General features: G+C 45.3%; 1 protein-coding gene across 1 annotated transcript; it reads right to left on the reverse strand.

Moving 5' to 3' along the window:
* Positions 1 to 9,436: 9,436 nt before the first annotated feature.
* Positions 9,437 to 54,623, reverse strand: SPART (spartin). Its single transcript, XM_036250567.1, has 9 exons — positions 54,514 to 54,623; positions 42,413 to 43,224; positions 37,478 to 37,675; positions 33,017 to 33,184; positions 29,237 to 29,360; positions 24,956 to 25,150; positions 23,818 to 23,976; positions 23,652 to 23,742; positions 9,437 to 11,742 (listed from the first exon to the last, which is right to left on the reverse strand). The coding sequence occupies exons 2-9, from the start codon at positions 43,220 to 43,222 to the stop codon at positions 11,469 to 11,471; spliced, it is 2,019 nt and encodes a 672-aa protein (XP_036106460.1). The 5' UTR covers positions 43,223 to 43,224; positions 54,514 to 54,623; the 3' UTR covers positions 9,437 to 11,468.
* Positions 54,624 to 72,089: the final 17,466 nt, after the last annotated feature.

Genomic DNA, 72,089 nt, shown 5'->3' on the forward strand with positions numbered 1-72,089 from the left:
GGAATTGTTTGAGTAGAAAAAAAACATGTTACATTTATTGATACATTAGATTGATGGTGTCTTGAATGTCATAACGATAATAATAATGATAACCCCCAGATTTGTAGGCAAAATAATTTGAAACGTTCTGTGAAATCAGTTCGACTAATAGCCATCAAGGATTTACTGTGCACAGCGTGATGTGTAAGAGGTAGACATGTTCTCTGCTTCTGAAGAAGTTTCAGTGAAAAGAGAATGTCGTTTGAAGAGATGTTGGCAGCACATAGGCCGTATGGGATGACAGAGCCTGTATTTTCACTCTGGGCTCAGCCGGGAGCCGGTCGTAGGCAGCAAGGTCTTGCTGTCCTCTTGGACACTCGCCAGTGTCCATTCTTTGCCTCAGTGCCGTCCTTCCTTCTTCCCCAGCCAGAGTTCTTAGTTCTTCTCTGGCAGACTGAGGGGGCGAGGGTGGTAAAAGGTCCGAGCTGGCGGGAGATCACATCGCAACGCAAGACCAACGTGGAGCAAAATGGGTTTATTGCATGTGCCCCGGTGCAGGTGGGCTGAGCCGAGAAGGTTCAGCCTCGAATCAGGGTTGGGATCTCAGTTATATACTCTGCTTCTAGCTTCCAGCAGTTCCTGCTGACGTCCTCTGCCTGGGCCATTGTCCACTTTGCAGCTGGACTGGTCTGGTATCTCGTCCTGCATCTGCCGGGTGAGTCATTGTCTGGTGGATAATCCAGATAACCCTCACTCAACAGAAGGCCGGGCAAAGGTCATGTAAGCAACGCATTTTTTAGTTTCCGCCTTCTGCAAACTTTTACCTTTACCCTTGAAAACGTTACTTTCGGGTGGGGGTGGTCTGGGGATGGTAGAGGGACTCGCAGGTCTTTGTGATTCACACCACTCATCGCTTTGAAACATCAAAAAGCACAAATTGATGTTTTATTCTGGTTTTTTTCTTTTTTTTTGTAGAACCCCCTGTTCTTTTGGGTCAGGAGGGTCAAGAATTCTTCCGACGTCTAATGCTACATCACTGTTTTTCCAACCTTGAGAAAAAACTGTCTCCTCTCCTCTGATCTGCACACTTTCATCGTGTGACACTACCTCCTCCTTGCTTCACCCTGCGCCTTAAGTCACCCCTCGTCTACTGACTTGGACAAAGAAGGTGGCCTTTCCAACATTCGTCTTTCTACCTCCACGCCCTTCGATTCAAAACTCACATCCCTTTAACCTCCACTCCAGTTACACAGCTATATTCTGAATCCTCTATTCAGAGTTGTTAGCTCAGAAACCTTAAACTGAAAACCTGTGTGTCTGCCAGCCCGTGTCCTATCAATGAGAACGTTGTCTGTGTGACATGCACGTGCTGCTGGGCCCCTGTTCCTTATCTCGAGAGGTTGCTGCTTTGCCAGCACTCGAGCAATGTGCTCTTAGCGAGCTTCCCAATGTGCCTTCTAAGTTCAAAGTCAGCAGACTGGGAAGGGGGGGAGGTGCAGAGAATACTACTCGTCACTGTTTCCTCCAGTGAATACTCTCCAGGGTGATCAAACTATTTCTTCCCATCATAACTTTTTGCATAATACATTTAAATACATTATTTGAGGTTTTATTTTTTTTTTAAATCTGATCTGTATTTAAAAAATGTTTAATTCAATTTTCTGGATCTATAAAATATATTGTGAATAGAAAATAAAATTTTGAAGAAAACAAGCTACTCAGAAATAATGAAATGTTCTCTTTTAAACATTTCTGTTGCTAAACAAAATACAAAATGGAAAAATGCATTAGGAAGCTCATTTTAAAACATCTAGACTTGAGTTTGGCAAGAACAGACCAGAAAAGTGATTTCTGATCTCTGGCTAACAAGCTAGTGTTTTTTTGCTTACGCTAATATCTAAGTAGACAGAAAAAAAGACAAAAGCTCATACTATCATCAAAATCTAGGCCTTATGCTCTATTTGCTAATAACTTGGGGAATTTTCTATCAATAAGCCAATAGAATTATAATAAAAATACAAATATTAAGCAGCTGGAATCAGAGGAAATCTATAAAGAGCATTTATCCTTCCCTACCTACATCTGTTTAGGAAGGACAAGAAAGATGTTTGGCCTAACAACCACCAACACTCTCCTGTGTAGGATCCCTCCAGTTTTTGTGAATTTATCTTTATTGTTGAAAATATTATAAATGTCCTCCTTTGTTCCCGGTTGACACCCTCCTCCTCACTCCCATCCACCACTGCCTTCACCACACTGCTGTCTGTGATTATCGGTTATGCACATATGCATACAAGTTTTCTGGTTTATCTCTTCCCTTCCCCTCACCCCCTTTCTTCTGAGGTTTGTCAGTCTGTTCCCTGCCTTTACATCTCTGGATCTATTGTGTTCAACAGCTTATTTTATCCATTATATTCCTAAATAATGAAATCATGTAATACTATTGTTCTCTGACTGGCTTATTTCACTTAGCACAATGCTCTTCAGGTCCCTTTGTGCTGTCTCAAAGAGTAAAAAAAAAATCTTTCTTTTTTCACAGCTGCATAGTATTCCATTGTGTAAATGTACTACAGCTTTTTATCGACTCATCTACTGATGCACACTTGGACTATTTCCAGATCTTAGCTATTGTAAATAGTGCTGCTATAAACATAGGGGTACATAAACTGTTTCTGAATGGTGTCTCAGGTTTCTTAGGATATATTCCTGGAAGTGAAATCACTGGGTCAAATGGCAGTTCCATTTTTTATTTTTTGAGGTAACACCATATTGTTTTCCATAGTGGCTGCACCAGTCTGCATTCCTATCAGCAGTGCACTAGAGCCTCCTTTTCTCCACACCCTCACCAGAACTTATTGTTTGATGATTTGTTGATGGCAGCCATTCTGACAGGTGTGAGGTAGTGCCTCATGGTTTATTAAATTTTCATCTGATGATTAGTGATGTTGAGCACTTTGCCCAGGTCCTCTGCCCATTTTTTAATTGGATTGTTTAAGTTGTATGAGTACTTTATGTATTTTTATAATTAACCCCTATCTGATGTATCATTGGCATATATATTCTTCCATACAGTGGGTTCCCTTTTCATTTTGATGCAGGTTTCTTTTGCTGTGTAGAAGATTTTTAGTTTGATACAGTCCCATTTATTAATTTTGTCCTTTGTTTCTTTTGCTCTTGGCGATGTTCTCGTGAAAATTCTGCTACATGTGATTTCTAAGATTTTGCTGCCTACGTTTTCTTCTAGGAAGTTTCTGGTTTCACAACTTACATTTAAGTTTTTTATCCATTTTGAGTTTTTTCTTGTGTGTGATGTAAGTTGGTAGTCTAGTTTCATTTCTTTTTGCATGTACTTGTCCAATTTTCCCCACATCATTTATTGAAGAGACTGTCTTTACTCCATTGTAGGCTCTTACCTCCTTTGTCAAATCTTAATTGAGCATAATGTCTTGGGTTGATTTCTGGGTTCTCTGTCATGTTCCATTGATTGATATGCCTGTTCTTACATCAGTACCAGGATGTTTTAATTACAATGACTTTGTAGTATAACTTGATTTCTGGTATTGTGATTCCTCCCACTTTGTTCTTTTTAAAGATTGCTGTGGCTATTGGGAGTCTTTTATGGTTCCATATAAACTTTTGGAGTATTTATTCTAGATCTGTGAAATATGCTGCTGGTACTTTAATAGGGATTTCCTTGAATCTGTAGATTGCTTTGGGTAGTATGGACATTTTAATGATGCTAATTCTTCTAACCCATGAACATGGTATTATATGCCTCCACTTTTTTATATCTTCCTCTGTTTCTTTTTTAAATGTCCTATAGCCTTTTAGAATAGGTCTTTTACCTCCTTGGTTAAGTTTATTCCTAGGTATTTAAATTATTTTGTTAAAATGGTAAATGAGATTTTGTTTTGTTTTGTTTTCTGAGTGTTTATTATTTGTGTATAAGGATGTCATTGATTTCTGGTTATTAATTTTGTATCCTGATACTTTGCCAAATTCATTTATTAAATCTAGTAGTATTTTGGTGGAATCTTAAGGGTTTTCTATGTACAATAGCATGTCATCTGCAAATAATGACAATTGCACTGCCTCCTTTTCAATTTGGATCCCTTTGATGTTTTCTTCTTGTCTGATAGCTGTGGCTAAGAGTTCTGCTACTTGTTTCTGTTCTTAAGGGATTTTTTTTTTTTTGTCCATTGACTATATATGGCTTTATTATGTTGAGGTATGATTCCTCTATTTCCACTTTTCTGAGAATTTTTATAAAAATTGGTGCTAGATTTTGCCAATGCTTTGTCAGCATCCATTGATATGATCATATGCTTTTTATCTTTCATTTTGTTTATGTGGCATATCACATTTATTGATTTGCAAATATTGTATCATCCTTGCATCCCTGGGATAAATTTGTCCATAGTGAAAAAGTTTTAAAATCTATTGCTGTATCCTATTTACTAATATTTTGTTGAGTATTTTGGGTCCATTTTCATCAGGGATATTGGGCTGTAATTTTCTTTTATTGCAGTGTCTTTATCTGGTTTTGGAATTAGGATTATGTTGGTCTCATAAAAAGAGTTTGGATGTCTTCCTCTTGAATTTTTTTGAATAGTTTGAGGAGAATAGGTGTTAGTTCTTCTTTAAATGTTTGGTAAAACTCCCCTTTGAAGACGTCTGGACCAGGGCTTTTGTTTGCTGAAAATTTATTGATAATTTCTTCAACTTCCTTAGTTGTTATTGGTCAGTAAAGGTTTTCTGACTATTCCTAGTTGAGTTTTGGAAGACTGTATGACTTTAGGAATTTGTCAATTTCACCTAGGTTGTCAAATATTTTGGCATATAATTATTCATAGTATTCTCTGGTAATCCTTTTTATTTCTGTGGTGTCGGTTGTTACATCAACTGTTTTGTTTCTGATTTTATTTGTTTGGTGAATCTGACTAAAGACTGACCAATCTTGTTTATCTTTGCGAAGAACTAGCTCTTGGTTTCATTAATCTTTTGTATTGTATTGTTACTCTCTATGCCATTCATTTGCACCCTGATTTTTATTATGTACTTCCTTCTACTTGTTCTGGGTCTTTCTTTTGGTTCTCCTTCTACTTCTTTACATTGTTGGGTTACATAGTTTATTAGAAAGTTTTCTGGGTTCTCAGCGTGGGCCTGTAGTGCTATGAACTTCCCTCTCAGGACTGCTTTTGCTGGATCTCATATATTTTTGTGGTGTTGTATGTTCTTAGTTTCCAGAAAGTCTTTTATTTCTTCATTGATCTCATTGATCCCATTCATTGTTTAATAACATGCTATTTAGCCTCTATGTGTTAGAATGTTTTTGTATGTTTTCACTGAAATTGATTTATAGTTTCATGCCATTGTGATCTGAGAAGATACTTGATATGATTTCAATCTTCTTGAACTTGTGGAGACTTAGTTTGTGTCCTAACATGTGGTCTATCTTTGAGAATGTCCCATGTGCACTTGAGAAGAATGTATATTCTGCAGCTTTAGGGTGAAGTGTTCTGTAAATATCAATTAAATTGATCTAATCTAGTGTGTCATTTAGGGTCTCTGTTTCCTTGTGGATTCTTTGTTTGATGGTCTATCCCGTGATGTCAGTGGGTTGTTAAAGTCCCTACTATGATGGTATCGCTGTTGATCTCTCCCTTAAAGTCCTCAAACAGTTTTTTCACATATTTTGGTGTTCCTGAACTGGGTACATATATGTTTACCAGGGTTATATCCTCTTGTTGGATTGATCCATTTAATATTATGTAGTGTACTTCTTCATCTCTTGTTATGACCTTCATTTTGAAATTTATTTAATCAGATGTGAATATTTCTACCTCAGCTTTTTTTTTTTTTTTTCATTTGCATTTCATGAAAATTTTTTTCCATTCCTTCACTTTCATCCTGTGTGAGTCTTGTCCTTAGTTGGGTCTCTTGTAGACAGCATATATATGGGTCATGTTTTCTTATCCATTCAGCTACACTATGTCTTTTTTTTTTTTTGAGCATTTACTCCTTTTACATTTAAGGTTATTATTAATAGGTACTTATTTGTTGCCATTTTAATTCTTTATGCCTATATTCCTCTGTTTGTATTTCTTCTTCTTTTTACAAAAGTCCCTTTAGTATCTCTTACATTGCTGATTTGGTTGTAATAAAGTCCGTTAGCCATTTTTCTTCATCTGTGAAGTTCTTTATTTCACCTTCAATTTTGAATGATAACCTTGCTGGATAGAGTAGTCTTGGATCCAGTCCCTTGCTTTTCATTACTTTGTACACTTCATGCCACTCCTCCTGAAGTGAAGTGTTTCTATTGAGAAAAATAGTTGACAGTCTAATGGGAGCTCTCTTATCTGTAACTTTCTGTCTCTTTCTTGCTGCCTTTCAGATTTTTTCCTTGTTTTTAACATTTGTCATTTTAATTATGATGTGTCTAGATGTAGGTCTTTGGGAATTCATCTTGATTGAGACTTCGTGTTTCTTGGATGTGTGTGAGTTTTTTCTTCACCAGGTTAGGGAAGTTTTTTGTCATTATTTCTTCAAATAGGTTCTCTATTCCTTTCTCTGATTCTTCTTTTTCTGGTACCCCTGTGACGTGAATGTTGCTACATTCCATATTGTCCTAAAGCTCTCTCAAACTTTCCTGCTTTTTAATTTTGTTTCTCATTTGCTGCTCTATTTGGGTGTGTGTGTTTTTTTTGCCTTGTCTTCTAACCCACTGATTTGGTCTTCAGCTTCGTCTAATCTACTATTGATTTCTTCCAAGGTATTCTGTATTTTAGCTATATCATTCTTCATTTTCACTTGAATCTTATTCATAGCTTCTACCTCTTTTTTCATAATGATGTAGTTCCCATTGGTTTCTTTATAATTCTCATTGGGTTGCTAGTAATTCTCACTAAGTTTTTTGAGCACCCTTATAACCATTACTGTGAATTCTTTATGTGATAAATTGCTTGCTTCTTTTTCTGGCATTTCCTCCTTTTTTTTCATTTGGGAAATATTTCTTTGTATCACATTTTATCAGCCCAGTGGTGTGGGGCATGTGAGGTGGGCCCAGTCTTGGGAGGAGGTCAGCGCATTAGTGGCATTGGGTCAGGATGTGTTGTGTGCGCCAGGTTTTGGACCTGCCCAGTGGTCCAGGGGCACTAGCAGCTCTGGTGGTGGTGGGATGGTGACTTCCCTGTGCAGATGGCTGCTGTGGCCGTTCCGGCAGCTCTGCTTGATGGTGGCAGCACTGGGTGCCCTGGCTTCTGCAGCCGTGGCAGGGACTTGTGGTCCTCTGAGGCTGGTGGCGTCATGGGGACGGTGGCCCTCTGCAGCCGTGGCAGGGACTTGTCCTCTGAGGCTGGTGGTGTCATTGGGACGGTGGCCCTCTGCAGCCGTGGCAGGGACTTGTCCTCTGAGGCTGGTGGCGTCATGGGGATGGTGGCCCTCTGCAGCCGTGGCAGGGACTTGTCCTCTGAGGCTGGTGGCGTCATGGGGACGATGGCCCTCTGCAGCCGTGGCAGGGACTTGTCCTCTGAGGCTGGTGGCGTCATGGGGACTGTGGCCCTCTGCTGCTGGCCGTATCACCTGGGTGACCTTCCTCTGCCGCTCTTGGTCCCGCTGGGTGGCCGCCCTCTGCTTCCAGGGGGAGGTGGTGGGTCTAGGACCGCCTGTTTGTTGCCCCCAGTGCTGGCTCTCCACCATTCCCTCCGGCCTCCCAAGGAGGACCCTGCGGATCCTGCAGAATGGTGTGCTTCCTGACCCTGAGCCGGGAGAAGTGCGTATGGGGGGGGGGACTTCTGCTGCCAGCAGCTCCCTTCACCTTGCGTCCAAATGGCCACCCTGAGTTTCCCCACCAGGCAGGCTGCCCACCCACACTCACGCCCATGCTCACCCGGGCCCTTCACCCCACCGTGTTGGCTCTCAGGGGTCCTACCTTTTGAGACTAGTGTGTGACCTCTTCTTCCACACTCCTCTTGCACCCTGGGAGTTACTGAGCCCTCTTATGTCAGTGCCCTGCTCTCTGCAGACGGACAGCACACCGGTGTGACCTCGTCCGAACGAGAGAGAGCAAAGGGAATCGATGTGAAGGCACCTAGCACACTGCTGGCTCACGGTGCAACGTGCACGATGCTGTTACTGCCGCAGCCTCTCCTGGAGGCCTCCCACACTGCCCAGTGCGGCACGGGGAGGGCTGTCTGCAGAGGCTAAGAGCCTAACGACCCTGGTAGAGGTAAATGCTGATGACTTGTTTTTCATACACTATTAATTTTTTTTTTCTTTATTGATGTTAGAAGAAGGGAGAGGTCAAGGTAGAAACATCGGTGAGAGGGAACATTGACGGGCCACCTCCTGCATGCCCCCCCCCCACTGGGGATCAGGCCCTGGGCATGTGTCCTGACCGGGAATCAAACTGCCAACCTCTTGGTTGATGCTCCACCTGTGAGCCACACCTGCTGGGCTTCATACACTGTTATCTGCTGAGTCTCACAGAGCCCAGGAGAGCTAGGTGAAGGCTTCTAGGAATGAACACTGGGCTAAGAGGCCGTGATGGTTAATTCGACCAGCTTGCCTGGGCCCCAAGGTGCCCAGACATTTGGCCCAGCATTATTCTGGATGTGTCTCAGTGGGTGTCTGTGGAGGAAACTGACATTTCAGTTTGGATCAGTGGACTGAATACAGCAGGTGGCCCTCCCTCAGTGGGTGGCCCTCCCTCTGTGGGTGGCTCTCCCTCGGTAGGTGGCTCTCCCTCGGTGGGTGGCACTCCCTCGGTGGGTGGCCCTCCCTGCGGTGGGTGGCCCTCCCTTGGTGGGTGGCCCTCCCTATGGTGGGTGGCCCTCCCTCGGTGGGTGGCTCTCCCTCGGTGGGTGGCCCTCCCTTGGTGGGTGGCCCTCCCTTGGTGGGTGGCCCTCCCTTGGTGGGTGGCCCTCCCTATGGTGGGTGGCCCTCCCTCGGTGGGTGGCCCTCCCTGCGATGGGTGGCCCTCCCTCGGTGGGTGGCCCTCCCTGCGATGGGTGGCCCTCCCTCGGTGGGTGGCCCTCCCTCGGTGGGTGGCCCTCCCTTAGTCAGCTGAAGGCCGGAACAGAACAAAAAGCCTGAGCCAGAGGGAACTCCTGGCTGACGGCTCCAGCGAGCATGTTGGTGTTTTCAGCCTTCAGACGCGGCCTGCAAGGGGCTCTTGGCTCTCTGGCCTGCGGGCTCTCAGAATGGAACTGATGCCACCGGCTGCCCTGGTTCTCAGGCCTTCAGACGTGGACGGGGAAACCTACCAGCGGCCCTGGCTCTCCAGCTCTCCGCCTGACGGTCCTTGGGACTGCCCGGCCTCCAGAACCACTGGGTGAGTTATGGTAAATCAGTCAATGTGGGGAGTGTGTGTGTGAACATAAAAAACATCCAAACCTGTAGAGAAATTCTGAGTTTATTGAGCCAAACTGGTACCTGCAGGAAGAACATCTCAGTGGGTTGACCAGTGCTCTGGACAGCGGCAGGGCACTGCTTACTTAACACGTCAGTCAAAGGGGAGGGTGCGAGGGGTCACTGCATGACATCACTGGTGGGTGAGGGAGGCGGGGGAAAGCAAACGGAAGCGTCCGTGACAACACAAAGTAAACCGGAGACGCATTTCTTTGACACTGTGGGTACATGACAGTTAACAGTTAACATTTACAGCACATGGGGACGGATGGCTCGAGGTTGGTGAGCGACTATGCCCTGAGGGTCTGGGATAAAGGGGATTATGCCGACATTCTGAAAGCATGTTATCGTGGATGCGAAAAGACAGCAGACAGGCTGTTAAGGTGAACACTGACCTTTGCCCAGCACGTGACCCCGCGACTCGCTTGTAGTTGGGAAATTTCACATTCAGACCAGCCTAGGTGGTTGCTTTCGTCTGAGTGTATAAGGCCCACCATGTAGGCTTGTCAAGTTTAGTACGTGGCCCCGTCTGCATTATATATGCACATATATATTCTGTTCAGCTCCAACAGAAGTCATGCTTATCAAAATTTTGTCCAGCCGCTAATCTGAAAAGGCAACCCACAACCAAGTGAACACAGTAATGAGGTAAAACAATCCCGTAGGTATCTGTCGACAAACCCCGTTTTGCTGACCTGCTGTCTAAGGTTAACTTTCAGCTCCACTGTTTGTCATTCCATTTCTGAAACAAGGCAGACACTGACTGGAAGCCATTTAGCAGTTCAACTTTGTTTCCACCTTTAACGAGCACATTATCCTCGGCCTAAGAGAAAGGTCCCACCAACTCTGTGTGTTCCCGAAATCAAAGCCTAGAGTATATTTGAGGCCAAGTAATTCAGAGCAAGTTTATTCACAAGTGCATTATTTAGACAGTTTCAAATAAGGTCTAGTAAACTAAGTAGCCATCAGAGGTTCAAAAAGCGCTGAGTGGATGAGAGCTCTGAGAACTAACAGCAGTCTTTTCGTTACAAATCCACCTGCACGCCTGCTGTCTGCAAGGCTGCAAGTCCCGCCTCCGCCCAGGTGGAAGCTGTGATGTCCACTCCCCACAGATTCTCATTCTCCACATTAACAACGAATAAAACCTTTTCTTTCTAATAATTTAACATATTGGCTTTTTAATTTAATTCCAATGACTGAATTCCAGAATAAAAATACAATTACCATTCATAAATTCAATACTGTGTATATTTGTTTTTACAAAAGTTTTGCCTTTTAGAACAACTTCCTGAATTAGATATGGCAACATTATTTCTTAAAATACTTTTTTGTCAAATAAGCTGATTAATAATCACTTCAAAACTTAATGTAATATCCATCATACCCCAAAATTTCCTAGGCTCCTGACAGATCAAAACCAGTTCAAATCCAGGAGCCTTAAAAATCTAACTGGATTCATTTTCAATCAAAAGGACCATTTCATTTCCTAATGAAGAGGTAAGCGACCACATAATTTTATACAGCCTCCTTTTATTTTTCATGATTAGTCTAGTCCCTGTTTTGAGAAGCCTTCTGAATGTTAACCGAGAATTACCTTGGTTTAGGAATGTAGTTGTTTAGCTTACATGCTGAAAATACTGAAAGCACCCAGAAACCCCACAATTAGTGCAGAAAGAGGCAACAATACTTTAAGGCATTCCTTCCCAGTACAAGTAAAGGTAGGGTTACTCGATGCCAGTTCTTTTTGGTAAATATATAATAATTTCCTTCTTTGCTTTCTGAAAGATAGCAGATACAAAAAATAGTTTGACATCAGGTTTAATGAGGGCACTTGTTTTCACTGCAAAAATATATGTTAACCACATTTAGAAAAAAATAAACTGGCTGAGAATATAACAGTGTGTTTCTCAAGACCAGATGAGAGAAGAGCAATTGCTTTCCTGGCAAGTAGAACACATGCTGTAAAACTTGGACAGTCCCTCTGTGGAAACGGTGCATCTTAAGCACTGAGTCTGGGGCACTCGTCTGTGAGCACAGCTGCATCCGTCCGCCTGGCTTCCGTCGGGGCTGCACGGCCACCGTCACTTGCCTTTCTTCTTTGCTTCGTCCTCCTCCGGGTCCTCTGTCTGCTCCTCCTCCTCTCCTTTGGTGTGCGCCCTGCTCCCCGCTCCCGGAGGGCCCCCCTTGGAGCGGTCCACGATCTGGTAGTCCTCCAGGATGGTGTGCCCGGTCTGCTTGGCGGTCTTCTTCACCATGGCTTTGAGGCCCAGGTTGTCAATGTTGTAGGCGGCCACGCCGACGTTGATGGCAGCGTCCACTGCGTCGTGTGTGGCCTCTCCCGCCGTGTGCCCGTATCTGGGAAGGAATGTTAGAGAGCGAACTGTGAAATTATAAATTAGGTCTTCTGAATTCGTGTAAGGCACATAATTAGCATGTTATCCATGAAAGCAAAATCTCAAGTGAGGTGTCGGTCTAATTAATAACTTAAAACATTGGAAAGAACAGTCTAAGGCACTGTCTCCTTCAGGAGAAGCCAAGTGTGAACATAGACTCCAGCTGGTTGAGACCAACGTAAGAGACTGCTCACCAGTCACCACTGCGTTTCTACCCCCGTAGGGATAGGACAACTTCCAGGGAAGCAGCTGTCGGACACACGGCCTGGAGTCACCGTACGTTTTGATTTCTACCCCGACCAGACTGTCTGCCTGTTAACTGTCCGGGTCTGAGTCCGTCTCTAAGCCAGCAGAGTCTCCCAGTCTCCCCGCAGCCCACTCCCTGCGGACTCGCTGGCCTTCTCGCTGTTACCTGAACCCGAGCACACCTGCCGCCTTCGGACCCTGTGCCCGGACACAGGGCTCAGCGTGGCTGACTGCCTTCCCACACGCCCACCCCGCCAGTCACCCCCCCTTAAGCTGCTCTTTGCTCTTCTCTTATTGACCATCTGCTACATACTGTGTAAAACTTACCCATGACCATTGTCTTTACTGTCTCACTAGAACGTAAAGCCCACTGGAAAAGTCTTGTTGCTTTGTTCTTACAGCGTCCTGAGCACTTCAGTGCCTGACATTCAGTATTTGTTGAAAGAATGAAGAGCAATTCCTGCCCTACCCCATCACAGCTTTCTGGGCCTCCATGTGTAGCAAAGCGCTTGAGGAGTTACAAAGCACTTCACAAAAGTAGTTATTACTGCAACAATCAATTCCTGTGCTTAATACAATTCCTACGAGAAACTATAATCTGAGCTTCTATACGAGGACACAACTTATCCCGTTACACTGTTTTCCGAACTGACTTTGCAAGGTCTTCTTGCTCGTGGCTTCAGTAAGAAACCGCAGCCGGCAGGAAGGCTGCTACACTGTTTCCAGGACAGAGGTTCCCCGGCGCTGGGGGCGTGTACCTGGACACTTACACTGACCGTGATCCGTCCTGCGAGCTGACACACCCGACTATCAGCCGGACAGAATCTGCTGCCCTGCCGGCCGGTTCGCACCTCATCTTCCCGACCTCAGTGCTAGTGGCATGGCCTCACTACACTCCCGACGGAGCCCCCGTCCGTCCTCTGCCTGATGCTGACGACAGCCAGAGCTCAGCAGGGCCACTGTCTGAACGCTGTCTCCACGAGGCTCTCCCCCCGCCCAGCAGACAGAAGCTTCTGGAAATGCTTTCTCCAGGCCCCGCTCGGAGGCTGCAGTGCACACAGGGCTTGCTGAGGTTGCAGAGCGCGTGGGCGTCCCCACGGTCCACCAGCCCGGGACAACGCTGCCACCAGGGCCTGGGGACTAAGAGGGAGGGGCAGGGCAGTGTCACAACAGCAAAGCGATCCGAGCAACCCCTGTGGCAGCTCTGTCTTAGGGCTTCTCCCTCCAGGGCCCTGAGCACAGGGGGGGCGTGGCAGCAGGGATCTGGCCACGTTTGGTGGTTTGAGCACAGGAAACCCCCTCCAGGTTCACAGTTGCCCTTCTGAGTGTCCACACTGCTCCCTCCCCACCCACGTGGTCGGAGACTCCGAACCTCTCGTGTGTGTCACACACCTGTGGGGGCTGCGTTACTCTCAATCAGGTACTAAGAAGGGAGTCTCTGGGGGGCCCTGAGACACCGCGACTCTCCCTTCCACGCTGTCCCCACGGCAGCGGCAACTCCTGTCACCTTGGGAAAATGTGTCCCACTAGGAGCCAGACACCCAGATTCTAGCACCACCGACGGCGGGCCTCGGTGGTCTCCACCTCTCCGCACTTCACCATGTCCTCCTCTCATCTCCTAAGTGGAGTATGTTAAAGCATTTTAAAATGTCCACAGGACTAGATGTTTAATTGTTTTTAAAGACCTGGTAAAACAGCTCAGCAGTTGCTCATCTTCAGTACGTCCTCACCCCTGCCCCCCGTGTGCCCAGAACCAGCGGTGCAGCAGCCCCTGTTCTCCTCCCTGACGAGGAACTGCTCCGCTTCCTTCATTAGGGGTCAACGACACTGCCAAGTGCTCCCAGAAACCTGCCTTCATTCAAACTACACCGCCAAAGGCTCCCAGAAAGCAAGAAGATAAAGCTTATTTTTGATTTGTTACTTTTTAAAATGTTAATTTTGATTAGAGCCTTTAAAATAGATTTTATATACAAAGTGCACTACCTACCACCCCAATGGAAGCACAACACAAAATGAATATAAAGTATGCTTTAAGTAAGTTAATGGGATTCAGTTTATAACTTGAATGAGATTTTTCAGAACTTTCTCCAATACATTCAGTAACCTCTAGAAAGAACACATGGGCAGTAATTCTAAATTTCACTCATTGTAACAAAGTTTCAGTCATAATAAATTTCAAACACATCTGCCTAAAATTCAGTTTGCATACCAACTTCAAAACTATCCTCAGAAATACTAACCTTAAATAAATAAAATAGAAACAGCTTCTTATTAGTCTATCCACCAAATAGACTAATGGCAGGTAGGCTGTAGACAATTGATGAAGAACTTTGTAGGTGAAGCTGAATAGTTGAAACTTTATCTTAAAACCAGTGGGAATACCATGAGCAAACATGTGTTTTAAATTTTTTTTTTAACTTTTTTATATCCTCACCCGAGGACATTTTTCCATTTTTTGTTCAGATAGAGCAGGAGGGAGAGAGGGAGGAAGAGAGAGAGAGAGAGAGAAACATCAATGTGAGAAACACACATGGACTGGCTGCCACCCACACGACCCAACCAGGGCCGGGGACAAACTGCAACTGAGGTACGTGCCCTTAGTGGGAACTGAACCCGGGTCTCTCTGGACCGCAGGCCGACGCTCTAACCGCTGAGCCAAACCGGCCAGGGCCAAACATATGTTTCAAAAAGGCACAACTCAGGTTGCATTGTGAATTGCGAGGATGTAAGGCTGAGAACAGGAACCTGTCAGGAGACAGACACGCTGTGAGCTGGCGGAGGTGTGGCCCAGGTGGTGGTACCGAGGCTGGAGGAAAAGGGGTGAGTACACCTGAAGCGGACTTCACCACGCGCTGGACTGTTCATCCACTAACAGGGATGCGAGCTGCGTTCGGCCCTTCCTGAGAAGGGCTAGTTTCACCCTACTGATGCTGTGCTGTTGCCATGGCAATCCTGCTCAGCACCAGAGGAACCGAGGTGCAGACATTCGGCACATGTGCTTGGCTGAGGGGCCACTGGGGTGAACTGTGGGATTATGACTGACCCCTCTAAGTCAGGACCCCGCCCTCGCGGAACGACCCGGCGGGGCCTCGGGGCCTCGGACAGCCGGCCCTGCCATCCCCGCCACGCGTCAGGACCGGGGCGCAGTGCGGACAGCCGGCCCTGCCATCCCCGCCACGCGTCAGGACCGGGGTGCAGTGCGGACAGCCGGCCCTGCCATCCCCGCCACGCGTGCAGTGCAGACAGCCCCTCTCCTGGCAAACTGGGAGCGGCTGGAAAGGGGGCGCCCCCTCGCCTCTCACACACTCATGGGGCCCCTGGTCGAGGACCTGCTTCTGGGCTGGGGTTTGTCCAAGCAGAGCAGCTCCCTCGCTGCCATCTGCTGGAAGCCAGTCCTCGGGTTTGTGCTGTCCTGTGTCCCCCCGCGGCGTGGGAGGGAGGGGTCAGCCCGTGGCATCTGCCCTTGCCCCGCGAGGCTGCCGCCTCCTCCCCGACCCCATGGGGGCTCCAGGCCCCGGCTGGGATGGGGAACGGGGGTGGGTGGTGACGGACCGTGGGCCTCGGCCTGCAGCCCCTTTCCCAGGGGAGATGTGGGCCACCTCTCTGTCCTGTCTCCAAAAAAAGGAACAGGTCGTGGTCACTGAATGGCTGTAGTGGTTATGTCGTTGGGACATATAAGCCTGAAGATTAAGAGAAAAGTTAATAAGAAACAGAATTAAGAGTTGCTGGCCTATAGGTGGTACCTGTAGGCACAGGTGTAGGTGGTACCCAGGAAAAGCAGGGAAGGACACAGCACAGAGTAAACCTTAGAACGATATTCAGTGAATGAGCATGGAAGACAATGCTGAGAAGCAGTCTGATAAAACAAAACTGAAAGGTGCGCTCAATGAGGATGTACTGTTGGGAGATTTGTAGAGACCAGGCTCAGAAAGCAGTGTATCTTGGAGAGACATCAATCGGGAGAGGCCATAGTAAGCATGTGATTAGATCTTATCCAGCAAAGCTGTGTGGAAAAATCATCTAAGATGTAAAAAAACACATGTCTTTCAAATCTACAGGTAATACAAAATGAAGGGTAATGAGACACACATCAAACTCTGAAACCAAACTAAAGAACAGACTGACTGATGAGTCAAATTTAACAAAGTGGAATTGAGCAAGTATAAATGTGAAGCTCTTAATTTGAGGTACAAATGTCCAGTATCCAAAAATTAAAAGATTAAAGTTTAGGTTTTAAATAAAAATTTCATTAAAGAAATACCAACTTTGACATACGTCAATAAAGTAATAGCTACTAAAAACATATACTCTCTGTCTTGTGTGCTGTGTTTATCAAATGCTAAATACAATCAAGTCAAGGGTGGCAGATCTCACTGTATTCGATCGGGAATATTAGATTCAATTCTGGGTTCATATTTTGAGAAGAACACTGATGAATAAAGGATCAGAAAATCCTACTATGTATAAAATTGTAAAAGGAACTGAGAGTATTTAGAAGACAAGAAAAAATAAGTGAAGGACATAATGATGTTTAAATATTTGTATAGTTACCAACAGAAAGGAGAAAACTGCTCCTGCTCCTGAGTATATGTTATGTAGAAGTGGTTTTAAAATACGACATTTGCCAAGAGTTACCCTCAATGGATTTGAATTTTCCCCTCTACCCAGGGCAAGTTAAAGAGGAAGTTTAATTAAAATCCACTAAATAAACCAATAAAATGCTGTCTCTTCAAATAGCAAATTCCTAACAGAAAAATATTTTTACACTAAGCTTATTTTTCACAAATGTGTGTTTTATGATAAAATTACCGAGGGGAAAGCAAAAATGAGCCTAACTTACTTAAATTATTTTCCTCTAAATAATTTAAAGTGGAAAAAAAGGTCCTTAAAGGTGAATTCAGAAGCTGTGTAGAACAGTGGTGAATTATTTAGTATAGACACTGCCCTGCAATTAAGTACAGCAGGTGTGAAATTACTTATTGTTTTTCATCGTTCCCGCAGGTCTTCATGTTCCTAAATCTAAAATAAGACAAAAGTATTAATGTAACTGGCACACACACAGTCTTAATGAATAGTCTCTATACATTTACCTTACAATTTTAAGAGTGTAATTAATTACATAGATCCTCCAGTAAACAAACCATTCATAAGCAATGAACATGGTCCCGAATCATAACCAAAAGCATAAAAGACAGAGAATATACTTCTCCTAACACAACCTGCTTCTAAATATGTCACATTAAAAAGATAATCCTCTGTATTGACTTATATCACCAGAAATCAGCTAAGAACGTTTACATAAGACACTTGTTTCGCCCTGGCCGGTTTGGCTCAGCGGTTAGAGCATTGGTCTATGGACCAGAGAGTCCTGGGTTCAGTTCCCGCTAGGGGCACATACCAAAAATAAAAAAATAAAAAGACACTTGTTTCTCTCCTAAGCATCGGGAGTAGAATTAAGAAAAATTTAAAATAACTACTGGGAGGGTCCCCATTCAAAGGGAGTTACACCAAAGGCATGACTGAGGGTATTGACAGAAGAATATCCAAACCTGCAGAGAATTTATGAATATATTTAAAACAAAATTGAAAACAATTGCTGGGAAGCAAGATCTCAAAGTCTGCAAATTTGCTCTTCTGCAGAATGCAGATAAAAATTATACCTAGTTGCTGTGGCTCCTGCAGACAAGAGGGTCACAGGAGACAGCCAAATGGTGAAACAAAGGAACAAGTCCCAAAAGAAAGAACGCAAGAATTCTGGAGAAGAAGGGCTGAACAAAATAGAGATAAACAAGTTACCAGTTATAGAATTTACAGTAATAATTATAACGATCTCAACAGCATGAGAAAAGACACAGAAACAATAAAAACAACCAATCAGAAATGAAGAATGACATAGCAGAAATAAAGAACACACTGGAAATAACCAGCAGATTAGAGGAAGCTGAGGATCGGATCAGTGAATTAGAAGACAGGGTAGAAAAAAAAAATCTCTCAATCAAAGAACCAAAAAGAAAAAAATAATTAAAAACCAGAAGCACTGTTTAAAAGAACTGTGGGACAACATGAAATATAACGTCTACATCATAGGAGTACCAGAAGAAGAAAGTGATCAAAGGTTAGAGAACCTGTTTGAAGAAATAGTGGCAGAAAACTTCCCTAACTTGGTGAAGGAGAAAGGCACACACATATAGGAAGCACAGAAAGTCCCAAGCAAGAAGAACCCAAGGAGGCCACACCAAGACACATCATAATTAAAATGCCATAAATTAAAGGCAGCAAGAGAAAAGCAACAGGTTACCTACAAAGAAGCTCCCATAAGGCTGTGAGCTAATTTCCTAATAGAAACACTACAGGCCAGAAAGGAAAAGCATGAAATAATAAAGGTAATGAAAAACGGTGATCTGAAAGGAAGACTACTTTACCCAGCAAGGCTATCATTCAAAATAGAAGGTGAAATAAAAAGCTTCCCAGACAAAAAAAACAGGCTAAAGGAATAAATATATCATCACCAAACCAGTATTGCAAGAAATGTTAAAGAGACTGCTGTAATAAGCAGAAGAAATAGAAACATGAGTATAATAAATAAAAATAGAAATTAATAAGTACATATTAATACTAAATTTAAATGTAAATGGATTAAACACTCCAATCAAAAGACACAGAGTAGGTTGAATGGATAAGAAGGCATGACCCATATATGCTGTCTACAACAGACCCATCTTAGAACAAAAGACTCACACAGGATGAAAGTGAAGGAATGGAAAAGTTTTTCCAAGAAAATGGAAGCAAAAAAAAAGCTGGGGTAATAATACTCATGTGTGATAAAATAGAATTCAAAATTAAAGTCATAACAAGGAACAAGGAAGGTGGGTGACTACATAATATTAAAAGGATTGATCCAACAAGAGGATTTACCTGACAACTTATATGCACCCAATATAGATGCACCAAAATATATTTAAAAACTTCTGGAGAAATTCAAGGGCGAGATCAACAGCAATACAATAATAACAGGGGACATTAACACTCCATTGACATCACTGGATAGATCCTCTAGACAAAAAATCAACAAGAAAACAGAGACCCTAAATGACAAACTGGATCAGACAGATTCAAAAGACATTTACAGAGAATTATTCCCCAAAGTTGCAGAATTCACATTCTTCTCAAGTGCCCACGGGACATTCTCAAAAACAGACCACATGTTAGGACACAAACTATGTCTCTACAAGTTCAAGAAGAATGAAATCATATCAAGCATCTTCTCAGGTCATAATGGTGTGAAACTAGAAATCAATTACAATAAAAACACTCAGAAAACATTCAAACACATGGAGGCTAAATAACACATTATTAAGCAATGAATGGGTTACTAAGGATATCAAGGAAGAAATAAAAAACTTCCTAGAAATCAATGAAAATTAACACACAATAACACAAAATCTATGGGACACAGCGAAAGCAGTCCTGAGAGGGAAGTTCATAGCCCTACAGGCTTACCTCAAGAAAACAATAAAAATTTCTAATATACTATCTAACCCTAAACTTAAAAAACTAGAAAGTGAACAAAAAGAAAAACCCAGAGTAAGCAGAAGGAAAGAAATAATAAATATCAGAGTGGAAATAAATGACTAGAGACTAAAATATAATACAAAAGATCAATGAAACCAAGAGCTGGTTCTTTGAAAAAACAATCAAGATTTATAAACCTTTAGCCAGCCTCACCAAGAAACAAAGAGAGAGGGCCACAATAAACAAAATCAGAAATGAAAGAGGAGAAGTAACAGGTGACACCACAGAAATACAAAGGATTGTTAGAAAATACTTATGAACAATTATATGCCGACAAATTCCTAGAATCATACAGTCTTCCAAAACTCAATAGGGAAGAGTCAGAAAACCTGCACAGACCAATTAACAACTAAGGAAATTGAAGAAGTAATCAATAAACTCTCAGCAAACAAAAGCCCAGGTCCAGATGGCTTCACAGGGGAGTTCCCCAAACATTCAAAGAACTAACACCTATTCTGCTCAAACTATGTCAAACAATTCAAGAGGAAGGAAGGTTTCCAAGCTCTTTTTATGAGGCCAGCATATTCCTAATTCCAAAACCAGATAAAGACACTACAAAGAAAGAAAATTACAGGCCAATCCCTGATGAACATAAGACACCAAAATCCTCAACAAAATACAGTGATACCTCGGTTCTCGAACGCCTCGAATTTCGACCAAATCGGTATTCGACCAGGAGATTCGAGAAACTTTTGTCTCGGAATCCGAACAAATATTTGGAACTCGAACTTCCGAGATGAGCCGAGTTGAGCCGAATGGCGTTCATTCGGCCCAGCGCGCCTTGCTTGCGCCATCAGTGTGAGTGCAGAGAGAGTCACGCTTTGTGGAGAGAGTCACGCTTTACACTGAATTTAACCCTTAGACATACTGTACACTTTTATTTCTTGTTGAGACTTATGTTTTTCTACATATTATATACAAATTAGGCCAGTAAATAGGCATTTTCTGGGGCTTGGAACGAATTAATCCAGTTTCCATTATTTCCTATTGGGTTTCATTGCTTCGGTTCTCGAACAATTTGGTTCTCGACCGTCCTCCTGGAACGAATTATGTTCGAGAACCGAGGTATCACTGTATTAGCAAATTAGATCCAGCAATATATTTAAAAATTTATTCACTATGACCAATTGGGATTCATTCCGGGGGTGCAAGGCTGGCACAATATTCATAAATTAATAAATGTGATATACCACATTAGCAAAATGAAAGACAAAAATCATATGATCATATCAATAGATGCTGAAAAGAGCATTTGACAAAATCCAGCACCCATTTCTGATAAAAATATTCAGCAAAGTGGAAATACAGGAGTCATATCTCAACATAATAAAGGCCATATATGAAAAACCTACAGCCAACATCATACTCAACGGGCAAAAACTAAAAGCATTTCCCTAAAGAGCAGGAACGAGATGGGATATCTGCTTCACCACTCTTATTCAACATAGTCCTGGAAGTCTTAGCCACAGCTATCAGACAAGAAAAATAAAAAGCATCCAAATGGGAAAGGAGGCAGTGAAACTGTCATTATTCGCAGATGACATGATATTGTACACAGAAAACCCTAACGACTCCATCAAAAAACTACTAGATTTAATAAATGAATTTGGCAAAGTAGCAGGATACAAAATTAATGTCCAGAAATCAATGGCATTCTTATACACCAATAAAAAACACTCAGAAAGAGAAACTGAGAAAACAATTCTATTTACCATTGCAACAACAACAACAAAAAGATACTAGAAATAAACTTAACCAAGGAAGTAAAAGACCTGTTCTCAGAAAACTACAGGTCTTTGAATAAATAAACAGAGAAGGATATAAAAAGTGGAAGCATATACCATGTTCATATATTGGAAGAATCAACATCATTAAAATGTCCATGTTACCCAAAACAATACACAAATTCAATGTAATTCTTATTCAAGTACCAATGTATATTTCACAGATCTAGAACAAATACTCCAGAAGTTTATATGGAACCCCAAAAGATCCTGGTAACCATAGCAATCTTGAAAAGGAAGAACAAAGTAGGTGGGATAACAATACCAGATAGCAGGTTGTACTACAAAGCCATTGTGATCAAACCAGCCTGGTACTGGCACAAGAATAGGCATATAGATCAATGGAACAAACAGAGAACCCAGAAATTGACCCAAGACATTATGAGCAAATAATACTCGACAAAGAAGGCAAGAGCATACAATGGAGAAAAGACAGTCTCTTCAATAAATGGTGGTGGAAAAACTGGAGAGGTACATGCAAAAAAATATTAACTAGACCACTAACTTATACCATACACAAGAATCAAATCAAAATGGATAAGAGACTTAAATGTAACTCGTGAAACCATAAGAATCCTAGAGGAAAACAGGCAGTACAATCTCAGACATCTCATGCAGCAGAATTTTCACTGCTCCATCGTCTAAGGCAATGGAAACAGGAGAAAACGAACAAATGGGACTACATCAAGCTAACTTAAAAGCCTCTGCATGGCAAAAGAAACCAATAAAATGACAAGGGGACGTACTGTACAGGAACATACTTGCCAAGGATACATCTGTTAAGGGTTTAATTTCCAAAATGTACAAAGAATTCATACACACCAACATTAGGAAGACAAACAATCCAATTAAAAAGGGCAACAGATCTGAATACATACTTCTCCAAAGAGGACTTACAGATGGCCAAGAGACCCATGAAAAAAATGCTCAATGTCACCAATCATCAGAGAGATACAAATTAAAACTAAAAGGAAGTATCTCACACCTGCCGGAATGGTTATCACCAATAAATCTAGAAACAACAAGTGCAGGTGAGGGTGTGGAGAAAAGGGAATCCTAGAACACGGCTGGTGGGAATGCAGACTGGTGCAGCCATTGTGGAAAACAGTGGAGTTTCCTGAAAAAGTTAAAAATAGAACTGCCATCTGACCCAGTGATCCCACTTCTAGGAATATATTCTAAGAATCCCAAAACACCTATCAGAAAGAATATATGCACGCCTATGTTCATAGAAGCATTATTTACAATAGCTAAGATCTGGAAACAGCCCAAGTATCCATCAATAATAAATGGATAAAAAAGCCGTGGTACATATACACAATGGAGTACTAAGCAGCTGTAAGAAAGAAAGATCTCTTACCCTTAGAGACAGCATGGATGGACCTGGAGAGTATTATGCTGAGTGAAATAAGCCAATCAGAGAAAGACAAAGATCACATGATCTCACTTATAGGTGGAATCTAAAGAACAAAATAAGCTGATGAACAAAATAGGTGCAGAGGTATAGATGCATGGAACAGAATAACAGATCCGGGGGGTGGGGCAGTGTTGGGGGGACGGGACAGGAAGAGATTAGCCAAAGAACATATATACACATATGCATAACCCCTGGACACAGACAATAGTATGGGGAAGGCCCGGGGTAGAGTGCGGTTGGATAAAGGGGGACAGAAAGGCAGAAAATGGGACAAATTTATAAGACTGTCAACAATAAAAAAAAATAAAGTTTAAAAAAAATGCATTTAATAAAGTATACAAAGACTCTGGGCTTTTTTTTAAATTTTTTTTATCCTCACTCGAGGACATTTTTCCATTTTTTGTTCAGATAGAGCAGGAGGAAGAGAGAGGAAGAGAGAGAGAGAGAAACATCGATGTGAAAGGGACACATTGAGTGGCTGCCACCCGCACGACCAACCAGGGCCGGGGACAAACTGCAACCGAGGTACGTGCCCTTAGCAGGAACAGAACCCGGGTCTCTCCGGACCGCAGGCCGACGCTCCAACCGCTGAGCCAAACCGGCCAGAGCAAGACTCTGGGCTTTTTAAAAACAAATCTGTTTGCATTAATGGACGGATATTTATAATGAGTAATATAAAGCAAAAATCACAGTAATTTTATTATCTGCTGAAAATATTCTTCTCCTTAAGAAAAATAGAAAGTGAAAACAGTTATCAGATACTTAATGAAAGTAACTACACAATCACCGCAACTGTCCTGGGTCTTACAGATGTAAGCGATTAAGTCATCAAAATGATAAAGTTGGACTTACTTGTGTCTCACAGTCTGCACGGTCTCTGCTGAAACATTGTTGACGATGCACTTGGCAGCACACTCCAGCCCCTGCCAGACGGTGGAAAACCCTGCGAACACACGTCCAGGTGAGCGAGGCAGCGCGGAGCACACGGAGCCCCCGCGGAGATCAGGCCTCCGCGTACCTTGCACACTGCTCGCTGCCACCACCATGGCGCCGTCCAGCGCAGACCTCCCGTTCCCGTCTTTCTTCAGGGATTCCGGCACAAGCTTGCTTCCGTGCTTCTTGACATGCGGAGCCAGTTCTTTTCCAACGCAATTGGCTACCGTGCAGACGCCATCAACTGACACAACCACAGAGAAAACCGTGTGAACGCGTCTTCCCTTGCTTTTCCTCGTCCTCAGCAACATTCTCACACCAGCACTTACATTGGCTTGGCTGCATTTCCCTTCCTGTTTCGGGATGAGCACCACGGCTGGCTAGTTTTGGTTTTAAGGATGTGTCTGCAGAGCCTATTGATGTTTTTAATCCTGCTTCCTAAATATATGTTCTTTTTGGCAACTCGCTTGGAAGAAGAGGATCTACCTTTTCTATCTAGCTGCTGCTCTGCTAGACAGGTAGGTCCACCTTTCATGTTGTCCAGCTAAGCGGGTTTGCATTCTTTCTCTGTATCAGCAAGTACCTCACTGAAATAGTAATAAAGTATTTAAGTCCACCTAAAAAGTAAACAAACCAGAATCTAATTCGAAAGGAAACTAGATATTCAAAATGATAATCTTACAAAATTTTAAGACACTCCACTAAGAAGCTGTCCGACCACCTTGAAATGCCCAGCCTCCGAGCCGTCCTCCCAGGAGGGGTAAGAGGGGCTTGGGAGGGCTGGCAGAATCCTCGAGTCAGCTCTACTCAAACAACGATTCCTTCCTCGTGACCCTCAACCACCATGCTGGGGAAGAACGTGTCCTGTTCCAGCACGGACAGTCAGGACTACTCCTCTGCAAAGGCAGACACGCCTCTCCGACATAATCGAGACCCTTTCCCCAGTGTTTCTCGCACTTTTTACACGCAAGTGAGAATCACCGAGGGATCCCTAACAATGCAGACTGAACCAGCAGGTGTGACGCAGTATTTAGAGCGACTGCTAAGTCTGCCTGGTCGGCTGATGTTGCTGGTCCACAGACCACCATGAGTTGCAAGGTGAACCTGCTCTGAGTAATTCTTTACTCTTAAAGTTACACCTACGCTGAGCAGTCAGATGAACTTGCATTAAGAGATGATTTTGCTTTTAAGTGAGAAGAAGGAGCCACGGAAGGCCACCTCACCCAGGAACTGGCTGACTTTGGCCGCCCCTCCAGTCGCCTGCTTTGCGATGTGCAGCCCCTTGGTCACGGCGGGACTAACTTCCACCGGCTTTTCTTCCGGCTGAATCCGTTCTCGGAGTTTGGAGGCGCCTTTCTGAATTGCTTTGCCAGTAAATTCAGCACCTTTGACTAAACCCCAACTTACCCAGGAAGCACCTTTGAAAAGAAAAATTGTAAGTGCACAATATTATAGGCTGATTATACCTTTAAACGCTTCAAGAACTAACAGATCAGCAGGGAAAAAATCCAAGGGGTTCAAATAGCAGATCCCAAACATGTCAGGCGCTTTCAAGCCAACTCTGCACTTACATTTCCTGCCCGGAAGATACACATTTTCGAAGTAAATTCATCTCTAATACGTGTATCATGTATCACTCAATAAAAGAGTTGTGTACCACTCTCTGCTGCCACTACAGCGGGTGGGCATCTCTGCGGACCACAACACACCACTGCTAGGGGCTAGTCTGGGCTGTGGTGCTGTGAAGACAGCCGCTGCCTAGGGGACCAGGATCCTGCTCCTTCTGCCTTGGTCCAGGCACCTGGTTCTCCCCAAGGCGGCGTAAGGGTGGCAGACACTGATGATGCCACCTGGAAAGCAGGAGCGTCATCTCCAACCCCAGGCAGGACTCTGCTTGCTGGCGGAGTCTCAGGCATAAGGAGGGGCATCTCAGCACATCTGAGCGAGCAACCTAACGCTGAATGACAGGACACGAGAATGCCCAGGAACGCATCCGAGGAAGAAAACCCCCAGAGGAGGACGCTGGGAGCCTAGAAGGAGCGACCATTTCCACGAGCGCAGGCTCGTCCTTTGCTTTCGTGGGCTTCTAACTGGATGAAAGGCAGCGGGAAGCAGGAGGGAGACACTCCGGTGAAAGGGCCCCAAGGGGCATGTGGAGAAAAGAGGGGGAAGAAAATGGACAAAGCAGGGGAAGACATAGAAGGACAAAGGCTCCCCCTGAAGGGGAGAAAGTGTTACCTTGCCCTGGAGAGCTTACAATGGTAACTATTTCCTTTTTGGCGACGCCCTGGAACGTGTCTTTGGAACTGGACATGTAAAATAGTTGGGTGTGTTCTCCCAGGAGTGTGGCATGGCTCTTACACAACTGCTCCAGGCCGTGAGTGAGCAAGTGTCCAGCGGTCACGGGAAAACCATACCTACTTAAAAATGCACCAACGAAAAGTGGCAAGTACAGCTGATTACAACACCGATGTCTCTCTTCCTGTTTCAGCCCTGTCCACCTCCAGCCGCAACCCCGCCAGCGCGACCCTGCCCTTGGGGGAGGGTTAGGGCTCAAACCCGGGCAGACAGGTTCCATCCGGGAGCTCCCGTGACAACAGAGGGGCTGAGTTAGGTGACGGATTGGGACACTTTAAGAAGTAAACACCAGCTGGGCTTGAAGAAGGAAGACGGAGACGCCACAAAGTAAGTGACAGAGGGGGCAGCTCCAGAAGACTGAAGGACACAATGAAACTCTGGAACAAGCCCTGGCCGGTTTGGCTCAGCGGTTAGAGCGTCGGCCTGCGGTCCGGAGAGACCCGGGTTCGGTTCCCGCTAAGGGCACGTACTTCGGTTGCAGTTTGTCCCCGGCCCTGGTTGGTCGTGCGGGTGGCAGCCACTCAATGTGTCCCTTTCACGTCGATGTTTCTCTTTCTCTCTTCCTCTCTCTCCCTCCCACTCTATCTGTACAAAAAATGGAAAAATATCCTCGGGTGAGGATAAAAAAAAAAAAAAAAAGAAACTCTGTAACAAGTGAGGGGGGAAGTCCACTGGGGACTGAGAAAAATAAATGGAAACAATGACAAAGGACAAGTCATAGGGCTCTAATTCTGAGAAATGCTAGGTGCAAATTACAAACAAGCTATCACCATGCAAAAGCATAACAGAGGTAACTAATATGATAGAACAAAGATAAGGAAATGCAATTGCATTGGTCGCCATTAAGAGCTTTTAAATGGCAAGTGTAGTACCAGGCGGAGACTAGTTCTATCCATGGTTGACCCAGCTAATGCTGAGATACAGCAGGCCATGAATGTTCACTGAATAAATGACAGGTTGGCAGATGTCTTAAAATGATGTAACTCAAATCAGCCCATTATTACCAACCCTCTACCTCCCCCTAAACTAGCTCACTGGACTCTACTGTCTGAGAGGTAACCAGGCTTCCCGAGCCAATATTCTACACAGGTCAATGCGAAGCCGTCATTTCACTTTTCACAGTCATAGAACAAGACTCACGCTTTGACAAGTGAACAGGAGTCAGTCCTGGGCTATGGCGAGTGAGCTCAGTTTACATACTTGGTCGCTCACCTCTGCACAGAGCCTGTATGAGTCTGGCAGATACAGTCTCTTGACAAATCAGATCACTTTCCCCAGAGGAAACCTTCAGTCTTTTCTGCTCCTTTCTCTGCTACTCGTGCCTTAATATTTGGTGAGCTAGGAGTGTTTCATTCTACTTATTAAACAGCACACAGGAGACATGCACTCTGATTGGCATTACGTGGTCTGAGTGGTACCGCCTGTCAGGGGTATTCCTAGACCTCCAGCCCGAAGGGTACAGTACGCAAGGAAAACAGTCACAAGCCCGAGGGCACTGAGAGTTCTCTGAAAGCTCTAGAGAGATCTCTGCCCTGGGCTGGATGGTTCTCAGGATGCTGACGCCCCTGAGTAGAACCAGTCTGCAGAATCCGCGTGGTACCCGGCGGCCTACGGCTTGGTGGTAGATGATAATTTCCCACAGATGTCCAAAAACAGTGTCTCGTACTCCACGTGTGCTGTTCAACAGGATCTTGACATTCTTCCCGTTGAGGGCTGGGGTCTATGCCCTATCCCCTTGAATCTAGGTAGGCCTGCTACCTGCTTGCATCGAGTGATGCTGGAATTTTCCAAGAGGATGTCAGAAAGGGTGATTCTGCTGGGCACCCTGAGCACACGAACGTGCAGAAGCCAGACTAGCTCCGGGCCATCGCGCTGAAGTCAAAGCTAAACAGAAAGGCCACGTGTGGGTGCTCCACAGACAGCCCTCGATTTTGAGATCTGGGGTCCGGATGCCAGATATGTGAGGAAGAGCCAGCCGCCAGTCACTGCTACCGGTCGGCCCGAGTCTTCCTAGCGGGGGCCCTGCCATCAGGAAGCAGACGCCGCCTTCCCGGCTGTGACCTTCCGGAACACCGGGCCCTTAGAGTTGCGAAGCATAAACAGACGTCGGTTGTTTCGTGACATTAAGTTTGGGATGGCTTGTTACAGTGACAGTGAATGGATGATGTTCCAGCAGTATAACCTCAGAAATGCACTGCTCCACACAGGTGTGGATGCAGGGCACATGCACACAGACCGAGGCCCAGCCCAGCAGCCTGTCCTGTTGGGGGCTGGGGAGTCCGAGGACAGATATTCTCAACGTCTTAGGACCCTCCTTCACGGGGCGATTCTAAGTGCTAGTGTCCTGTTTTCAAGATTTGGCCTTATCGCTTTTTCTCGTCTCAAGCAGCATTCTAACATTGGGCAAAATAATTTGTTAGCTCCCAACTAACCGGTTATTTTTCACTTATTTCAGCATATTGGTTTTTCGTGTTGGAGGTTTCCTCTGCTTGAGACACCTTTATCAGTTTAAAGAATTTTGACTGTAAGATGAAAACCTATATTGACACTCTTCTAAATGACTGGAGGAGAGCCCCTCACTGAGTCATGCGTTTGGCTTACTGAATAGTGACTGGCAGTGATTTTTAAAACTAAGAGTCTGACACTGAGAGCTAAAAGGTTAACCAGTTCAAGGAAGATGTATGTCAGTGACGCTTGTTCTGATTCTAAATACGCGGGGCAAAGCCCCTGCGCCCTGCCAGACAGCGGGGCCACCTGCAGCCAGCTCTCTGCACCCCAACCTCTCGCGCACTCGGCGGGTCAGGAAGGGCTGCTTTGCTCCCGAAGACAGAGGCTCCCCATGGTCTTGGCGGACAGGGCAGAAGGGGAGGAAATAAAAGGGTTAAAAGGGAATTTCCAAGGGAAATGGAAAATAACTAACTTTACGTCCAGGACTACTTGCGAGCTGGGGATCCCTGCAACTTCCCACTGTCCGTTTTCCCAAGAGTAAGAGGGAATAGACCGAGCAGAACTTACACCTCTATGCAATATGTTCCTTCCACTTGTAAGTGTTGATACACTGATTATTTAGAACCAAAATATAAAGTGTGATCTTCCTGAACACCCTCGCCGGGCCCCGAGGTCCGGGGCAGGTCGCGTGCTGGTACCTGACAAGATGTTCTGGGCCACCTTCTCGCTCCACTCGGGCACTTCCTTCCCCTTGTCTTCGGGGGCTGGCTCGCAGGGGACCATGTGCCTCAGGTTCACCTCTTCGCTGCCAGTACCTTTAGCCTGAACAGTAAACATGTTTCAAAATGTGACACCGTCAAGTACTACGAGGGGGGAAGTTATGAAGCCAACAGATACTAGATACAAATAATGGAAATATCTCCAACCGACCTGGTCACCAGCACATTTTGTAGCACAAAGTGCAACACCATAACTGACATGAGGTGAAAACTTTCTGGTCTTAGGTATGGCCCAGTGGTAAATAAGATGTAAATACCAACATACCTCCAAACACAGCACTTCTCAAACCGTACAAGGACCTTTTCTTTCCTTGACTGGACTATGAGTTCCTTAAACTGCTGTCCCCCCCTAGACATCAGTATGGACATGGTACTCAGTAAGGTTGGGGGATTTCTGTTAACTGCCTCAATCAGTGAGGAAGGATGTTTCCAATAAACTGGTTTTGACAGAAATCAAGTAAAAGAAAGTAAACATATAAAGACACAGAACCACATCGCATTTGATAGAAATGGGGAATACGGAAATACTTGTGCTTTGCTAACTCAACAGTTGTTATAGGAGCTAACATTCAAAACCTCAAAGCTAGCCCGGCTGATGTGGCTCAGTGGACTGAGCATCATCCCATGAACTGAGAGGACCTGGTTCAATTCCCGGTCAGGGCACATGCCCGGCTGTCAGGCTCCATCCCCAGTAGGGGGCGTGCAAGAGGCAGCCAAGAGATGTTCTTATGTCTCAAAACAAAACAAAACAATCAATGAAAACATATTAAAAAACAACAACAAAGAAAAAAAAAACTTAAAGCTAAATTATTCATTCTGAGAACTTAGGAGTAGGTAACTCAGATGATTTAACTTGAAAATCAAACTTCCCAACAGAAATACAAAGAGAACTTCACTTAAAACATAGAACAACATTAAAAACAAAACAAACACTTTTCCATGGGGGAAAAGCCACTCATAGGTAAAAACTGAATATAAATTTAACAAAATATTTTGACAATTGGCCAATATCTCTAAAACATATTGAGCTTCTAGAAACTGAGAAGAAAAACACTAGAAATTCAGTAATAAAAACGGATAAAGGGCCCTGGCCAGTTTGGCTGGACCAGAGAGTCCTGGGTTCGGTTCCTGCTAGGGGCACGTACCACAAAAAAAAAACAAAAAAAACCAACAACAAAAACAAACAAACAAAAAAAAAACAGATAAAGGACGTTAGGAGACATCACACGGAAAACAAAATTCAAGGAACCCAACATCACTCGTAACAAAACTGCAGATATAAATGGCATCGGACATCATGGTGTAAGATACTCCAGGACACCATTTCTCATCCATCAAACGGTCAAAACACTGAACACTCACCACCCAACTTGCGGCTCAGTAACCCCACTTCTGCGAGTTTATCTGTTGAATTGCCTACAAATGTACGAATCCACAGATCTACGAAGTTACTCCCTGAAGTATTGTTTTGTTTTGTTTTTTTATCCTCACCCGAGGACATTTTTCCACTTTGTGTTCAGGTAGAGAGGGAGGGAGAGAGAGGAACAGAGAGAGAGAGAGAAACATCGACGTGAAAGGGACACATTGAGTGGCTGCCACCCGCATGACCGACCAGGGCCGGGGACAAACTGCAACCGAGGTACGTGCCCTTAGCGGGAACCGAACCCGCGTCTCTCAGGACCGCAGGCCGACGCTCTAACCGCTGAGCAAAACCGGCCAGGGCTGAAGTACTGTTTATAATAAAATGACACCGGAACCACAGCTGACACCTGTCAATAAAAGCTGGAAGGACAAGTTCGGACACATGAACCGGACAGTAGCTGGGGACCACGGAGGAAGTTCTCTATTTACTGACATGAAAAGATGCCCCCGATTTTTTATCAAATCAAACGGTTCACTCTACATGATGTTACCTTCTGCAAAGAGAGGGAGAGAAGAAATAACCATTTGGTTTGCTTTCATGTGCCTCACGAAACCCAGTGAAATAGACAAGACCCTAATAAACGGGCTCTCCAGCGGCAGGGACATGCGTGCACATGGGCAGGGGAGAGGAGAGCTGCTCAATGCATAGACCTTTTTATACTACTTGAATTTTTCAAACCAATAGATTAAATTTTTAAAAAATGAAATTTTAACTGACGTGGAAAAATGTCCAAATACACTGTGAAGTAAAAAGCAAGGAGCAAAGCAGTATGTCGTATTTGTATTAAATTTGTATTAGAAATCATACATAGGGGATACACATAATAGCCACACAAAGCACAGGGGGGTGTGAATACACATCTGATACGCAGAGAATGTGTCTGGAAGAACAGGGAGAAGCTGTTACAATGCAGAGCTGGGAGCTAGGAGGCGGGGGACAGACTGGGGAGGCCAACTTATTTTTCACTTACGTATCTTTTTGTACCTTTTGCACTCTGTGTGTGCATTAACTTAAAATTTAAAAAAAATAAATATATTTGGTCCGGCCAGTGTGGCTCAGTGGTTGGGCGTCGACCCTGCACCAAGGGGTCGCCGGTTCGATTCCCGGTCAGGGCACACGCCCAGGTGGTGGGCCTGATGCTCAGTGAGGGGCGTGCAGGAGGCGGCCAGTTGATGTTCTCTCTCATCGATGTTTCTCTCTCTCCTTCTCCCTTCATCTCTCTCTAAAATCAATAAAGAAAGAGAAATAAATAAATAAAATAATAAAATAAATGTATTTGTTGGAAACACTTTGGACTCCCAATGTCCTCATAAAACTAGCCTGAGCTGTTCGACATAAACCAGTGACACGTGACTCGTAAATGCAGAATATCCGCCTGATATCCATGAGCCCCCAGGGCAATTACTGAGCACTTAGGATCCAGAACCAGCTGCTCGTAACTCGGTGCTCACGGTGCTCTTCCCGTCTCTGTGCGTTGTCTGTTCCTGCCTCTGCCCTAAGACCTCTGACCTGCTCTGCGTGTGGCCAGCTCCTCCTCTCCCAGGGCACACTGGGTCTTCGGCCGCCCCCCGAGTGCGCCCAGAGCAGCCCACTTATCTCTGAGGCTCGGCTGTGCAACAGACGGAGGCTCACCCCTTTCTACACAATCCATGCCCCGTCGTCTCGTCCCCACACTGGACAGAGGATCTCTTTGGTGCCCTGTGCCCCCCACCAGCCGGTCACGTCCCCGAGATGAGGAACTGAAACTTTCCCGCTCTGCTCAGCGTTCCAGCCCTTACTAAAGACTGACCAGCTCTGACCCAGATGTGCCGTTTATAGCGTGTCAGAGGCTCAAAGTCTAAGAAACGAAAGCGGAAACGACGAAATGACTACTAACTGTCAAACGACCCACCTGCCTTGTGGAAAGCCCTGGAGAAACAGGACCTGAGTGGAAACGCAGTCGAGGAAGAAGCGGACCCAGCCCCAGAGCCCGGTGCCCACAGCCAGGTGGAGAACACAGCGAACCAGCAGGTGCCTCCTTAAGGCCGACAGGAAGGTCCTTCCAAGAGCTGCAGCCAGACCCACCCTCAAAACAGGAGTCCCTGAAAACCCTCAGTGACCAGCTGTGGGAAGGGACGTACAGCTGCAGTGATGTTACCAGGGACCACTCTGGGGCGCCAGGAGCTGCTTTCTTTGGTCAATGGGGTAGTTCAGGGCCTTAGAAATTCCTGAGGCTGGTTCGAGGTGCCTGGGTTGGAACAGGGACACAGACGTGATCGCTCCCTCCCTCCACTTACCTTTCTCCCCCGTTTCCCTCTGTGGCGCGAGTCCTTGCTGCCCTGGTCCCGGGCAGGGTCCAGCTGTCTCGCCTCGGAGCCCCCGGCTTCCTTCAGCGGCTCGGAGGGGCTGCTCGCCCTGCCTGGGATCTGGAACTCGCTTTCTCCTTCAGCTCGGCTCCAGTGCGCCTGGGGAGCCAAGGACTGGGCTCAGCTCAACCCCCCTTCCCAGAGGACCCCCCCCCCCGGCTACGGCGCACTGCGTTCTAGGAATCCGCCTGGTCACGCGTCAGTGTCTGACCGTCTTATTTCATCTATTTATTTGAAAAATTTTATTTTCCTTTATTGATTTTAGAGAGAGAGAGAGAAACATCGACTGGCCGCCTCCTGCGTGCCCCCCACTGGGGATGGGCCCACAACCTGGGCATGTGTCCTGACCGGGAATCGAACCAGCGACCCCTTGGTGCAGGGTCGATGCTCAACCACTGAGTCACACCAGCCGGACAGACAGTCTTATTTTAAGCACAACTACTTTTGTTTGTCTTTCCCCAGTACTTCAGTTTTATCTCATCACCAAACCTCAACCCTTTGAGATAGTTTACAACATACAACCTCAGCCAAATTCCAAAAGACAAAGAATAAAAAACTTAGAGCGGTTTGTTGGTATAAGTGACCATGCAATCAGATGCAGCTACTTTTGAATTTAATGACATAATACTTAATACATTTTAGGAAACATGCAAGACTAAATAAGTATGAGGTCCATGAACAAAACCCAGGTGCAGGCTAACGGCTCTGCATTACTGGGATCTGAGTGCCGATTTCCCCAGAGTGCTGAAGGGATCCTGCAGGCGGACACTTTGCTGAAAGAACACTGAGGATAAACAAGGTCAACATTGTTGCCAGTAACTAACTTTTGTTCTCAGTTGGAGTTTTGGGACAAGAGAGCAAACAAAAACCAACATGTGACCCCAAAATAAAACTCAACAGGGAATTAAATATATAACCTAGAAATCAGTTCCATGTCCTCCCTAAAGCCCCAGTAACAGAGGTCCAGTGGATTCAGGAGGAAGGCAACCGGCTCCGTGATGGGTCTGGAGCACTGAAGGCCACTTCATGCTGGTGGACAGGACAGCGAAGGCCTCCCTCGCCTTCCTCCCCACGGCCCGGCCTCTGCAGACCTCGCCCTGTGAACACGCAGGCTGCACACACTTCCGCTGGGGATCACCTCTGCTGACACCGACTGAACGTTCAGCGTCCACTACGCCAAAGCCTGTGCTGTCCGTACAATGTGATGCTGACGTGACTCTCACCTTTTCCTCAGCTGGTGACATGCTCCCACTACCTTTGACCTTTTAAACATCGGCATGGACTCAAAGTGTATTCTACTTTCTGCGAAAACGGGAACAAATCTTTTCAAACTGAAGTAAAAGGAAAGTACAGCTGACCCTGAACAACACAGGCTTCAACTAGTGGCCTCACTTATATGTGGCCTTTCTTAAAAAATATACTGTAAGTGCACTCTGGGCAAAGACAGGGAGTAGGAGATGCTGTCCCCGGACGCCCTCGTCAATGTACAACTAAATTACAGAACCGCCACTGTGAAAGCCTTCTGAAGACCAGCTGAATAGAATGCCTATAACTAAAGATATAAAGACTTGTCGAGCCCGGCCAGTGTGGCTCAGTGGTTGAGCGTTGACCCTGCACCAAGAGGTCGCTGGTTCAATTCCCAGTCAGGGCACATGCCCAGGTTGTGGGCCCGATCCCCAGTGGGGGGCATGCAGGAGGCAGCCAATCAATGTTCTCTCTCATAGATGTCTCTATCTCTCTCTCCCTCTCCCTTCCTCTCTCTCTAAAATCAATAAAGAAAAAAAATTTAAAAAGAAGCAGACACATCGAGACGGGCAGGAGAGGCAGAGACTCGGCCCCCTGAGGAGCACGCGGCCCACAGCAGCTGGCTGTGAATCAGGTGAGACCCCGCAGGTGACACAGGGCCGCTGTAGCCCCAGGCGTGCTGCTAAGGGGCCTGCGTACAGCTCACTCACAGACATTCACCCTAAGCCCCAACAAAGGGGCAGCAGCTTGAAAGACGCCAGGAACACACAGGGGGGAACTGAACTGTCTGGCTTCAGAGCGAGGCTGGAGGGCAGCTTTCCCGCGGACAGAAGCGTGGGCAGAGGCACCCAGTGGGCACCGTCAACCCGAATGGCACCTTTCCCACCCATCCTCACGACTGCCTGAGAAACAGTCCCAGCCCACTGGGCACCCCCAGAACCTCTTTCAGCAGTGGCTCTTGACAGCGTCTGCCTCCGCCTGCGCTGTAGACTGCCCCCAAATCTCTCAAAGGCCACACCTCCGAAGTGGCAGGTGGTCTCAGCATGCCTGGTACCTCTTGCTAAGTGGCGCTGAGCCTCACTCCGCAGCATCGTTTTCCCAGGCGCCTCCCAAGCCCAGCACAGGCAGCTTCCCACAGCAGATGACTGCGTGGCTCGTGCAGCACTGGATTGCGCACAAGCAGCGGCGGACTTTGGCAAGTACCAGAGTCCCCCCGCCTCAAGGGGCCCCAGAACCGACACACCTGGTTGGCCAGCTTCAAACCACACCAGAGCACCACCCGATCAGCACCACGGGCGACACGCCAACAGAGGGAACTAGGCAGGCACCAGAGGCCAAATACAGCAAATTCCACGCTGAGGGTCACCTTCCCGCACAAAGGCTTATCCACTGTAGTCATGGCCTGTCCTCACGACCAGTCAGCCTGAGGGTCAATCTGACCCACTGACGTGCTAACAGCAATCAATGCTCGACTCCAACAGGAGAGCACACACCACTCCCACAAAGAACACCCCCCCTACACTGGCTCAAGTAAACAGGGAGGCTGATCCACTGGGCCCCAGGGGGCACCTACTACAAAAGGCGACTCTGCCGTCCTGGGTGACACGGCAGCTCTGCCTAATACAGACAAACACAGGGAGGCAGCCAAATTGAGGACACAAAGTAACATGCCCCAAATGGAAGGAGAGGAAAAATCACCGGAAAAAGAACTAAACAAAATAGAGACAAGCAAGCTACCAGATGTAGAGTTCAAAACACTGGTTATAAAGATGCTCAGTGTATTAAGGGAAGAGTGGATGATCTTAGTAAGAACTTCAGCAAAAGACAGGAAACGAACAGAAAAAGAGATAAAAATTACAGAAAAGAACCCACACAAGACACGACATAATTAAAATGGCTTAAAGACAGAATCCGAAAGCATTAGGAGAAAAGCCGTTAGTTACACACAAAGGAGCTCCCATAAGACTCTGTCAGCTGACTTCTCAAAAGAAACTTTGCAGGTCAGAAAGAATTGGCATGAAATATTAAAAGTGACAAAAAGCAAGGGCCTATAACCAAGACTCTTCTATCCAGCAAGGCTATCATTTAGAATCAAAGGACAGATAAAGAGTTTCCCAGACAAGAGAAAGCTGAAGTAGTTTACCACGACCAAACCAGTATTACAAGAAATGTCAAAAATTCTCACCTGGCCAGAGTGGCTCAGGGACTGAGCCTTGACCTATACACCAGGAGGTCCCTGGTTCCATTCCTGGTCAGGGCACATGCCTGGGTTGTAGACTCAATGCCCAGGAGGGATCCAAGCTTGGTTTCCCCCTGATGTTTATAAACGATTTCAGAGTTACAGAGGGCAATTATTCAGCCAGGGGTCTTGTTTCGAGGGCGGTAGGCTGCTATCACTGAAGGTCTACTCAACCTTTGTCAGGCCACCTTCTCTGGCCCCATGACTGGGCTGATGCCCTCTGAATTCTCATTACCCAGGGAACTGTATCTTGCACTTAGCACACTGTTTTGGGATTGCCAATAATGCACATGCACCTCTGGATGGACCCCGGCATCTTGAGGAGGAGGCAGGACCCCAGGTGACTAGGCACCCAGCACAGGGCCCACAGCATAGTGGAAAATTAATACATGTTTGATAAATGAATGGCTATTTGATACAGACTCTGAAGTCTTGATTAATCTCTGCAAGACAGCACGGTGTAAAATGCAGTGTGTGGCTTCACACCGCACTGTGATCCGAGGTGCAGGCCAAGCCAAGAGGTCTGCAAGATGAACTATGTGTCCTGGCTCGTATTTATGGACAGCCTCTTGGCCAGCCTTTACCATGAGTTCCTACACCATCACTTGATGAATGGGTCACCTTCAAGCCTGCTTGAATATCACTCTGTCCACGAGGGCCCCTCTGATCACCCTATTCACAGTGGTACCTGCTCCACCCACACCAGAACTGTTTCCAGTCACCCGACTCTACGTTTTCTTCTGTAGCTCTTATCTCCTTCTAAGGCATCATACACTAGTTGGCTTGCGTGTTCCCAAACACAGGTTTGGCATTTGTTACAGACAGTGACTAAGACTGTGAACTCTGGAGTGAAACTGCCCGGGCACGTTAAGGTGGATTCTCATCCTGAAGGCAACCACACAAGTTACCTGCAGCCGGAGGTCGGACATTTGTCTTAATAGATCCTCGAAGAGTTCTTTGTCATCTTCCGGTAACTCAGAAGACAAGACGACTCCCACAAAGCATCCTGACGCCTGTAACATTGTGTCAGGAAACATGTAGGCTCCCACAGTACATTTAAGAACTGGAGATCTATCAGGAACTAGAGGATACAACCAGTCACAAACCTGAAAGAATGAGTTGGAAAAAAAAACAGTTAAACAAAAACAATGACTACAACCAGGTTTTGACCAAACTTTTAAAAACGGTATACCAGAAAATAAACATTTTGAAATTTGAAGTGCATTTTAAAAGGCTTCATAGAAAAATCAGCATCAGCAAGTCACCAATAAAAATCAGCCATTTACTAGTCTGATCTTCTGGCAAATTATACATAAGAACTGTGCTAAAAATGCCATGCTCCACTATTTATAGTCTTAGAACAGGTGGCCTTACATGTCCACTCTTAACCAACAATGAGTCTAGCTTTAAATAATGGTCAAAGTAAATTAAGGTTTTCTGTATCATGTAAAATTAGACATCCCTTTGTGGAAAAAAATAAAATCAAACTATCTTCAAGGACTCCACATGGACTTGCTGATTTAATCCTTACAACACTTCCATGAAGTTGGTTAGTACTGTTTAATTACAAACAATTATTAATTAGAAACTCAGCAGCATTCACAATGCTGAAGATCTACCCAAGAGAATCTAACAGGACAGAGGCTGAGATAAAACAGTTATGTTTACCGGGTTTACTACTAGGGACCCCGAGAAAGACGATATCAGCTAAGAAGGGCTCCTGGTGGCTAACGGGGTTCAACTTTTTAAACACGCGAGCCCAGCAGCCACGTCTACACAAGCCCTCACACAGAGCGCACTGCGGGGAGCAGCCTGCACTGACCTGCCCGCCTGCCCCGGGCCGGGCACATCTGCCAGCTCTCACAGGGGCTCCTGCGGTTCTATTTCAGCAGCAGGGTTGGGGCCTGCCCCATCCTACCGGGGCTGTGCGGCCACAGCCCCCCCAAGCTTTCCCATCAGCCGACCAGAGTTGCCCCATTCTCACCACTCAGGACAGTATTTTTTGGTCCAATCAAACGGAAAGGATTTGGAGTCCTGTCTGCATGAGGAGGAGCCAGTCAGGGACCTGACTCACATGTCAGCTGTCCTCCGGCGCTAGGGGGCGCTTTCTCTCTCCACCAAGGCTGGCAGGTGGAGAGACCAGCACAGGCCAGGGGAGCTGTCTAGCCTGCGGGGCCTGGCGCCAGGGCCACCTAAGGGCACTGCTGTTTCCACCGCAGCTGCTGTCACAGCTGAGCTGCTTGCGCGGAATCAGGTTTCCGTCTTCTCTGGGCCTCAAGCCGGGGATTCCTGTTGGCCAGCGGTGTTCATTGGGCACCGTGGAGTTGAATCAAAGTGACACAGAGCGGCCCTGCACAGTCACCTGGGGAGGGCAGGCTGTCAGTGCGCGGAGGTCTGACACTTGAGCTCACTTCCTAGAGATCTGAGTTCAGAAGAGGCTACGTTTAAACCGGAGTAGCCAACGGTATTCACTTCCAGAGACATACCTTCTTTGAGTGACCCGAATAGAACTGTGCCCCTCACCTAGGACATGGCTCTTCCCAGTATTAAAAACACTTCCGTCCTGGCCGCTTTGGCTCAGCAGTTAGAGCGCTGGCCTGCGGTCCAGAGAGACCTGGGTTCGGTTCCTCGGTTGCAGTTTGTCCCCGGCCCTGGTTGGTTGTGCGGGTGGCAGCCACTCGATGTGTCCCTTTCACGTCGATGTTCCTCTCTCTCTCTCTCTTTCTCTCTCTCCCTCCCACTCTATCTGATCAAAAAATGGAAAAATGCCCTTGAGTGAGGATTCAAAAGAAAAACAAACTTCCTAGACAATCTAGTATCAAAATGCTGTGTGGTGAACACACGTCAAAGAGCACAAAAGAGTTCATACAAACAGATGGAAAACTCTGGTGGTACACAGTCATCATCTCTGACCAACGGACTATAAATGTCCAGAGATCAGAGGACTCAAGTCTGACTCTTTCCCGGAAAGTGCTTGATAAACATTTTCAAATGATTTTTGTTTAAGGATTCTCTTTTTTCTAGTTGTCTCAAAAGTCACTCTCCATGTTTTATAAAAGTCAAACTTCAGGCCAGTTACAATAACACTGATTTTCCCACCATCTGTGGTATGTGAAACTACTTCCAGTAAGATACTAACTACTTAAATTTGAGTAGTTATGCATTTTCACATGTATTAGGGAAAAAATACATTTTTCTCTCAATTTCATAGTTGCTATCATTTATGATAAAGTTAACAAATGAGACAGCTAAATAAAAATATTAAAATAATAGCAAAATATGGATTTGACCAAAAAATGGTAAAGGGTAACTTACTGAAGTCGGAAAGTTTGGGAATAGCTTTTTACTGGGCCATGCTTCCTCTAATACTAACTACAGGCTCATCACCACAACTGAACTGGAGTATCCCCAACTCCTCTCACATAACACGTTCCAGACCTTTCTCGGGGTGGATTATACAGACGGATGAGCCCCCCTGCCACAGGCTGATCCCGCCTGGCTTCCCTCTCATGTCCACGTCCTGTACAAACTGACTACAAATTCAGCAGGTTTAAAATGCATATTAAAACAAAAACCAAGAGAAAAATCGTTTTTACAAGCCCTAAAATTCTAAGTCTGCCTACTTAAAGACAAATTATTTTTCTAATTTCCTAAAAACCAAATTAATTTCCAATTTCCTAATTTCCAGCAGTGATTTTTGCTAAGAAATCATAGCTAACTTCTAATGCTTAGTTGGGTTAGTATTTGTTTTTAGAACATACAAATATTTACTCAGTTAACACATGATAACTCCCTTTTAGGAGAATGCTACAAATATCTGAATACATGCAAACGAGAGCCCTTTAAAGAGACAAATTAAGCCCTGGCAGGTTTGGCTCAGTGGTTAGAGTGTTGGCCTGCAGACCAGAGGACCCCGGATTCGGTTCCCACTAAGGGCACATACCTCAGTTGCAGTTTGTCCTCGGCCCCGCTTGGGGTTGTGTGGGTGGCGGCCACTCCATGTCTCTCTCTCACATGGATGTTTCTCTCTCTCTCTTCCTCCCTCTCTATCTGAAGATAAATGCAAAAATGCCCTCAGGTCAGGATAAAAAAAAATGAGAAGAGAATTAAATTTGGGGTGTAATTTTACTTTTTATTTAGGACCCAGAATAGGAGTGAATGAAAAGATTAAAAGTAAAACTCCAAGCACTAAGACAGGACACTTTTCTAACGGTCTCGCTCTGTGGCCAGGGCTCAGGTGCAGAGTTACTCCGGTTCGCTTCCCAGCTCCATCACAGGCCAGCTCTTTGACCCCCACTGTTACAGTGCACCCCTATGACCACATCGGGGGCAACTTGCAGCTCTCCGAAGCCTCCTCACCACCCCAGTCAACAACCCTACAGCTTCTAACCTCCAGGCTTCTTCCTAAAGTACCCTCAGGACTCCCCACATTCTTCCTGTCTAGCAGTGTCTTCCTTCCACCAGGGCCCCACACATGTCCTTCACACTCCCCCGCACACCTCGAACTACCTTTAAATAACATTCAAGTCGGCACTGCGTGAAAACTGCCGAAGAATGAAACACGGAGCACACGGAAGAGGACAGTGAAACCCAGACCACCAGTCCTGCCACCGGCCACATCTGGGCTATGGACAGCGCCTGTCCTGCTCCATCATCTCCCTCCTCGTCAGCCCTGTTACATACCCAGTGGACACTCGTCCTCACCTCCAGACCCCGTCTCCCGGTACCACCGTCCTTTCCCAACAGGACGCTTCTGCACCGCCACCTTCAGAACACCTCGCATCTCCACAGCAGTGCCTACCACAACCCTGGCAGGCTGTTCCCTTGGGCCAAGGGTATCCTGGCAAACGGATCTGCTTGGACCGTCAGAACTGTATCCTCAATTACCATCAGAGAATCTTCTATTTTTACTGATATATAAATTTCTTTCATCTGTATTGCTGTGAGTATTGCAGATGCCCCCTATTCTCCCCCACTGCTCCCCGCACCCAGTTCCTGCCCCACCCCAGGCCTCAGCTCACTATAGTCTAGGTCCATGGGTTACGCATATAGATGGTGCAAGGTCTCAGGCTGTTCTCGGTCCGCATCCCCCCCCCACCCCTGAGATCCAGCAGTCTGTGCCCTGCCTCTAGACCAGCTTCTCAACCTTGGCATGGCTGATGTTCTGGGATGCATGATTTTCTTATTGATGGGAAATAGCCTGTTCAGATGTTTCGCGGTGCCCCTGGCCTCTACCCATGACCTGCCAGTGGCCCCCTTCCCAGTGTGACAATGAGAACTGTTTCCAGACACTGCCAAACGTCCGGGGCAGGCAGGAGGAGAGATGGCCCCTGGCTGAGGTCCGGAGGCGGGAGGAGAGATGGCCCCTGGCTGAGGTCCGGAGGCGGGAGGAGAGATGGCCCCTGGCTGAGGTCCGGAGGCGGGAGGAGAGATCACCCCTGGCTGAGGTCCACTGTTCTAGACGCTGGGCTGAGCTCAGCCCAGTGCAGCCCCTCCGCTGAGCTGGGCCTCATTGTGGGAATTTACAGCTAGACATCCACATGTTACATAAACCCCTTTTGAAATGAAACTTATTAGGTTTCTTCTTCAGATAAAAAATTAAACATTTAAGACCTGTCCCCACAAATGTAATACCAAAACAAGACTTTTTTTGTTAAAAAAAATAAAGACTATCAAACACAAACACAGACATTCAATGCTCATAAATTTCGTATCTTTTTAAAACTAGGAGTTATAACACTATTTTTGCACTTGTTATCTTAGACACATTACAAATATTAACACACAGAAAGGATGCATCTTAGACGCATTTTAAATAAAGTTTACATTTTCCTTTGGCTCACCTGAAGGAACCCCGGAGGACGGTTTAGAACTGTGTCCAGAGAATTATCCAAGAACCTCACAATTCGCAGGTACCCGGGATACGAAGGTGCGCTGACCTCCCCTGCAGGGTTCACGAAGAAAATCTGTACTCCATTTGGTATCAAAATCAACTCGTCTGCATCGAGCCCTAGGGTCTCCAGAGGAGGCGGCTGAGAATGATTTCCGTAAAAGTCTGCTCCAGCTGAGGAAAACTCCCCCGATTCTGTCCCGTATGACACGGTGTAGTGACCCTCGGCAGCCTGAGGCGTGTAGGCAGGAGGTGCTTCTGCGGGGTGACTCCCAGACCGTGGGGACAGAGAGCCTGGGGCAGGGGCCGCCCCCGGGCTTGTGGCTGAAGCATTCCCAGCGGCCTCAGTGTGCTGAGCAGGGGAACTGAAGGGCTGGGGCACCACTGACTTTTCGGACGTGTCTTTAGGCGGGAATTCTGGAAACAGCTTGGGCACCTCCTGAAGGTCGTTCCGCAGAGACGTGTCAAGCCCCTTCTCCAGAATCTCCAATCGGGCGCGGACGTTCTGTAGCGTTTCTTTCATTTTCTGTTGCATCTGCCTGGCCGAGTCCCACCCAGGCCCTGTGTGCTCGGGGTCTGCGGACGGGACGCTGACCCCCCTGAGCAGGTGTCCTATCCCTTGCTTGTAGAGGTTCTTCGCTTCTTCCTTCTGGCCCAGCTCATCTGTACTCAGCCCCTTGTTGACGAGCGCAAAGGCCTTCTTGTAGGCCTCCTTGATGATCTGAATTCCAGCAGGTTCTCCGTTCTGGGGCTCTTGCTCCATTTCTGCAAAACAAAAAATTATCTTTGATTATCTCACTTGGCTCTTTGTTTACTTCCTGTGAACCTCTCCTGCCTGAGTCTATTTCAAGAAGCCCGGGGCCTGCTTGTGTGGCTCAGTACTGTGCTCCTTAAGCTCTGTTCGATCTGACCCGGAGGAGGCGCCCAGTGCACCTGCGCTGAGATGACAAGCCAACGATGCTCTTGGCCCCGTTTTCATTTCAAACAGAAAGGAGTCAGGCAGAAGACAGCGACTGACTAGTTTTCTTCTTCCAGTTTCTCATAAGAAATAAAAATCTCCCATAACGTATCTTGAAGGTCGGAACCAAAGAGTGTCATTCTAAAATTCATTATACTAGAAATACAAACATGCCCAGCGGATTAAAACGGAGGTCGAATCACACACTGGAGATGCCGGAAACGAGAACAAAACATCTGGATGAAGCTGTACAGTTACCTCGCGTCCACTTCGAGGCGGAAGGTCCCTTCCGCAGTGAAGCCCGCTCCCCCCCAGAACGCCACCAACCGACTCTGACAAGGTCCCGAGAAAGGCATAACTGTTCTTTTCGACGAGAAAACGGCACGAACAGGCATCCAGAGGAAGGTATTTAAACGGCACGTGAGAGCGAAATTCGCATCATCCCCGCGGGGAGATGCCACGAATCCACGGCTGAGTGACCGCACCCTCGGTGGCTGGCAGAGAGGACCCCTCTGAGCAGGTGTCCTATCCCTTGTAGCAATGGGGACCCCACCCTTCGCTGACGTCCGTGAAAGACGGCAGACACGGCCTGGAAACTGCAATTTCTCCTAAAGCTGAGCCCTGGCTCTATGCCCTGTAATTCCCCTGATCGGTAAGTACCCCAGAGAAACAAATGCACGAATATACACACCCAGAACACGCACAGTGCTATTCACATGCCTTTACTCACCAAAGCCGAAAACTTGAAGAAACGCAAATGCCCACTCACAGAAGAAAGGATAAACAGTGGTGTGTTTATCCAATGCACATACACGGGAACTAAAAAATAAATAAACCGATGCCTGCAATGCTGATGAATCTCACCAATTCTTGGAGCAAAAGAAGCCAGATAAAAAAGACTTCCGATGGAGACCACATAATACATGAATGATTCTGTCAAGCTGAAAAATAGGCAAAACTAGTGTGTGGTGACAGAAATAAAAATAGTGCTGGCAGGTGGTAAATATAGACTTGGAAGAGGCATGAGAATATCTTACTGTATCTGTAAATGTTCTTTATCTAGACCTGAGTGGTGACTGCATACATAAAGAATCATTAGGCTACACATTTAAGACGAAGGCACTACATGTTATTTCTTAATACTAAAAAAAAGTAAATAAAGCCATAATTCACAAGGACGAATCAGGAGGAACTGGAAAAAGCGACAGACAAGTGGCAACTCTCAAAACAGACCAGAGAACGCGGGGCCTCAGCTGTCCCAGGAAACTGGAGATGCGGCCCCATAGCCATCGCAGACCAGCCACGGGCCCTGAGACGGATGAAATTCCATCTTCTTCTGGAAGAAAGAGGGCCAGCTGAGAGCTCGTTCACAGAGGAAGACCCCTGGCTCCCTCCTGCACCGAGCACCCCCTGGCTCTCTCCTACACGGAGCACCCCCTGGCTCCCTCCTACACGGAGCACCCCCTGGCTCCCTCCTACACCGAGCACCCCCTGGCTCCCTCCTACACCGAGCACCCCCTGGCTCCCTCCTACACCGAGCACCCCCTGGCTCCCTCCTACACCGAGCACCCCCTGGCTCCCTCCTACACCGAGCACCCCCTGGCTCCCTCCTACACCGAGCACCCCCTGGCTCTCTCCTACACCGAGCACCCCCTGGCTCCCTCCTGCGCCGAGCACCCAGGACACGCTCTCTCTCCAGCCCTGAAGAAGATGGAATGTTTTAGCTCAAGAACACAAAATAAAGTGTCTTTGGATAGAGGACTGTTGGTCAGGATGGAGGGTAACTACCGAACCGCAGGAGGATTAAATGAGCAATTACACCCTGAATGTCAAGGCGCTCAGCCTCCTCCCTCCAGCTAAGAGTTCTGGGGCTTGGCGCCCTCCGGAACGAAGGCTGCAAGGGTCTCCTCTGAGGCATCCGATCAGCACCAGGAGGAGAGACCTACAGACAGTGACCCCATCCTTCCCCCAAGGAAAACACCTCAGGCAACTACCCCGAGAGAAGACACAGCTGCCCCCTCCCACCCCCCGAGGCTGCAGCTGGCTGTCCAGTGGTGCTCCCATCTTATATATAACAAGATAGCCAAGGATCCCAAAACGTGAGAAAAACATCTAAAAATCAAGAAGACAGTAAGAGCAACGGAATTTGGTTGATACGGACAATTCGTAAGGAGAAGAAAACTTCAAAAAAAACCCACCATCTACGTCAACATACAGAAAAGACCGCACCCATCGAAGAAAAACAGGATATACTCACACCAAGATACTCGAATAACTAAGGGAGCTTCCAGAAACTACTTACAGAATGTCTGGAAAGAAACTAACGGGCGTGAGCAGAGAAGGTGAAACATCACAGAAAACACCCGGATCGCGGAGCCGAAAACACAGAAGACGAGGCGTTGGAAGGAACAGACAAGAACATTAGAGAGGACCGAGTGCAGAGGGCCGACACGTGATAATACACCTTTCAGAAATAGATAACAGATGAAAAATAAAAAAGCGTTGAAGAGACGATTCAAAGAACTTCCCAAAACAAGAAAACACGAATTCGCAGACTTAAAGAGACCAATGGCGTGTCACCGGGTAAAGAACACCCACACCAAGGCGTGCGCCATAAAACTCATGCTCAAAGGGCCCCTCTTTGAAAAAGGGAGAGAGAAATAAGATTACTAAGAAACTCCTTAAAAACAACAGAAGTTAGCCCTGGCCCTGGTTCCGTGCCTGGGTTGCAGGTTCGACGCCCGGCCCCAGGTCCGCACGCACAGGAAGCGACCAACTGATGTTTGTCTCGGTCTCTCCCTCCCTCCCTCTCTTCCCCTCTCTCTAAAAAATAGTTTTAAAATATCAACAGAAAAATATCCTTGGGTGAGGATTAACAAACAAAGAAACAAGACACAGAAGTTAGAATAAAACAATACAATTAATTCAAAATTCTGAGCGACAGGAACTTTCAAACTCAGCCATGGGATCGCTCAGATACTACATTTTCTGTCGCTTAGACTCCATGTCTGGTGACAGGAATCCCCCCGCCGATCATGGGAGCTTCCCGGGTGACAAGGATGTAGCCAGTTCACGCTGGACTAGAAGACAGAACCTCCAGAGATTTCTTCAAGAAACTAGTATTAATTGAGAGATGACCTAATGTATTTCTGTGAGAGGACTCAGTTTAATAAGTGATCAGTCAATCAACACGTGTAAAACTAAGGAAATAAAAACCAGGGAAAACAAGATGCTGAGCCAGAGAAAATGGGTCATCAGGATGTACAGCATGTTTCCGTTTGGGTTAGTGTCACAATAACGTAAATGATGAATTTTGACACAAGCAAAAGTATGACACAACCGTCTTGGGGAGGTGGACGGACAGAAAGTTTGTGGGCACGTAGTGTAGGACGAAACGACGACGTCACCTTCCCTACTTATGTTCCCGGCATGGTAACTGGTTACAATCTAAGCGGAGAGGAAGGGAGGGAGGACCAGACCATGCGCTCGCCATCTGTACACCTTTGCCAGGAAATGCAATCACCACTCGAGGTCTGTGCCTGCTTGGGGGAAGGGACTGGACAAAGGCAGTTTAGACAAATGCCAGTGAGGTCTGAGTGACCTGAAGTGCCTACCTGTCTTGGGAGATGCCTACCTGTCTTGGAAGGTGCCTGTCCATCAAGCTGAGGAGCCAGTCAGTAGCCAGAAGGGGCGTGGCCACTGCCAGCTCCTGAAACCTAAATATTTCATCTCCTAGACATAGGAAAGGGCCCATCCACTTTCACTTCCTTTCTCCCTCTCTCACCACTATTCAGACTCCTGGGGTGGCTCATGGGGCCCATGAGCCCATGAACCCACGCCCTGCACCTGTCGTGTGGCCGCAGCCACGTGGAGGCCATGAACCCACGCCCTGCACCTGTCGTGTGGCCGCAGCCACGTGGGGCCCATGAGCCCACGCCCTGCACCTGTCGTGTGGCCGCAGCCACGTGGGGGCCATGAGCCCACGCCCTGCACCTGTCGTGTGGCCGCAGCCACGTGGGGCCATGAACCCACGCCCTGCACCTGTCGTGTGGCCGCAGCCACGTGGGGCCATGAGCCCACGCCCTGCACCTGTCGTGTGGCCGCAGCCACGTGGGGCCCATGAGCCCACGCCCTGCACCTGTCGTGTGGCCGCAGCCAGGTGAGACCCATGAGCCCACGCCCTGCACCTGTCGTGTGGCCGCAGCCACGTGGGGCCATGAGCCCACGCCCTGCACCTGCCGTGTGGCCGCAGCCAGGTGAGACCCATGAGCCCACGCCCTGCACCTGTCGTGTGGCCGCAGCCACGTGGGGCCCATGAGCCCACGCCCTGCACCTGCCGTGTGGCCGCAGCCACGTGGGGCCCATGAGCCCACGCCCTGCACCTGTCGTGTGGCCGCAGCCACGTGGGGCCCATGAGCCCACGCCCTGCACCTGTCGTGTGGCCGCAGCCACGTGGGCCCATGAGCCCACGCCCTGCACCTGTCGTGTGGCCGCAGCCACGTGGGCCCATGAGCCCACGCCCTGCACCTGTCGTGTGGCCGCAGCCACGTGGCCCCTGAAGGTGAACGCACTGAATCTGGACTAGTCCTAATCTGGACACGGCTGCACCGCGGAGCAGACACTCTGGACTTTGGCTGTATTTCTGGCCTTGCTAAACCCACTACTGCTCTCTTCCAGGACTGGACTGAGGGACACAGGACCAAGAAATGTAATTCCACACCAATAAAAACCGTCCATTCTCCCCTGCGAGTCTTAGAAAATTCACTTTAAGCATGTCACAAGAAACTCCTGCCCAGGCGTGTCGGCGGCGTCTGGCCCCCCTTCCCTCCAGCAACAATAGAATGTTACTGCACAGGGCCTCAAAGTGAAAAATGAAAAGTAGCAATATAAGCATCCTGGACAGAAAGACCAAAAAGCTGGGTAAGAACATTGATACAATGTGCCTTCGGGAGGAAGGGTAAGTCTGGGCTGGGGGCCTCTGGTTTCCAGTGGACGCTTTATGAAAGCATTTAATTCTCAGCACACTGTGTGTGCTAAAAAGTTAATTATCGATTTAAAAAGTAGAAGGTTTAGCCCTGGCCGGTTAGGCTCAACGGTGAGAGTGTCGGCCTGCGGTCCACAGAGACCCGGGTTCAGTTCCCGCTAAGGGCATGTACCTCGGTTGCAGTTTGTCCCCGGCCCTGGTTGGTCGTGCGGGTGGCAGCCAGTCCATGTGTCCCCTTCACGTCGATGTTTCTCTCTCTCTCTTCCTCTCTCTCCCTCCCACTCTACCTGAACAAAAAATGGAAAAATCTCCTCGGGTGAGGATAAAAATAAATAAATAAATAAAAAGTAGAAGGTTTAGAGAAGCTTTGTCTAATAGAACTATAATGTAAACCACATATGTACTTTACATTTCTAACAGCCAAATTAAAACAGTAAAAAAAGAAACAGCTGAAATGAATTTCAGTGACAGCATTTTACTTATCAAAATACATCCAAACTGTTGTTTCAACATGTATTCAGTATCGACAGTACTAATAGAATAGTGTAGCTTATTTGTTGCCCGGTCTTGGAAACCGACTGTACATTTCACGCGAAGCCTATCTCGGTTCCAACTAGCCCACGTCCGGAGCTCGGCCACACGCTTACTCTGGACAAAGCAGCTGCACGGTCCTTCCTTGTGCCCGCATTACAATAACGGTAGGACAATTTAAATGATTTAAGACTTTCAGCAATAATCTACATTATAAAGGCATCACAGAAACTGTGGCCCAGCTTCTGATTAATATAACCATACTTTCTAATCTGCAAAATAAACCAACCCCTGGTCAGCCTTATAATGCAGCGACTTCATGACAGTCAACATTCTGTACAAGGGACCACACACAGACCCGACTTACTTACCCCAAAGCCCCTATCAAAATGAACAAACCCCGTCCCTGGAATTCTCTGCCGCTGTGTCATTAGAATGCCCCCCATTTCCACAGCTCCCATCCCTTTCTTCCCTCACAAAACGAGACAGGAATTTGCACTCCACCCTCCTTCAGGGTACAAGGAGGCTCAGAGTTCAGAAAGCAAAAAGAAAAATAGGCTTTTGTGAGCTGATCTGGGAACGTAACCAGCATTACTGTTTGCCCCGTGGACTCAAGCGGGGCCTTGAACCACACTGTGACTGAGCACCCACTTTTCTGCGACGTGCGACAGCACCCCACTTCTGCCAGCACCCTCTACAGTGTGTGATGTGTGCTGGGCATCATGCTAGACAAATCCTTCTGTACGCCTGGAAGTACTGTTATTATTATTACTACGTCTCAGAGAGAAGAACTGAGGTTTGAAGGCATGAATTGTCCTAAAATCAACTGAGAGACCCTGGAGCTAAAAATTATTTTTACATTTTTAAATATTTTTTTCTTTATTGATTTTAGAAAGAGAGGAAAGGAGAGGGAGAGAGAGATAGAAACATTGGCCGCCTCCTGCATGCCCCTCACTGGGGATTGGACACAACCTGGGCATGTGTCCTAACTGGGAATGGAACCGGCGACCTCTTGGTGCATGGGTTGATGCTCAACCCCTAAGCCACACCAGCTGGGCTATTTTTACATTTTAGAGGATTATAGAAACAAACAGGAGACCCAACAGAGAGCTTCTGTGGCTCACAACACCTAAAATATTTATCTGTAATGTTACAAAAAAAATGTTAACCCACTGCCCTAGATTACAGAGTTAAACAGTAGGACTCCAAAACTAATCCTGTAAGTCAGGGCCTCTCAGTCTTGGTATAGTCAGTATTTTGTGCTGGAAACGTCTTTATTAAGTGATGCTGTCCTGTTCATGAAAGGGACAGGAGAGTAACAGGACAGAGAACTAATCACAGGGCGTACTAGCCGCAGTGATAAGAAATGTTAAGCGTGGTTGCTGGGTTCTGATAAAGAAAAGCCCACTCTGACCTGGCGGGGAGGGTGCGCCTCCGGAGCTGACCTCAGGATGCTGACGAGGGCACTGCCTGACATCAGGGAAAGATGACCCACCTGATGATGGGAACAGTGGACTTGTGACTGCAACTCGCCAGCAACCAGCCCCTGCGGCCCTAGGCCTACATTCCTTCCCCCTTTGCCTGAAACCTTTCACAGCCCCCCACCGCCCGCCCACATTTCTCCCCCCTTGCCTGTAACCAATTCACCCATTTTTTTCCTTTTTGCCCAACTTCCCTTTCTCACACAGTTTCTCCACCTGGAAGAGCAGCTGGCAAGTGAGGGGGGCAGAGCAGAGTGTACCGACGCCCCGCTGCCCCACACCGCCCTTGCATGCGATTCAACCTTGTCTCTGCCTAATTGGCTCAAGTAGTGACGGGCGGCCCGGACCCACTGGCTGTCCAGTTTCATTCACTGCTCTCTACCGGATCCCCTGTGACAACCACAGATCCTTCTGAGCACTGTCAGCAAAGCCATCCTGCTGAGCACCCTTCGAATGGCCTTCAACCCGGATGTGTACCCCGGGGACACGAAGGCTTCTCAAGGGAGCGTGTTCCAATGTGCATCACTGCGAGGAAAAGTCTTCCAGGTGCCTCCGCTTCCACGCTGCACACCTCACGAGAAGGTCTGCCTAGGCCCGCGTCGGCCCAGTTACCGTGCTGTGTGGTCCCTCCCAGGTTCCTCCCAGCCTCCCACTGCACAGAATGAAGGCGATTCTCTCCCTGCTGTCACTGTGGCTCACTGCCCAGGACAGAAAACCTCCTTACAGTGGAACTGCGTCGCCCCCCAAAGTCAAAGGTGTTGAAATAAATGGTTCTTATGACTTTGATTAAATTCAGCTTTAAATCCTAGCTCTAGGAACCACCCCCCATCTCTCTATAGATAGATATAGAGATGGATGGATGGATGGATGGATGGATGGATGGATGGATAGACAGACCCCTCAGAGACCTAGCCTCTCCCCCTGGATAATCAGGAAGCCCCCACCAAGCACAGGGCAACAGGAAGTAGAAGGTTAATGGTCACATGGTCAGAACCTCTGGCAGGCTACAGATAACATCTTGACCTAAGTTATGTTTAAGCTCCTAAGCCCTAAGGTGGACGGATTCTCTGGATGCTTTCCCATGAATCTAGAGAGAGGGATGTCAGAACTGTCCTCAAGACCTGAAGAAATGATTTACTGCCCTCACCTTACGTCCAACCCATTAGCTCCCAGCAGGGGCTCCAACCCCTAACCCATGCGTCTTGTGACTGTGCCCTATATAATCTGGAACCCACAGGCCATGGGGAGTTTCAACCTTTGAGCATTGGCTTCCCATGCTCCTGGGTGGCGCCATTCTTAATAAAACACCCAAACTTCCCCGGCAGCGTTTGGCTCTGCTGGTGCCGGCTGAACAAACGCATTCTGTCCAATAAGAGTGTCAGTTTTGGTTTAGGCAACGCCAACTATCCATCTCATTAACACTAAACTTCTACTTTTCATATTTAATTATCAAAACCCATCTGCCATTGTGCTGTTCTGATCAACTATGACCGCTTCTAATAACTCAGTCCAGAAGAAAAATAACTCCTAGGTTAAACGGTCGTAAGAAAAATTCAAAACTAGTTTCAACGTATACAAATCTTTGTATTAAAGACACGGATAACAGAATGAAAAGCTTCCAAGCATAAATAAAATATCGTGTATTTTTAAAGTTGATGATGACGATCTAAAAGTGCAATAGTACACTCCTTTGGATACAGTTAAGAGTGATATACCTGCCCGGCTGGTGTGGCTCAGTGGTTAAGCTTTGACCCATGCACCTAAAGGTCTCCGGTATGATTCCCGGTCAGGGCACGTGCCCAGGTTGTGAGCCCGATCCCCAGTAGGGGGCACGCAGGAGGCGGATAATGGATGTTCTCTCTCTCTCCTTCTCCCTTCCTCTCTCTCACCAACATCAACAAAGAAAAAAAAAAAAGAGTGATGTACCCATTTTATGCTACATAAATGTCAGTATCATGTGGGAAAATGCATTCTTTGAAATCACCCAAAAGTATGATGTAAATCAACCTAAATATCTGCAAGGGGACAACTGTACAAAAATCACGTTGAAGGTTCGCAGCCAAATTGAAAGCACTGCTCTAGAACCATCCACCCCGTAGACTGCAAACACAGAAAGCACACAGTCTCTGGCCCTGAGAAGCACCATCATTTTACTACCTTTGATTAAACTCTTTGCATGTACTTGGCACCGGTCTGAGCTTCATTTGCCTTTTAAATCCCTGGAAGGTATTAACTGATTTAAAAAATGTTTTACGAGCACTGAGCAGCTTGCTGCCCAAGGACAGAGCCAGTCAACGGAAGAGCCTTGTGAGTCAGGTTCCACAGACATTTCACAAGAAAATGAGATGGAATTCCAAAGCTAAAGCTGCGACTAGACTTACAAGTTACTAGAGTGGGAGAGGGGTGAAGGAAACGGGGTGGTTAGTAGAAAGGCATTTGGCTTTTTTAAAAATAGCTAACACTTGAAGGCAGAAGGAGGGCAGGATAAACTCTAGATAGAAGCATCACATTAAAAACACATGACCTACACTAATATAATTAGCTTAAATCACAAATCAAAGCCTGGTTCTAGAAACCAACAGTGCATTTACGTTATTTTTTAAACGTTCTAATAAAAGAAGTAAAATGTGTGCTTCCAACAACTCTGTGTGTGTGTGTGTGTGTGTGTGTGTGCGCGCGCACCCTTCAAAAACTATTTCAGAAGCAAAAGTAAAGTTCCAAACTAAACAGCTGGCCAGTTCATTCAGCCCCATAAACAATGAAAGTAGTAACAATCCTTCTAAAGGTCAGCATCACAAGTAGTCTCTAACAAGTAGCATTTATCTCCTACAGCAAGCAGCATGGCTGACTATTAAAAGGAGACCCTGCGTGGCTCCGTGGCTGAGCTTTGACCCACGCACCAAGAGGTCGCGGGTTCAATCCCCGGTTCCCAGGTTGTGGGCCAGGTTCCCAGCGAGGGGCATGCAGGAGGCGGCCTATCGATGCCAATGGATGTTGTCTCTCATCCATGTTTTTATATCTCGCTCCCCCTCTCACTTCCTCTCCCTAAAATCAATAAACATTTTTTTATTTTTTTTTTAAAGGAGAGAACTTTTCCAAGTAGCCATATGCACCGCCTTCCCGCAGCCGCCCCACTCTGGCTGGTTGGGGGAGCGACATTTCCGAAAGCCCCCCCGGACAGGAAGGAACCCACTTAAGAGAAAAGCTTTCAGTTTCAAACAGGGTTCATATGCAGTCGCCAAACGAGGTCTGTTCCTAGAAAGTAGGGCGCATCAAAACACACCGCCTTAGGACCGCGGACCTTCTTACGCATCGTTACATTGTTACACTGTTACATTGTTACATTGTTACACTGTTACATTGCTTCTCACACACAGTGCTGCAGGGAACGCCCGGGAAACTGCTGAGTGCTTCAACTTTGAAGCCACATCTCAAAGGCAACAACAGTCTTCTACGCAGATTCATTAAATTACAGCACATTAAGCCGATCTCCAGTCCTCCAGAGACACAGGAAAGCGATCCAGCAGAGGCGGGGCCACGCACCCACGGCCACGGCCACGCAGTAGGGCCGCGCCACTACCCGAACCGCGCGCCTCCCAGAAGTTCTTCCAGACCCGGACACTGGGTGGGGGACCCCTCCGCGGGCTCACCCCTTCCCAACGTCACACGTTTACTACAGAGGGGATCGCGCTCCCCGACACCCCGCGGGGGTGCTGACCTTCCGGAGGGGAGCGAGCGGACCCCGAGCTGTAAGCGGGGGGAGGGGAGGAGGGACTGCGAGTTTCTTTCCAAGCCCAAGTCAGCGGGGCAGCGAGGAATCACAGCTGCTCGGTGCCGTGACTCAGGACCCACGCGGGAAAGGGCAGGGTGCCACCCCCAGCCGTAAAGGGGGGCGGGGGGGCGGCCGCAAGTCCCATCCAGGAGATGGGGGAGCCGAGAACAACTTCTCCGACTGTTCTGGAAACTGCCTCCTCCACAGAAAAGTCATCGCCCAGACCCGGCTGAGGGTCCCCCCACTTCCCGCCGCCTGGTCAGGCCGCAGGGCGCTCGCCGCCCGCCCGCCTGGGCCTCGCAGCACCAAGGACCCGGCTGCGCCCCACCTGTGCCTTCCAGACCTCGGGCGCCGCCGGCCCGTGGCCCAGGGGTCGGCTTCGTCCCACGCGCGGCGGTGAAGCGCGCACAGGACCCGCTCCAAGGCTCCGTCCCCCGAACGCGGCCTCACAAAGCGTCCAGGCCAGCGTTCCCCAGCGCGCACGTCACGGGACCGCCGGCCCCGCCCCTGGACCGCCCCGCCCCTGGACCGCCCCGCCCCTGGCCCTGCCCCGGGATCGCCCCGCCCCCGGACCACCCCACCCCTGGGATCGCCCCGCCTCCGGACCGCCCCGCCCTCGCAGGATTCAGTCAGGGTCTGCGTGCAGCCCCCCATCCGTGCCCAAGTGACGTCTCCTCCGGCGTCTTTCCCAGGGACCGGTCACAGCCTCGCCAGCCTAAATCCTGTGCACGATGACCTTGGACATATGTAAGGGGAGACATCAGTGCGGAGTCACCCTAAAACCCCTGGTGTAGAAGAGAAGCGAGGGCGGGAGAGTCAGAGAGAATGAAGGAGCCCTTGGCTCAGTGCAGACCGACCTGGGTCCCTCCTGACCACGCGGGTGGCCCCCGCTGTTGCTCAATCTTTTAGAACGATCAACATTTTTCAATTGACTTACATAGTTGCAAAGGATGGAAATTGTTTTATTATACATTGACACTTTAAAATAAAAGTTTCATAACTCTGAAGTGGAGCTATTCCAGTCAATTTGATATCCATCATCAATTTTTAAAACTACTACATTAACAAGCTTTTCTTTAATAGGAAATTTTACATCATTTCTTCTCTTCTCGAATTTATATTTCCATACCACTTTATGAATTTTTATCCCAATGTAATACTGCTTTATTCTGGAAAGTCTTTTATTGAGCACCTATCATACTTCTCTGAATTGTAATAAGTATATAAATTGAAATCTAATTTTAAAATTTTGCAATAGCATAAAAGTTAAAGTATTTAAAATGTAAACTTTCAATACACAATATCATCTGATATATAGAAAACCCTAAAATTTACTACAAAGCTACTAAAACTAACCAAGTCCATCAGGTTGCAGGATAAAAGATCATATACAAACATCAACATTGTTTCTATACACCTACTCTCCAAAAAATGAAGCTAAGTATTTCATTGACAGTACTATCAAGAAGAATAAAATACTTGGGAATAAGTTTAACAACAAAAGTGCAAGAGTTGTATACCAAAAACTGTAAAACATTGCTACGAGGATATAAGGAAGGAATGGAAAGTCATTCCATGTTCATGGATTAAAAGACTTAATATTGTTATGATAGCAATACTCCATAAATTAATCTACAGATGCAACTTATTTCCTACCAATATCTCAGGTGACTATTTTGCAGAAATTGGCAAGCTAATTCTAAATTCATATGGAAAAGTAAAGGATCCAGAATAGCAAAAACAATCTTGAAAAAGAGCAAAGTTGGAGGACTTATACTTCCTAATTTCACAATTTACTACAAAACTGCAGTAATCAATTCAGCGTATTACTGGCAAGGACAGACATAGATGGGATAGAACCGATCAATGGAATAGAATTGACAGTCAACCAACTTTCAACAAAAGAACCAAGAAAATTCACTGGGAAAGAAACAATCTTTTCAAGAAATGGGATGATTAGAAATCCAATCAAAATGGTAAATTTGGATCCTAACTCACATCATACTTAAAACTTAACAGAAAACTAATCACAGACATAAATGTAAGAGCTAAAATTATAAAACTCTTAGAAGGAAACCTGAGTATATGTTTATAAACTTGGTTACTCCAGAGACACATGCAAGGGGTCCATTTGTTTGTATGCATCAAAACCCTATCAAATGAGAATAGGAGTTTGCAGCCAGGAAGGTAAGGGTTTATTAGTTGAGGAAATGCTGTCAAGCCCCAAGTTATGGTTAATGAGCAAAGACCTGGCTCCCTGATAGCTTCAGGAGGATGGGTTATATAGGGGACTAAGGGAGTTAGGCTCATGGTCTCTGTTGATTGGTCAGCACTAAAAAGGGGCAGTGGTGGTACATGTACACAATGGAGTACTACGCAGCTGTAAGAAAGAAAGATCTCTTACCCTTTGAGACGACATGGAGGGACCTGGAAAGTATCATCCTAAGTGAAACAAGCCAAACAGAGAAAGACAAGTTTCATATGATCTCACTTATTTGTGGAATATAATGAACATAACAGTCTGAGGAATGGAGTAGTCCCAGAGACGTGGAAGTGGGGTACAGACTGACAATCCCCAGAAGAGGGGGGTGATGGGGAAGAGATAAACCACAGAACTTATATGCATGTCTGCATGAACAGTGGACATGGACAACAAACTGGGGAAAGGGCAGGGAGGGAGAGGGAGGGGGGAATCAGTGGGGGGAAAAGGAGAAACATCTGTAACAAAAATTAATTAATAAAAATAAATAAATAAAAACAAATAAAAAGGAGCAGTTGAACATTGCATCTAGTCCTATGTAAGCCATGGCTTTGCTTTATCTGGTTTCACAAGGATGGGGTCGGTGGGGTCCTTCCGGAGCTGAGACACAGCTGAGGCCTAGATGTTGTCTCTAGTTTGACTGAAACTGTGTCTATAGTCAACAGCCCTAAGGCTTTGTTCCAAAGATCACCTACCAGAGCCTCCTTGTCCTGAGGGTTTCATGATTAAGGGCTGGATGTGCAAGGGAGAGGGAGGTGGTGACTCAGGGTGCAGGGTGTGGGAGGAGGCCAGTCTGAAGCAAAAGGAAAGGGGAAAGGATGTGTGGAAGAAATGAAGTTTCTGCATGGCTACAGTGTGGATTAATGATTTCTTAGTTATGATATGAAAATACAATCAATAAAAGAAAAAAGTGGATAAATGGTACTCTGTCAAAATTAAAACCTTTTGCTTTTCAAAAGAGACAATCAAGTTTGAAATACAACCCATAGACTATGAGAAAATACTTTCAAATCATTATATATGACAAGTATTTAGAGTACGGGGGTGGGCAAAAATAGGTTTACATTTGTGAATTCACAAGACAGAGTTTATTCTTGTATTATTAATTAACGTATTGTTTATTCGCAGGACAACTGTAAACCTACTTTTGCTCACCCTGTATATAAAGAACTCTTAAAACTCAATATTGACAAGATAAGTAATACAACTTAGAAGTGGGCAAATAATTTGAATAAACATTTCTCCAAGGATAGACAAATGGCAATGGGTGAAAAAGGTGAAGGGATTGAGGAGTATGAATTGGCAGTTACAGAACAGTCGTGGGGATATAAAGTACAGCATAGGGACTGAAGGGATTAAGGAGTATGAATTGGTAGTTACAGAACAGTCGTGGGGATATACAGTACAGCATAGGGACTATCTCAATAATACTGTAACAACTAGATATGGTGTCAGGTGGATACTAGATTTATTGAGGTGATCACTTCATAAGTTTAAAAATGTCTAATCTGGGTTGTACACCTGAAATTAATATAATATTATACATGAATATTGTATATTCAGCTATAATTGAAAAACAAAAGAATATTTGAAAAGAAAAAAATGCTTGATATTGTTAGACTTTAGGGAAATGTAAATAAAAAATAGAAGGAGATATCATTACTTAGTGCTAGAATGGCTCTAATTTAAAAGGTAATAGTAAGTGTTGACAAGGATGTGGAGAAAATCAAACCCTCATGCATTACTGGTAGCAATGTGAAATAATGCAGCCATTTTGGGGGGAAACAATTGTACTGTTTCTTAAAATGTTATACGTAAACATAATATATGACCGAGCAATTCCACTCGTAGGTGGAATAGTGGAGACGTTTTCAGTTCTCTTGGTTCAAAAAACCGAGTGATGGTGGTATTATAACTCCTTTCACCTCCATTTGTTTATTTTGTTTAGGTGGGTGATCGAGTTTCTCAGCTTTCACATCTACAAATATTAAAATTGATATAGAATTGATGCTAAGTCCTATTTTGTTCTGGAAATAGAGTATATGTAATACAAACAATAATACAAATACTTGTACACATATACACAATGTGTAAGTATACTTGCCAGAAATAGCAACAGTATTTCAAAGCCAAAACAACACAAATAATGGTCAAGCAATGAATACATTTTAAAGAAAATGCTATATCCATACAATGAAGTATTGTTCAGTCCAAAAAATGAGTGAACTACTGGTATATGCTGTAACATGGATGAACCTCAAAAACATTATGCTCAGTGAAAGAAGCCAGACATAAACCTATATTGTTTGATTCCGTTTTTAAGACATTTTTAAAAGCCAGATGTACAGAGGCAGAGTGTGGATTAGTAGTTGCTTAGGGCTGTGTTGGTAATTGGAATTGACTGTGAGTGGCCACAAAGTTTTCTCCTTAGGGTGATGGAAATGTTCTAAGAGTAGATTGTGAAGATGGTTGTACAACTCTAACATAATACAATTCATTGAATTGTATGTGTAGAATGAGTGAATTTTTTAACGTTGGATGGGAGAGGTAGAAGAAGGTAGAGGGGATAAATGGTGATGGAAGGAGACTTGACTTGAGGTGGTGAACACACAATACAATACACAGATGATATAGCATAGAGTTGTGCACCTGAAACCTATATAATTTGACTAACCAATGTCACCCCAAGAAATTCAATTAAAAAAGAAAATGAATGAATTTTTATGGTATATAAATGATATTTAAAGTAGTTTTAAAAAGATCTCCTGAATTGGGTGATTATAGTAATAATTAATATATGTATTCTAAGTTTGGGTAAATATTTATTGAACTAAGAGTACATATTTATTGAAAATATGTCCTGATGAAGTGAATGGGACTTTTAAAAAATTAATTCATATATTTGTAGATGGTTATTTATTTCTAGACTGGGATAGGATTCAGCATCAATTCTAATTTTAATATTTATAAATTCAAAAACTGATAAACTGTCCAGATAAACAAAATACAATTAACAGAATTTTATAAAAGCACTGTCACTCAATTCTTTGATTTTTCTTAACTTATGAAGCTTGGACATTACAATGGTGCATTCAGTAGAGACTATTTCAAATTTTGAATTTTGATCTTTTCCGGGGCTACAATATGTGGTATGATACTCTTCTGTAATGCTGGGCAGTAAGAGCTAGCCTCAGCTGCCAACTAGCCACTCCATCACCAGGATGAACAACTGGTGCTCTGGAGGACACTGTGTTGTCAGTGTTTTTTTGGATATTGTGTTTTACATTTTCATATCCCATCATGTCTACCAATACCCATCCGTGACTACTACTTTTGGTGAGAAAAAGAGGAAGGCAATTACTCCTGAGATGAAACTCAATATAACTGCCCAATGGTAGGCTCAGGTAAGTGCTGAGAGTACATTTAAAGTAGACTAGGCTAAGCTATGGTGTTGGGTCTGTTAGGTGTATTAAATGCACTTTGACTTATGATATTTTCAATTTATGATGTAACCCCATTGTGATGTAACTCCATCGTAAGTGGCATCTGTACTTCCAGAGCACATACTCTAAATCATGTTACAATATGGCAAATTTCTTTTTTAATCTAATAGATCCTTCTTTCATTTTTAATTTAAAAATTGAAATTTGATGTAGTCCCATTTGTTTATTTTTGTCCTTTGTTTCTCTTGTCCTAGGTGACATATCGGTGAATATCCTGCTACGTGAGATGTCTAAAACTGTGCTGCCTGTTTTCTCCCAAAATTTGTATGCTTTCATAACTTAAATTGAAGTCTTTTATCCATTTTGAGTTTATTCTTGTGTATGGTGTAAGTTAATGGCCTAGGTATATTTTTTGAAGTACCCATCTAATTTTCCTAACACCATTTAGATTCTGCACAGCAAAATAAACCAGTATCAAAAGGAAGAGGGAACCCACTGTGTGGAGAACATACTTGCCGGTGATACATCTGATAAGGAGTTAATTTTCAAAATATGTAGAGTACTCATACAACTCAACAAAAGGAAGACAAACAATCCAATTAAAGAATGGGTAGAGGATCTGAATAGATACTTATCCAAAGAGGACATACAAATGGCCAAGAGACATATGAAAACATGCTCAAAGTCACTGTTCATTAGAGAGATGCAAATTAAACAACAATGAGGTATCACCTCACTCCTGTCAGAATGGCGCCATCAGTAAATCATCAAACAACAAGTGTTAACAAGGGTGTGGAGAAAAGGGGACTCTAGTACACTGCTGGTGGGAATACAGACTGGTGCAGTCACTGTGGAAAACAATATGGAATTTCCTTAAAAAATTAAAAATTAATCTGCTGTTTGACTCAATGATCCCACTCCTAGGAATATACCCTAAGAAACCTGAAACACCAATCAGAAAAAAATACATGTACCCCTATGTTCATAGCAGCACTATTTACAAGAGCTAAGATATGGAAACAGCCCAAGTGTCCATCAGTAGACGAGTGGATAAAAAAGCTGTGGTACATACACACAATGGAGTACTATGCAGCTGTAAGAAGGAAGGATCTGTTACCCTTTGAGATGACATGGAGGGACCTGGAGAGTATTATGCTAAAAGAAATAAGCCAGTCAGAGAAAGACAAGTATCACATGATCTCACTTATTTGTGGAATCTAATATACAAAATAAAGTGATAAATTAAATAGAACCAGAGGCATTGAAACATGGACACATACTGATGAACCTCAGAGGGAAGGGGGTGGCGGGGTGGGGGGTAGGAGGGGATAGGTGGGAGGAGAGTAAGCGAAGAGTTTACATGCACTATGCATTACCAGTGGACACAGACTGCAGGGGGTGAAGGCCTGGAGGGGGATGGGAACTTAGAGGAGGGGGTCAATGGGAGGGAGGACGGATATCTGTAATACTCTCCACAATAAAGATTTTAAAAAAATGTAAATAACTTGAGTGCCAAAGTATCTGTCATTGAGTGGTTACAGTCGCTCACGTCCTCAGGGCTTGGGGAGGACATCACCCGGCCCTGGGGGGTGCCTCCACCCCACTGGTGGTGAGTGGGCAGAGCAAGGGGCCCCACCCCTGTGCCACCCTCACCCATAAATTAGCTTCAGCAATAGGTACCGGTTTGACATGCATGGGGAATGGATGGTAGCTGGGGGGGGGGAGGGGCAGGAGGAGAAACGCTGGTTCCCTGCCCCCCCCTCCGGCTGTGGGGGGAGGGGGCCTGTGCTCCCGCTTGCACCAGGCTGGAGAGGAGTTTCTGCCTCCCTGAGCGGGAGCGGGGAGCCTGGAGGGAGGCCCCTGAGCAAATACCACCACTCTCACGGTCTTTAAGGGGTAACAGATGTTTTGGAATAAACACTTCTTCACTACTACCTGCTCCTAGGACCACTGACGGGGCCTGTCACCAGTTTCTCTGGGGAGCAGCCTGCACAGCTGCTCACACTGTTATGGCAGGAGAGGAACTCCTGGAAACTAGGCTTTAGTTGCCTGATTACAAGTAAACAAGTAAACAGCAGAGGAGGGCAAGATGGCTGTGCGGGGCGGGGCGTGGGGGCGGGGGGCGGGGGGCCTGGTGCAGGGGGCGGGGTGCTGGGGCGGAGGGCAGAGTGCGGTGGGGGGCCAGGTGCGGGGGATGGAGTGCAGGGGGGGGGGGCAGGGGGTGGTGCTGAGTGCAGGGGGCCCGAGTGCGGCGGCGGCGGGGGGGCCGGGTGCAGGGCAGAGTGCGGGGGGGGGGGGGGGGGCTGAGTGCAGGGGGGGTGCCGAGTGCGGCGGCGGGGGGCCGGGTGCAGGGGGCCGGGTGCCCCCGCTCCCAGACGGGTCCAGGGCTCACAGCCAGGATGCCGCACCGTCAGCCTGAAAACCCAGGAGCCGGCTGGCCGATTGGACGGGCCAGTCTAAGGAGCCCTGGGGAAAGGAGAGGCTGGTGAGAGGGGGAGTCATGGAAAGGGGGGCCCCCTGGAGCTGGTGCTGGGCTGAGAGTTCCAGGTGACGGGCTCAGGGCAGACTCCCGAGGGAGTGGGGGCTCCCATCCCAGCAGGGGTCCCACACCCGGAGCAGCAGACACTGCAGGGGAGCCCACGCAGCATGGGGCAGAGGGTTCGGGGACTCGGTCCGCCTGGGAGGCCGGCCCCGTTCCCAGTGAAGAGGGCGCCGTGTCCGCAGCCCCAGCGGGGCCTCGCCTGGGCTCGACGGCTGCAGGGGCTGAGGGCTGCCCGCAGCACTGACCGCGGGGCCCCAGGTAGCAGCTGGGCTGTGGGAGTGGGGAAGGGGAGAGGCCTGTCCCGCCTAAGTGCGGGTGGGAACCCCTGCGCCCACCTGAGGGGCAGCACCCTGCACCGACAGCTCAGGAAATGGTGGCAGATCAGGAATTTCTTATTGTTTAAATTGAATCCTCACCCACGGATATTCGCTTTTCCGTTGAGTTTTACAGAGTGGAAGGGAGACGGAGGCAGGGGCAGGAGCCAGCAGTGTGGAAAGACCCGTCAATCAATCAGTTGCCTCCTGCGTGCACCCTGGCTGGGGTCAGGGGTTGAACCCACAACCCAGGTGCAGGCCCTTGACCAGGAAATAACTGGAGACCCTTCAGTGTGTGGGCCACGGCTCGAACCGCCAGGTGCCACACCAGGAATTTGGGACCTACCCTGAGGAGAGGGGAGCGGGAGCAGGTCTGTGGTTCTGGGCCCCGGTTCTCCGGTTCTCCGAGAACAGCTGTGCAGAGAGTGGAGGTGGGGGGGGCCCACTTTGTAACCCCTTCTGCTTGGACCTGTGGCACAAGGGCGTTGGGTCCTCGCAGGCAGGTTTTTTATTACTTTAAAACTTTTTTTAAACGATTTATTTTATTTCATTGAGTTTTAGAGTGGAAGGGACGAGGGAGAGGGAGAGAGGGAGAGAAACATCAATGTGAGAGACACATAGATTGGGTGCCTCCTGCATGTGCCCTGACTGGGGCCAGGGATGAAGCCCGCAACCCAGGTGCGTGCCCTTGACTAGGAATCAAACCCGAAACCCTCTGGTATGATCCAACCGCGGAGCCATGCCAAGCAGGGCGGGTATTTGTTTGGAGAGCATCCCATGGCACACCCCTGGAGGGCTTATAATGGGGGGGACAGATTAGTGAGAGCTGGACTTTGTGACTGCATTGTGGGGAGGCCAATCTGAGTGCCCCTGGGTTTACCCAGCCAATCCCGGGAAAGAGGGGTGGGGCATGTCCACCCCCCACCCCCTGCAGCTGGGATCACCACCCCAACAGGAAAGGGGTCAGCTTTCTGGAGCCCCAGCTACCCCTGCTGGGTGCAGTTTGGTGGGGGTCTGAAGAACAGCTCAGAGCAGCACTTTCTAAGAGTAAGACACTAAAAAGCTATTGTCTGGGACCAGGAGGAAATGCTACAATAGGACAATGAGAGCCAAACACTGACAGCTCCTGACATTGGCTGACACACAGTACCTCACCGGAGCCCTGAAATCAGCTCAAAAAACAGTGACCCTCAGATAACATAACCTGCCTAGATGAATTTCACTTGGTGGCTTTTATTTTTTATTAGATTAATATTGTACTTGGGATTTTATTACTGTGTATCTTTATTTTTTTATTTTTATTTATTTATTTATTCTTTTTATTTATTTTTATTAATTTATTTTTGTTACAGATGTTTCTCCTTTTTTCCCCCACTGACACCCTCCTCCCCATCCCAAAGCCCATCCCCAGCTTTGTTGTCTATGTCCTTCGGTTATGCATACATGCATGTAAATTCTGTGGTTTATCTCTCCCCTTCCCCCCTTCTGAGGATTGTCTGTCTGTACCCAACCTCTATGTCCCTAGGTCTATTTTGTTCCTCAGTTTGTTTAGTTCATTATATTCCAGAAATAAGTGAGATCATGTGATACTTGTCTTTCTCTGTTTGGCATGTTTTGCTTAGGATAACACTTTCCAGGACTCTCCTTGTCATCTCAAAGGATAAGAGATCTTTCTTTCTTACAGCTGCATAGTACTCCATTGTGTATATGTACCACTGCTTTTTTATCCATTCATCTACTGATGGACACTTGGGCTGTTTCCAGATCTTAGCTATTGTAAATAGTGCTGCTCTGAACACGGGGGTACATATATTTTTTCTGATTGGTGTTTCAGGCTTCTTAGGATATATTCCTAGAAGTGGGATCACTCGGTCAAATAGCAATTCAATTTTTAATTTTTTGAGGTAACACCATAGTGTTTTCCACAGTGGCTGCACCAGTCTGCATTCCCACCAGCAGTGTATTAGAGTCCCCTTTTCTCCACACCCTCGCCAGCACTTGTTGTTTGATGATTTGTTGATGGCGGCCATTCTGACAGGTGTGAGGTGATACCTCATTGTTGTTTTAATTTGCATCTCTCTGATTAGTGACGTTGAGCATTTTTTCATATGTCTCTTGGCCATTGGTATGTCCTGTTTGGAGAGATGTCTCTTTAGGTCCTCTGCCCATTTTTAAATTAAGTTCTTCATTTACTTTTGTTGAGTTGTATGAGCACTTTATATATTTTGGAGATTAACCCCTTGTCTGATGTATCATTGGCAATTATGCTCTCCCATATAGTGGGTTCCCTTTCCATTTTGATGGTTTCTCTTGCGGTGCAGAAGCTTTTGAGTTTGATGTAGTTCCATGTGTTCATTTTTCCTTTTGTTTCTGTTGCCTTAGGTGATATATCAGTGAAAATTCTGCTGCATATGATGTCTGAAACTTTGTTGCCTGCATTTTCATCTAGGATTTTTATAGAATCACAAGTCCTATTTAAGTCTTTTATCCATTTTGAGTTTATTCTTGTATACAGTGTAAGTTGTTGATCTAGCTTCATTTTTTTGCATGTAGCTGTCCAATTTTCCCAACACCATTTATTGAAGAGGCTGTCTTGACCCCACTGTATGCTCTTGCCACCTTTGTCAAATATTAATTGAGCATATTGTCTTGGGTCAATTTCTGGGTTATCTGTTCTGTTCCATTGATCTATGTGCCTGTTCTTGTGCCAGTACCAGGCTGTTTTGATTACAGTGGCTTTGAAACCTGATATCCAGTGTTATGATTTCTCTTACTCACTTGGTGGCTTTTAAAAATTATTTATTTGCCTGGCCAGTGTGGCTCAGTGGTTGAGCATTGACCCATGTACCAAGAGGTCACCAGTTTGATTCCTGGTGAGGGCACATGCCCAGGTTGTGGGCAAAATCCCCAGTGAAGGGGCATGTAGGAGGCATCCAATCAATGTTCTCTCATTGATGTTTCTATCTCTCTCCCTATTCCTTCCTCTCTCTAAAAAATAAAAATAAAAAAAATCAATAAAGAAAACAAACTTTATTTTTAATTTGTCCTTTTTTCAATATTTTCATTTATTTAGTTATTTTCTTTACTGCTTTGGTATTATTGTTGTTAATATTTTGCTCTCTTTTCTGTTGTTTCTTTCATATTTCTAATGGTCTCCATTCTTTCCTCACTCTCTTTTTCTCCCCACTTTCTTTCTTTTACTTCACCTGTCTCTTCTTTTCCCCTTTGCATAACTTTCTCCCCTTTCTTTCTCTTCTTCTCTCTCTGTATTATTTTTAACCATTTCCCTTCTGCCACTTTCTACTCTTACTTCTTGCTCTTCCTTTCTCCTCTCAGAATTTTTTTCTGACCCTTTCCTCTTCTAGTATCCTCTTTAATTTTTATTTTAGTATTAGCAGTATTATTATTTTTTCTCTTTTTTATTATTCATGCTCTCTATTCTCTTAATTCTCTGGGTTTTGTTTTGTTTGTTTGTTTTGTGGTTGTTGTGATTTTTTTGTATGTTCCTGTTTGTTTGTTTTCATTTTGTTTTACCCTGTCAGCACCTATACAAAAGCTCACAAGACATGGTTGTGACTGAGCCTTACAGTTAGCCAGTCTGAGAGGAGAGCCCACCCACAAACAAGAAAACAACAATCAAGACCCAATTACAAGAGAGCCCAAATAACCCACAAAAAAGTGACTCCTAGAGCATATAGTTTAGTAGTTAAGGAAACCACACCATGTATCCCACAGGACATTTACTGAAGAAACCCACCCCACAAAGACTGGGGGTCATAATATGTATATCTAATACATAGATACAAACAAAAAGAGACAACTAAAATGAGGAGACAGAGAAAAAAATTAAAGATAGGAAGGAATAGCCAGAAAAAGACATACTGAGATGGAGGTAAGCATGTTATCAGACATAGAGTTAAGAGTAATGGTTATAAAGATGCTTAAGGAATTTAATGAGAACTACAAGGAACTTAATGATAACTACAATAAACTTAGTGGGAGCTATAAGGAATTTAGAGGGAGATACATCATCAAGAAAAAGACATAGAAATAATAAATAAGAACCAGGCAGAAATGAAGAATACTATATCTGACATCAAGAATACACTGGAAAGAATTAAATGTAGGCTTGATGAAGCAGATCATCAAACAACTGAATTGGAAGACAAGGTAGAAAAAATCCTCACAGAGCAGCAGAAAGAAAAAACACTTGAAAAGCATGAAGGCAGTTTAAGAAAACTTTGGCACAACACAAAATGGGACAATATATACATCATAGAAGTACCAAGGGGGAAAGAAAATAATCAAGGGATAAAGAACCTGTTTGAAAAAGTAATTAGAGAAAACTTCCCTAAGCTGGTGAAAGAAAAAGCCACACAAATTCGGGAAGCACAGAGGTTACCACCCAAGATGAACCCAAAGAGAGCCACCCCAAGACACATAATAATTAAGAAGGTGAACATTAAAGACAAAATCAAAATTGTAAGGGAAGCAAGAGAGATAGAGTCAGTAATCTACAAGGAAGTTCCCATAAGACTGTCAACTGATTTCTCAACAAAAACGCTACAGGCCAGAAGGGAATGGCATGAAGTATTTAAAGTAATGAAAAGCAAGGATCTGAAACCAAGACTAGTCTTTCAAGCAAAGCTGTCATTCAAAATTGAATGTGTAACTTCTGGTCAAGATGGTGGTGTAGATAAATACAGTATGGCCTCCTCCCACACCACATCAAAATTAAACTATAGAACTTACTCATTGACATGTCAACAGCAATCAAGACCCAATTACAACAGAATGTACAGTTCACATGAGGGGTGCACCTCAAAGGCACACCTGGGTTGATCAGGGAGGTTCTGCCATTGGACTCTATAGGACACCTACTACAATAGGCCACTCTACAAAGCCTAGCAGACATAGCAATTCTACCTAACACATAGAAACAAACACAGGGAGGCAGCCAAATTGAGGAGACAAAGAAACATGCCACAAATAAAAGAAAAGAACATAACTCCAGGAAAAGAACTACAAAAAATGGAGATAAGCAATCTAACAAATGCAGAGCTCAAAACACTGGTTATAAGGATGCTCAGTGAACTTAGTGAAGATCTGAAGAGCATAAAAAATGGCCAGTCAAAAATGAAGGATTCACTAACTGAAATAAAGAATAATTTACAGAGAATCAATAGTAGAGTGGGTGAAGCCAAGAAGCTAACCATCAATTCAGAATATAAGGAAGCAAAAAACACCCAGTTAAGAACAGCAAAAAGAAAAAAGAATAAAAAAAAAAATGAGGATAGTGTAAGGAGCCTCTGGGACAAATTCAAGAGTACCAACATGCACATCATGGGGGTGCCAGAAGGAGAAGACAGAAAGCAAAAATTGAAAACCTATTTGAAAAAATGACAGAAAACTTTTCTAACTTGGCAAAGGAAACAGACCTACAGGTCCTGAAAGCACCGAGTCCCAAACAAGATGAACCCAAAGAGGCCCACACAAAGACACATCATAATAAAAATGACAAATGTTAAAAACAAAGAGAGAATCTTAAAAGCAGCAAGGAAAAAGCAATTAGTTACCTACAAGGGAACTCCCATAATACTGCCAGCTGATTTCTCAAAAGAAACTTTGCAGACCAGAAGGGAGTGGCAAGAAATATTCAGAGATGAAAAGCAAGGATCTACAACCAAAAATAATCTATCCTGAAAAGCTATCATTTAGAATGGATGGACATATAGTCTCCCAGACAAGAAAAAGCTAAAAGTCTTAATCACCACCAAATCAGTATCATATGAAATATTGAAGGGTCTTCTTAAAGAAGATCGAAACTATGAACAACAGAATGGCAGTAAATGCATATCTATCAACAACTGAATCTACAAACCAATGGAAAAGCAGAACAGAAACAAACTCATAGATACAGAGAACTTTTTGTTGGTTGTGAGATGGGAGGGGGTTTGGAGGATAGATTAAAAAGGTGAAGGAATTAAGAAGTATAAATTGGTTGTTAGACTGAGGAATCTCAAAGAGAAGGAGGGAGGGAGGGCGGGATGAGATAAAGCAAAGAACATGTATGCATAACCAATGTACACAAGATAATAGTGTGGGGAAGGTAGGAGGGGTGGGAGTGGGGAGGAGGGGGTCAATGGGGGAAAAAGTGGAATATCTAATACATTCAACAATAAAGATACGTTTTTAAAAAAAATTGAAGGTGAAATATAGAGCTTCCCAAAAGGCTATGCAATGCAAGAAATGTTAAAATAACTGCTATAAGAAGAAGAAGAAATATATATATAGAGAGAGAGAGAAAGAGAGAGAGGGACATAAACATAAAGAATAAAAATGGCAATAAATAAGTAGCTATCAATGATCACCTTAAATGTAAATGGATTAAATGCTCCAATCAAAAGACATAGGGCAGCTGCATGGTAAAAAACATGATCTCTATGTATTCTGCCTACAAGAAACCCCACTTAGAACAAGAGACTCACACAAGATAAAACAGAAGAGATGGGAAAAAAAAGTTCTATACAAATGGTAACAAAACAAGCAGGAGTAGCAACATTTTAAAAAATATATATATTATTGATTTTTTTTTTTTTAGAGTGAGAGGAAGGGAGAGATAGAAACATCAATGTGAGAGAGATACATTGATCTGCTGCCTCCTGCACGCCCCCCACTGGTTGCAGGATCAGGCCTGCAACCTGGGCATGTGCCCTGACTGGGAATCCAACCTGGACCTCTCAGTCCATGGGATGATGTTCAATCCACTCAGCCACACCAGGTAGGCTAGAAGTAGCAATATTTATATCTGACAAAATAGACTTCAAAATGAAGGTCATAATAAGAGACAAAGAAGCCACTAAATACTACTAAAAGGATTGATACAAAAAGAGTATAGGACACTGATATACATATACACATCCAACATAGGAGCACCTAAATATATAAAAAAGCTATTGGAGGATTTTAAGGGAGAGATTGACAGTAATACAGTCATAATAGAGAACTTTAATGCCACTCTGACATCACAGAATAGATCTTTCAGACAAAGAATCAACAAAGAAACAGTGACTTTGAACAACACACTAGATTAGATGGATTTAATTGACATTTACAGAGCATTTTACCCCAAAGCTGCAGAATATACATTCCTCTCAAGTACACATGGGACATTCTCAAAGATAGACCATATGTTAGGACACAAAATAATTCTCTACAAGCTCAAGAAGGTTCATATCATATCAAGCATCTTTTTGGATCACAAAGGCATGAAAATAAAAATTAACTATAATAAAAACACTCAAAAGCATTCAAACACATGGAGGCTAAATAGCATGCTATTAAGCAATAAATGTGTTACCAAGGAGATCAAGGAAGAAATTAAAAACTTCCTGGAAACCAATAAAAATGAATACACAACAACCAAAAATCTATGGGATACAATTAAAGCAGTCCTGAGAGGGAAGCTCATAGCATTACAGGCCTACCTCAAGAGACAAGAAAAATCTCTAATAAACTATCTAATGCCACAACTGAAAGAATTAGAAAGACAACAACAAGAAAAGCTCAGAGTAAGTAGAAGGAAATAAATGATAAAGATCAGAGCAGAAATAAATGACATAGAGACTAAAAAATAGTACAAAAGATCAATGAAATAAAGAGCTGGTTATTTCAAAACATAAACAAGATTGATGAACCTTTAGCCAGACTCATCAAGAAACAGATAGAGAGGACCCAAATAAATAAAATGAGAAATCAAAGAGTTGAAGTAACAACCAACACACAGAAATACAAAGGATTATAAGAAAATACTAAAGGATTGTAAGAAAATACTATGAACAATATGCTAACGAATTGGACAACCTGAAAGGAATGTCCCTATTCCTAGAAACATACAGTCTTCCAAAACTCAGTCAGGTAGAATCAGAAAATCTGAACACACCAATAACAACTATGAAATTTAAACATTAATAATAATAATAAAAGAAGAACTCTCAGCAAACAAAAGTGCTGGACTGGATAGCTTCACAGAGGAGTTTTACCAAACATTCAAAGACAAACCAACACCTATCCTTCTCAAACTACTCTAAAAGTTCACGAGGAAGAAAACTTCTAAGCTCTTTTTATTAGTCCATAATTATCCTAATTCCAAAACAAGATAAAGACACTACAAAGAAAGGGAATTACAGGCCAATATCCTTGATGAACATAGATGCTAAACTCTTCAACAAAATATTAGCATATTAGCAGATAGAATTCCACAATACATTAAAAAAATCATACACCATGACCAGTGGGATTTATTCTGGGCATGCAAGGCCGGTACAATATTCATAAGTCAATAAATGTGATACGTCACATTAACAAAATGAAGGATAAAAAGCACATGATCATATCATCAGATGCAGAAAAAGCATTTGACACAATCCAGAACCCATTTTTGAGAAAAACTCTTAGCAAAGTGGGAATAGAGGGATCATACCTCAAAATTTAAAGTCCATGCATGATAAACCCAGAGCTAACATCATGCTCAATTGGAAAGAACTAAAAGCATTTATCTTAAGATCAAGACCATGACAGGGATGTTGATTTCACCATTTTTACTCAACATAGCACTGGAAGTCCAGCCACAGCAATAAGACAAGAAAGAATAAACTGCATTCAATTGGAAAGGAGAAAGCAAAACTATCACTATTCATAGAGGACATGATAATGTATGTAGAAAACCCTATAGAATCCATAAAAAAAACTACTAGAGTTGAGACATTAATTGAGCAGAGTAGCAGGATACAAAATTAACATACAGAAATTGATGGCATTTTTATACACCAATAATGATCTCTCTGAAAAAGAAACTAAAAAAAAAAAAAAATCCCTTTTATCATTGCAACAAAAAATAATATATCTAGGAATAAACTTAACCAAGGAGGTAAAAAACATACTCAGAAAACTATAGGACATTGAAAAAAGAAATGGAGGAAGATACAAACAAGTGGAAGCATATTCCATATTCATGGGTTGAAAAAATTAACATCATTAAACGTCTGTACTACCCAAAACAATCCATAAGTTCAATGCCATCCCTATTAAAATATCAACAGCATATTTCACAGATCTAGAACAAATGATACACAAATTTATGTGGAACCATAAAAGACCATGAATAGATGCAGCAATCTGGAGAAAGAAGAACAACTTTGAAGGGATCACAATACCAGATCAAACTATAATACAAAACTATTATAATCAAAACAGTCTGGTACTGGCACAACATCAGGCATATAGATTAATGGAACAGAACAGAAAACCCAGAAACTGACCCAAGCCACTATGCTCAAGTAATAT

The sequence above is a fragment of the Molossus molossus genome, unplaced genomic scaffold (genome assembly GCF_014108415.1).
Source record: "Molossus molossus isolate mMolMol1 unplaced genomic scaffold, mMolMol1.p scaffold_m16_p_9, whole genome shotgun sequence".
NCBI classification, from domain to species: Eukaryota; Metazoa; Chordata; class Mammalia; order Chiroptera; family Molossidae; genus Molossus; species Molossus molossus.

What these genes read in the sequence shown, in the direction of transcription:
- SPART (XM_036250567.1), bottom strand. Translation starts at nt 43,222, where the DNA reads ATGGAGCAAGAGCCCCAGAACGGAGAACCTGCTGGAATTCAGATCATC. An exon ending in TGTCCGACCTCCGGCTGCAG is followed by an intron (nt 33,185 to 37,477) that starts GTAACTTGTGTG and finishes TTGGCTCCCCAG; the next exon opens with GCGCACTGGAGCCGAGCTGA. An exon ending in CAAAGTCAGCCAGTTCCTGG is followed by an intron (nt 23,977 to 24,955) that starts GTGAGGTGGCCT and finishes TGGTTGTGTCAG; the next exon opens with TTGATGGCGTCTGCACGGTA.